At 42.3% G+C, this 72,089-nt stretch overlaps 1 pseudogene; it reads right to left on the bottom strand.

Moving 5' to 3' along the window:
- Positions 1–54,589: 54,589 nt before the first annotated feature.
- On the bottom strand, positions 54,590–60,254 carry LOC100727282 (WD40 repeat-containing protein SMU1-like; annotated as a pseudogene).
- Positions 60,255–72,089: the final 11,835 nt, after the last annotated feature.

Raw genomic sequence — 72,089 nt, 5'->3', positions numbered from 1 at the left:
TTGGTACCCAGGGGCTGATGCTGCCCTGTCCTTCCCTCACCAGCCCACAGTTGCATAGAGTCCTTTCTGGGATCTTAAAAAGATTCCCCAAATCACCACTGCTTCAGGTTATGTGTGTAAACATCCCGGTCTAAGAAGAGCAAGGATGCCTATGTGTTCCTGAACATAGTAGAGGCAGAGCATTTCTAGTCAAGTATAAACATGACATGAGGCCAAGATAGAGTGCAGAAACTGCTATGAGATAACAGTGCTCCTCACCGAAAGAGTCCAGGAAAAGGCCCCCACAGCTTAAAGGACACTTGTCTAACCAACTACAAATGGGTAGCTGATTATTTTGATCCTATTTTAGTAGACCATAGTGAAGTTACACTCCTGAGAACTTGAAGCTTCACTATTTACTTGCTTGGATTGCAAGAACTATAGTTTTGATGTAGGAACAGTATTGTTATGGTTTTGAAATGCATAAAAATGCATGTGTCTATTCCAGAATGTAACAATGGCACGATCCACATTGGCAAATGACGCAGGTATGAATGTGGTGAACAAGACTTTAGGTGAGGCTGAATTGTTTCATGTTGTCATGTCCACTACTGGACAGTCACTGTGGTAATTATGTCTATTTCTAACATTTCCCATAATAGATAAAGGCCATTCAGATCACCAGAATATATTTACTCCACAGTTTAGTATCACCTGTCCTATGTTGTTGATCTGATCATCAGTCACTTATTTCAAGGAACACTTTGAGGGCTAAAGGATTCTCCACTGATGATTCACATGGATATACGAAACTAGAAATCTCAAGAACCTGTCCTTTTAGTTTTGGTGCTCAAGTAAGAAAAAGGCCATCCAGCGACTCTCATGACAATCTACACTTGTCCCACAGCACAAATGCCAGTAAAGGGTCAGTTTGTCAACATTCTCCAACATGAATCTCTGCAACATCCAGGTGTCCCTGTACACATGCAGGACCAGCTGAAGCCAGGATGATGCCAGCTGTCACACAGTGCTTTCCTTCCTACACAGCCAGGAGACTCCCTCCAGGACCAGAGTGGAGGTTGGGCCTCGATAGATTACCCACCAAGGTCAGAGTCCCCACGTGGATGCCCACAGAAGGATGGACAGAAACTTCCAATTCCTCTTCCACAGATCTGCATGTGCATGGCTCCAGGTTTGGGGTGAAGTTCACAGTACTTTCTGTTACTTATCTACAGGGTCAATGACCAGTCTCTGGTTATGAAGGCACAAATTCCAGATGCCAGTCAGTTTCTGGACCATGCCCAGAGCATGGTCCCACCTCAGTGAATCTATAGGGCAACAATACAATCCAGAAAGGATCAAATAATGCTGATATAACTCAAAGGTGGGCACTTTGTGTACTCCATGGTCAAAGCCTTGGGTCATCTGTAGGAGGCCATTGCTGAAAGACTACTTGGATGCTTCCCACCATGCCTTATGCTTGGGTCTCCATGAGTACAAACAATTCCTCTACACTAGATAGTAATGTGAATTGGGAGGGATGATGCCAGATTATTCCTCTGTGGCCATCAATTCCTGAATAACTGTGATAGTCTAACACTTGTCAGAAGTACAGGAAAAGAATTCTTGAGTTTTTAATTCCTAACCAGAAACTGACTTGAATTTCGGATTTAAATCTAAGAAATTCTATCAATAAAGTATTAAGAGAATTAGGTGAAATGGAAAATATTTAAGGATCTGAAACATTTCTCTCACCCAGTAAACCCTTAAACAGAATAACAAAGGATGGGTTCAGTTTAAACCAAGAATCCATCTCTATGTCCCCAATGGTGGGACACCACAATACTATGATGATGATGAATTCATTCCTGTAATTCTCAGAACCACATTGGAAAGAACCAATGGAGAGCCCTGCTTGTCTGACAGATTCCCTATTCCAAATCAGCCTGTTGTGGATTAAAACTGGGGGCAGCTTAATGCAAGTCGAATTAAATCAGCATGGTGCTGAATATAGGTACTCTACCTGATGAAAGTCTCCAGCATAGAGATGTGGAAAAGAAGAAGCTAGGCATTTTGAGTTTACCTATGTGTTACTGTTTAAGCCGTTGGTTCTCCTGGAGGAGCTCATCATGATTAGCTTCCCCAGGGTGAGTCTGACCACTTTCATCAGAGGAGCTTGGGACCTTGTTGGTGACAGTTTTTGTGTTTCACTTTGGGGGAACTCTGGTCCTTACATCAAACATCACTTCCTGGCTCCAGGAGAGAAGAATGCCATTTAATCTTCAGGAAAAACTCATCATGCTCAATTTCTGGCATGTAATATGACTTATCAGAGGAGCCTGGGACCTTCTGTCACTGAGGATAGCTATGGTGCTTTTCAGGGCAGTCCTGGTTCTTATTTTGAGCGTGACTTTTCAGATACAGTGTAGAACCCTCAACCTACCAGCACAGCTCCTTCCCCTAGTGGCAGAGATATTCTATGTTCTACCACTGACCTTTGGGCCTTTCCAACATGGATACACAAAATACATTAATGTGTGTCCTTCTTGTGGGATCAAGACCTTGTGGGACAAGTTGCATTTGTGGGAGGTAGTGTCATGGGCTCTAGGTTTTCATCTGGACTTATGTAGCACATTGCTGTGTGATCCAGACCTTTGGCTGAATGTTCTGAGTCTGTAGGGTTGTGGAGAGCTTTTGTGCACTTTCTTATGTTTTACTCTGGGTGACTACCATAAATTATATGTTCTGATTATAATTGTTCTCCTCACATTCCGTGAGTATAACACAGCCTGTCATGAAATTTTTTATATTAGAAAGTGTACTCATCAATAATCATGTATTTATTAGTAACTTTCTCCAAATTTTAACATGGAAATTTACCAGTACTCCATCACTTATGTGATTGTATGATTTTACAACTGCTATACTACGTATCTGCTGTATTAGAATTGTTCCACACCATTTTAGTGGTTTCCTTGATGTATTATAGGATCACATCTGGTCTGCTAATCCGTTGCCTTTGTGTAATGAAAGAACCCCTGAGACGTGGTATGAACCACCCAGTGGGTACTGTCACACACACCATTCATGGCTCAAGCCAGCAGAAGTGACTGGCTTCTAATCACAGCCACACAACAGTGAGACATATTGATACAGCTTCATTCTGACCATGTTAAAATGATCTCAATAATAATAATAATAATAATAATATATCTAACATTTTCTTCTCTTGACTAAATAAGCTTAATGATTACAAATGTCTACTTTGGGATCTCTAGCAGTACATACTGCTACAGTCTGCTGAAATTTTCAATAAGTTGCTTCGGATGTGTTTAATTCTTTAAGGCCTTATCTTACTGGTAGGTATAAGGAAGGCATAGAGTTAACCAAAGTGAAGACATCACTTTAATTCGGCTGCTGTCTCTGTCAATACTCCCTCAATAGGACCCTGACATTGTGAATATATGGAAGAAGTCATGTCAAGAAATAAAAGCTTCTTGAGATTCACCTGCTAAGTCACCATCATCCATAGACTTAGGGCTGGTGACCGACACATGCAGTGACCTGGCTACAGTTGGGCACTGCTCATACAGACCTGTCATTGCTAGATGCCTGGAAGAACAAGAAAGATAAAAGCACTTTTAGCTGGGGTACAAGAGGCCAACTGCTATGTCGTCACTGCACCTGCCAGCCTCCATGAGTGCTAGAGAGCTACACACTAAGAAGTTATCCAGTGCTAATCTCCCACTGCATATGGAGATAGGAGTTCACCAAGGTCACGCTTAACTGTTACAGTTTGTTCTTGCTCTCTTATTGTATGTTTCTGTGATTATCCTGGCAAGGCAGTTGCTGATGCACCTTTTCCATATTGGTGCTGTTCTTTGTGATGTTCCCCATTCCCATAGCTTAAAAGAGGATATCCCAGTGTTTTCCTTCCATCTATTCCAGAATGTTATCTAATTTTCCCTAAGAATCTAGTTGAAACAATAGAGCAGTTCGACCATGAGTCTAATTCAGAGGACTACAAGCTGTCAGGCTTTCAATTCAGAAGTTAAGACTGTAGGAAATACCACTAATAGAGCTTTCCCTCATTTCAAACACAAACATCGTAGGAGTCCTTTCTCAATACATTCTGTTGAGCCAAATCTATCAAGTGATGCTCTCCTCTGTAACATTCACCACAAATGCAAGATTCACTGGCCATGTAAATGCTCATTTTCCCAGAAGCAGCACACCAAATTCAAGATGGTAGCCAAGATGAGAGCTAGCAGGGATCACTTTGAAGCACAGAAGAACAAGTCAGAAGTCCTGTGGCTCCATTCTTGGCTGCTCTTACTCCCCCACATGGGAGCTGGGCTGTACCAGCTTGCCATCCCAGAGTCTCTCATGAGTTACGGCTGTGAGGAGGCTCAGGGGAAATTGACCAGGAACAGAACGGTTCAGTATTAATTGTGGCACTAACTTTACTTCTCGTTTCCTCACCGCCATGCTCAGACTGGCAACTTGTGCTCTTTGGGTTGGAAATCAAGGGTTATGGGAAAGTCTATTCAGGAAGGCATTGGGAAACATTTCTCAGCTTTAAGGCCAGGGTACACCAAAGCTCATAGAAAACTATTACCAAAGAAAGAAGTGGAAAAACTCCTACAAGGTTAAATGTCCAAACACATGTGTAGACCATACTTGGATCCTGATTTAGTCCAGCTATTTATGATGCTTATACAAGGCTGCCTTGATTGCACAGGTTAACAAATATGAAATAAACTGCATTTATGTATTAAAGATGCCATCAAAGACATGTGCTTAGGTATGCTCAGTATTCACTTATAGTATAATTTGAGTTTTTCTGTTTGTCTGAAGGTGAGACAGTAGTACAAGTGTGTGACAACATTCTGATTTTTAAAGACATGGTTCATTGCCAACATGATGTATGGAACTATTTTTCTGTCACCATCAAGATTTTATAAGATAAAAGCAGCAACACTACTGACCTGTTCCAGGTCAAATGTATGCCAGGACTTTTATGTACCAACTCTCAGAAATTACATTTGCCACTCCTCTCATTCACCTGTCAATTTAAGGAAAGGAGAACCTCTAAAGTGTAATAAATGCCAAGTACAAATGCCACGGGCCAAGTGTGTACAAAAATAATGCTTTCTCACCCTTTGTGCTGACAGGGAAGGATGGAGGTGGAGTCTGCCATTCAGCATTGCCCATATGCACACCAAGCTGACTAAGGCTCAACACCAGTGGTCTCTTTAGCATCACCAGGTGCATCTGTGGCACATAGCAACCAGTGGTAATGACATGGTAGCCCCTGTCCAGGGAGCTAGACAGGGAAGAAAGCTGCCCCTACAGTGATGCCACTTTCAGATCCAAATCCACACACAGCAACACCCAGAGAATGGCTGGATATCCAACATGTGATCCCAAGGAGCCACCATGCAAGTGTGATTCCCCTAAGGATCTGTCTCTGGCATGCTTGTCACTTCGCCTGGACATAATGGGCAAAAGTATTCATTACACAGTGGAAAGAACAAGCTGGGAAAGATGATCTTTACTGGGTGAGCAGTCTCAGCATTTCTCTTGTTCTGTTACACACACATGTGAGTGTGCCAACATGGTAAACAACCCTGTCTCCATGGGATTCTTTCCAAGTATTCAAGTCCATCCCCATTGAGCAGAACCAATAGCCTTCTGAAGGGTCCATGCCATTCTTTCAGAACTTCCCACGTGCTAGGCTAGCCCTTCATGAAACAGAGACATGGTGGGTCGGGCTATTTAATGTTCTTCTAGATGTGTGCTAAAAATGTATGAAAGTCACCATGGTGCATCTCATATTCTCTCTGTGTTCATTTCTTTACATACATATATGGAGCAATAAACTCGAGAATTTTGCATATTGTTCGGATTCTAGAAGCAGAAGCCCAAGTGTGTGCCATCCCAATTTGTGGGCTTCTTCACTTCTTTCTTGGTAACCATCTCTAATCCCATGCTAGGTGGCTAGTGAGGCACCAGGCACAGAATGAGGCCTTAAAATTCAAACATTTATTAGCTGCTATTTGGGGTACACTTGCAACTAGAGCAAATCCCTTTCCCAGCTCCAGGCTTCATTCTAGGAATGTCATGAATAGCCCATCCCTTACACAATGAAATAAGTAAAAGGGGCAGATCACTTGTACCCTAAAGCTAGCAGAAGTGAGGATCTTCCAAAATCCTGCTTCACCCTCTGCTCTTAGCATTGAAATATGCCCAGCTGGGCAATAAGGATTGAGGTGCAACCTCAATGAGAGAAAACACAAAATGACTCTCACAACGATGTCAGAGATGCAAACCAAAAACTCTACCCTTGCCTTGTAGATCACTTGCTTGAAAAATAAGCACATTTTGCATTTTTAAAGAAAATGCTTTTGTCTTGAAATTTCTGTGCCAAGTGTTTTCTTGCTTTTTTCCTCTTCACTTGGAATGAAGTGGTGCAGGAGGAAAGAGACAGGTCCATAAGGAGCGAATGGGATCCCAAGTGCCCACAAGTGCCTGTGCAAGGTAAAGGCGATCACGTTGCTTGTGGCTCAGTGAACATGCTCTGAAAATCCCAGCCTCCTGTCCAAAGGAGCCAAGATGAATTCAAAGACAGCTCAAAATCTGGGGGAAAAATGCCAACTCCCCATGGCCCTCTCAATCTGCATGAAAGTAACAGTTCCTTTGCACAGAATGCAAACGTTTTGAAGAAACCACGTCATGGAGGTACCATGGATCCTCATGGGACAATGATAAACTGCTTTTTCTTCCTTAGGGAAGTTTCTCTCTGAAAGCTCACTAGACATTTACAAGCCAGGAGATGACTGAGGTAGAAGTTGTATTTGAAGGTCCAAACTGGCCCAGGCCCCTTCCATGTGCACCAGAGAACACCTTCATTTTCATCTTCCCCACAGGATCTCTTGGGTCTCCTTCTAGAACATGTCCTCAGAAAGATGGGTTAACCGGCAGGATCTGTAACATATCACGTGAGAAACAGAATGTGTCCTGTATCCAGTGAGCAAGTGAGCTGAAATGCGTTTCTGACACAGGTATGATAAAGGACTCTGGAGCCAGGCAGAATCACCCACTAGGGCCACTAGCACTAATGCTTGCTGCATTGTGATCCAACTTCTGCCGAATCTGTCTCCTTTCCCTTCTTTACACAAAAATGAATACATAGCAAACATGATCAGTGTGCCAACTCAAAACATTGACCTCTCCAAAAATTGTTCTATATGCAGGACCAAGTAAGTGGCCTGAGAAGATTGAGAGTTCTCAAGTACAATCCCCACCCTCTGTCTTTGCAGCAAGTTTGGAACACCTGCTATAGACAACTGTCAATTGTGAAGAAAATGGCTCTGCACATGGACACCCATGGTCTGTTGGTGATCCAGCCAAGATTTGCTCTCCAACAGCCTTCCAGAAGTCATGAACAAGAAGGGAAGAAAATAGGGCTTCCTCCCAATGAATGAGACCTGGGCATTGTTCTCTGCCTGTTTGGTAGAAGCCCAAGGAGCTTGGGTTTGGGAGACAGGCACATCTTTGCCATGAAACACAGTAATAAAACACAGGTTTATGCAGAATAATTACCACTTCAAAACTATATGAACTATCATACAAAGTGTAGAACACATTTCTGAAACAACTCCAAACTCCTAGGAGTATTGATTCCAGGGAATTTTTATACTCAAAGAGGGTAGAATTGCCTTGCCACATACTTGTTTTCTTTTGTTTCTGATAACAGCTTGAATTTTCACTCTAATGAGCACTTTCATGATACCCAAGGCATGAGATTGTGGTGGCAAAAAGACCAGAGGAAACCAAGCTATGTGGCTTCAGTATAAATCTTGACATTATCTCTCAACTAACTTTGTAGTACAGCTCAAGAAAAATAGCTTTATTTAAAGACACATCTGTCAAGACTTCTGCTCTGTGGCTAAAAGGACATAATACCCATGGGGGCCAAGTTCATTTTGGAAAAGTGTGAGTTGACCATCTTTGGTTTGCCTTTACCTCCCTGAAGAGCTTGTGTGTGAACAGAATGGGGAAGAGGGTATTCTTGAGGAAAAGGGATCATTTGAAGCCAGTGGTTCCAGCCAAGCTTTTCTTAATGGCTACAGACTGATTCCAATTCTTCCTGTTCTTAGTAAATTCTGAAGGGTGATGAGACCAAGATTTTAATAACCGTACCTGATGCCCTTTCAAAGTCAAAGAAGGTCAGTACTGCATTTCGTAAAACAGTCCTCTTACACTGATAGTTCTACTATAAACTTTTGTTGGAAGTGTAACTCAGTATATAAAGACTCATTAGATGATTTATACACACAAAGCCTTTGGTGAATAGACAAAAGTACAGAAGACATGCAGAGACACAGGAAGAGCTTCTAATACTTGAGGTTTCAACACATAACCCACACTGTGTGCTTTGCCACACCTCTCTGCAGAAGTTCCTTTCTCCTCATTTTGAGCCATCTTTGGTAAGAGCACTGTTCAAAAGATTGAAACACAAGGGATCATAGAAAGCTGTTTTTATTTACTGTGTCCATGTTTCTCTTCCCTTTATTCCCCCAAACATCTGCACCACTCAGACACTTAAGTGACTGAACATTTTGTCTCACCTACCATGCTGGCAAAACCTTGAACTCGCAGGGTTCGGTCCACCAAAGCTCAGAGTGACAGGAAGCTCACTCCAGTGTCCTGGAGAGTGACTACAAGGGACTTTCTAAGTCTCAACTGTTAAAACATGGCTTGTCCTATACCATCTCAAACTCAGAACTTTTATAAATAGCATTCACTTTAGTCTTTGTAGCTGGTGAAATAGGTGTAGAGAGATCAGTGAGACTGGAAAAGTGTCAACATAAATAGAAGTTTCCCTTTTGCCCTTTAGTGGTATGTCCTTAAAGCAAGTGAAGTGTGCAAGAGTACAGAGAGTGGGTTTGATGAGCACCAAACCAGGTGTCCTTCCTGGGTCTTCCCATGTGTGATGTGACATCTGCCTAGCTTCTTAGCCCTAAGCCTGTGTTTCCTGATGTAGAATGTTAAATTCTTCCACAACAGCCCTTTAACAATCAAGCTTGCAAAGAGTTTCAAACAGATCCATGATTTGGCCACTGGTGAGTGCTCTGCATACCAGTTCTGTGTGTGAGGAACTGGAGAAGTAACAGCTGGCCTTGCCTCAAAGTACTTTCCTTGATTCTAAAAATAGGAATGGGCAGCTGTGTCACTCCACTCTCTGTAGGATATTTCTCCCTGCTCTAAACTGCTGCTTCACTCTTGCAGGACATTCTGCTCAGGAGAGTAATGCCCTGCTGAAAAGCAGAGGAAGCCGGTAGATTTCAGGAAGCACTTGGTGTAGTACAAAGGAATCGTCTTCTCCTGGATGACAGTTATTCCAGTCATCATCTTCAAACAAATGTCTCTATGATCACATGCAAGGCAATGGGCTGTGTTGAGGTCCTGGCATGCTACCTGTGACTCCTTTCCCCTGTGGCTCCAGGTGGGAAGACTAGCAGAGTTGGGTCTCAGCAATTCTCAAGTGGTTGATTATGCTAGATGGACCATATTCACTGAAGAACAGTCCAAGGAAGGTTCTCTGCGGGCGACACTGAGCCAAAAACATAACCAGGGACACCACACTGCCATCCAGGTGCCGCTTGGGACAAGGCTGGAGGGAAGCAAGAGGACTCTGCACTGCCCACTTATTGTGAGAACACAGGCTTGTCCAGCAGCCAAGCACAGCTGAGAGGCAACTTGATGGGTCCACAGGGAGACTTCTCTCAGGGGTCACTTGCCACCACAGACCTCATCCCCTTTCTTACCCTCCAGGACAGAAACTGGATGCCCTACTCTGAGCTCTTTGGAGGACAGCCCCAGATGCTCCCAGAGCAGGTTCCCTCACCTCCAGGAGGAGCCCTGCAGGAGGCTCATGCACCCCAGATCACATCCTGTTCTCAGTTTTGTCTCCTGTCCACTTGTGATTTTCCTTGAGCTGACTTCTTGATCTGTCCCCAACCCCCCCTCCATGTGCCACATATACAGGGAGTTACATATCTCTAAGTTTATCATATGCCTGCTAATACACACCACAGTCCTCAGTTAAGGGAGCTCGCAGGAAAAGGAAGGACACATGCAGACAAGTTTGTGTCCTCCAGCACTGGGGCCAGTGGAACAAATGTAAATTAAGACCTTACTGCCATGGGTGAAGGGGCACAAGACATGACCCATTTACTCTCAGCGAAGAACTCAGCCCACTGGGGCCAGCGGACTTGGGAGCCCTCTGAAAAGGAAAATACACAGACCTTAAAATTGAAAGCAGACATAAAAGGATGGCTTGAGGAAGTTTTTCTTACGAATCCCACCTTTTATGAGAATGGAGTTGCAAGAACCATAAAACGTAACATCAGAAGTCTAGGAAAGAACACACAGGAATCTCAGGCCAAATAAGAGTCCATAGAAATAGGTGACTTAGGGCATCTGGCTGACTGATTGAATTGCTTATTCAAGGTGCTCAGTGATGGGAGTCACATGACAGCTATGAAACAAAGCTCCCAGCACAAAGGGGAAAGCACGGGCACTGAGAGCGTGAGGGTTGTCATGCCTCCACTGCTCTCTGCACCTGCCTCATAGAGACAACATGTAGATGTGGTGTCAAATATAGCTGAGCACCAAGCCCAGAAACTCAATGCCACAAAAGGATTCCATGTACTTGAATCAAAGATATTCTTCTCCCAGGAATCACATCTGTATCAGGATTACAAAATGGAAAATGCATTTGTTCCTCTAAAACGTCAATTGAAAGGACAAGAAAGGGAACTTCAGAAATACTTGGGGAGCAAGAACTTTGGAAAGCTATAGGACACAATACATTCTCAATTATTTCTCACTTGGGGAGAGACATTGAGGCATCATGCCTGGAGGAATATGCCATGAAGGAAAGTTATGTGCTATGTGTTGCAACAGTTTCTCCTGTGAGGGAGGATTCTTTGGACAGTACTCAATGCGTTTGGACCTTTTGAGAGATGCTCCGTCTAATTTCCAAGACATTCTTTGAGTCCTTCTCATGGTGCCAGTTAATACTTGGGGGCCTGAAAGTTTCCCCAGGAAACATGGCTGGAACTTTATGTGCATGAAGGCCAGTGCAACAGATAGGTGCAGTCTGTAAAGAAGACAACACCCATCACTATGTCCTATCAGACACAGGGGCAGGGAACTGATCCCGCTCTCTAGCACTGGAATTTGAGGCAAGATGGCTATGTCCAGAAAGACTAAGAAATTTGGAAGATATCACTTAGCTATGGCTGAGCTCAGAAGCTAAATTGGAACCTGGAGCTTGAGAGAAGTATCTTTGACATATCTGCTGGTTCTAGGTACAACATGAAATGGGAATGGCAATGAAGAGGGATCTACAGAGCTATGATTGGGGAGATGAACAGAGATGTCCAACTCAACCTAGCCAAATGCTCAGAGTCCTAGAGAAGGACCAGGGACTGCCTCCTTGCAGAGCAAACTTATAGTCAGGTGAAAACCTTCAATGACTCCAAGCAGACCTGTTTAGAGCAGACACACCTACACACCCTCATCTAAAGTCTCCTCTCAGGCCCTTGGACAGATATTTCACCTCTACTAAACTATCATAGGGACACAAAATGAAAGTCCCAGATTTTGCAGCAGATTGAACCATGTGCTGATTGGTACAAAGTCAACAAAGCCACAATATGATCAGAAAGATGATCTGCATCAACTGGAAGTATTGTGGGATGTCTTCATGTAGACCTGTCTCCCAAATGACGATGCTGCAGAAGAATCTGCTCCATTATTGGTTCTCAATGTAATAGCAATAAGACCTGGTATAGAAATCCCCATATGAAGTGGAAGAGGGAGCTGCTAAAAGGAAGCCAGATGTATCACCCAGAACATTCACCCAATACTTTTTGGTAAGGAATGAGGCCCCATTACCCAAACCTGACACAGGTGCTTCTCCATTCATTTCTGGGAGTCCAGGTAGCCACGTTCATTGTCCAAGGGAGACCCCACTTATCCAGCCCACCAGAAGAGAGATAGCCAGGTTGAGCTCACCATTGAATGCTCAGCATTGTGATACCCAGAGGATATGTCTGGAGCATTTGGAGCCACATTGGGGCTGCATTTCCTATGACATACATCAACCTGTAGAACTGTATACTTTCCTAGGGAAAATGATCCCAGCAGTAAAGACAGACATCTCCCCTCCTCTAAGGGGCCTTTAGGGACACTGATGTCCAGGGTGCCTAACGACATCCACAGCTTCTAGATCTGGCAAGTGCATCCTCCAAATGTATATTGAGAATTTTTATTTTAAATCATGATCTCCCTTACCATGGTTTTCTTAGTAGAACAGGAGTCCATTTCGCGGCCATTTACACACCCAGCCAACTCTGCAAAATCCAGGCTGACAACATCAATGCTAGCCCACGAATGCAATGCACTAAAACTTGTCCATCACACTTGCTGTAAAAGCATGCAGGATCACACCATCCATCCCATTAGTGAGTTACTAAGCCTTGCATTGGGAAATTAAAGAAAGCTGTGTCATGTACAGTACTGCAGCACCAAGCATTATTCATAAAGCCAAGTAGGCACTTGATCACTCTTTTGTATGTGAACCTAAAACATTGTTGCTTCCTCATGAATACCCTGATAACCTGAAGCAGCTCAGGAACTGAAGGTACTACTCATGGAGGGAGAGAGATGCTATGGTTACAAGTGCCCAGCCATTTGACATGAATCATAGGCTTCAGCACAAAGGTGGCCACTGATACTTTTAAATAGTCAAGAAAGGAACAGGGTAAACAATGCTGAGTTTGCCAAAGATGCATGGAGGCTACTGGGCAGTGGAGCCCACTACTCTACCCACCTATCTGGGCTGTGATTCAGCCCAGAATAGGACAAAGGATGATCTTAAGGACTGAAGCATAGAGTGAGGTAAGGGGCACCAGCTGTTGCATCTAGGATCTACTCTATGCCAAGGTCTGTTTTTCATTATTTGTTCTTCTTAGCAGAAGGATATTCTTCCTCAAAGATAGGAGCTCCTGAATCAGTACGAAGTCTCAGCTGTCAATCAGCACTGGTACACCACGATGGGGAAGAAAATGCCATTCAACCCAACCCATCCCCATTCCTCTTAGGTCATAGCAGGGGATCTCCAAGGAGTGAAGAGACGGGAGCTTGTCCCTAGAATGAGCCAACATATGGCGACAAACATTTCAGATACATGTCATGCCTATAGAAACCTGAAACAGCTCTATCCTGTGATGCCAGACAAGATGAGCTCCTCATTTCTGAACTTGGGGAAAAACGAGTCCAATCGGTTTCAGAAAGATCAGAATTGAATGGAGAAGAAACCAGATGGGAGGAGGAGAGCACCAGGAAGCATGAAAGTATCTCAGTTCTTTACCCCCAATTCCACAGCAAATGCAGGGGAGTGGAGGTATGGAGGAGAAGGAGTGCCAAGGGGGCAGTTCTGCTCATTAGTGGAGGCACGTCCATCACAGTAGCTCTGGGTACCAGGCTGGGGAAGTATGCCAGACTATAAGGCTGAGAGAGGCTCTTCCCCAGCCACCCATTAGGCATCCAGTCCAGTGAACAGGGAACAGGTAAGGAATCCAGGGCCTGTCCTTTCAGATAACCCTCAGGGTTGCTTTGTGATCTTTTTATTTCCTAGATCTGATTACTTTGGATTTGATGGCTCTGCTTCTTTTCTGCACTCATGCAAATCACCAACTCCCTCTCTTTGGGACAGGGATTCCTCTTGTGCCTCCCAAGCAGCACAGGAGGAGACTTTTGTCCTCACTCATTAGAAATGGCTCTAGAGGTGGCCTGCTCTGCAGCTCCAAAGCCAGAGTTTGGAGCCTGTCAGCTCTCTTTCAGCAAGGACACTCAGCTCCTCTAAAGTGACGGATACTGGATAATAATCTTCCTGGGGAGTGGGGACAAGGCAGGGTGTCTCAGACCCAGTGCTCAGACTCATTAGGCCAGCTGAAGGTGATATCACTCTTCTCTTTGCACTGGAGTTGTTGTGACTAGCTTTCTTCTGCTCCCTCGCTTATTATGGCTTAGACAGTAATTTGTCCAGGTACAGAGGTTCCATGTTGGTGAAAGCAGAGACACCAAAGAGCCAAGACATCAGAATAGAAAACAAGCAGTGAAGTATCCTTCCAAAGGACTCTTCAAACTTATCATTTGGGCCTTTGCTTAGGGGAGTTGGGCTGATCAGCCTATTTGCAACAGGATTGGAAAGCTCTCAGTTTTATCATTTGGGTTCTGTGCAGAGCCAACTCCATGCAAAACAACATAATCAGTTGGAGCTAGAGCAGAGGACAGCATCTTTGATGACACATGGCACACAGGTTTGCCTTTCTGGTATAGAACCCAGTACAACATGGACCAGAGAAGGCAGTCCCAGAAACTAACATTTATGTTCTGAGAGAGGATGCCAGAAAAGCTGAGGGCTGGAGTGTTGTGCGGGTCACAGTGAACCAGCCCTACCACCTGGGTAGACATCAGATTAAGCCTGCTTGTCTGATATTGAAAAACTGGTGGCACTGATGCTATCTTATTGTTTCTCCAGGTCTTTCTAGACTTAGGATGTTTTGTTGTATCTCCCCCCAACAGAATTACACATGATCTCCCAAACAGATCTGGACAAAAGGATAGTAAGTTTTCAAGCAGATTTAGCCATTGCAGAGCCCAAAAGAAATGCCCAGAATGAGGCATAGCGCTGGCCCAGAGGGCAAAGATTCTCCAAGAAATGAGACAAAAGGTGGTTCTGTACTCAAGTGGCCAGCACATTGGACAGGACTGCGCTAGCCAAGCTTAGGCTTAGGGGTCTTGTAAGTATGACAATGGGAGATATCTGGCCCTAAAACCAACGTGTCCATGACCCAGAAATTCCAACCTAAGGAGATTTAGGGGATACAGGTCTTCCCAAACGGCACAGGGAAGCTTTGCTTTGCACACTCACCATAGGTCATTTATATCATGAAGGCAGTTGTCCTCACCTAAAGGGGAGTCCCCACCCCATCAAGGGGACTTGGATGGGTTCCAAGGGAAAATCCAGATCAACGAAGGCTAGAGGGATGACCTAGTTGGATGCACATGAACACAAAGCCTGTATCATACTCTGAAGAGGCTTGAGAGACAAGTCCAGGACTGTACTTACCCAGTGGAGGTAAATAACAGCTACTACATCTTCTAAGTTTTCATCACACTGCCAGCTAGTTAAGCATTAAAACTTACAACTGTACTTGTGATGCATGTTAAAGACTTAATTGTTTCAGTGGATGCAAAGGGAGAGTAGTGTGGGGGATGAGGAGTCACTTTGAAGGCCCTAGGCCCCCTTGGAACCTGCAGTAAACAATAGCCCCCGGTATGCGAGACAGAGGCGGGACAGGAATGCCTGTTCTCAGTGAAGTTCTTCTCACCCTCTGAAACCATGCTGTGTGACCTGGCTTTGTTTACAGAGTCATGAGGAAGTGGCCCACTAGCAACAAACATAATTAGCAACATTCTTGGGCTAATGAATTTCCTCCTGGGTTAGAGGGGCTAGAAGAACTGATGTTGATTAACTTAGATAAGCTTAGATAAACATTGTAGTCTGTCACATTGTAGGTTGTCACAAAGAATGCCTTTTCACTAGTTAAACATCTGTGCTCTGTGAATTGATCCAATTTACTATATAAGATTCCTGGAATAAAGCACAGAGTGCAGTGCGGTGTAGTTGCAAGTGCCGTGTCTCTTTTCCTTGCGCTGCACCCCCCATGTCCCGACTCGGAGTGTGTGTGCCTCTTCCCGGGGTCCAGAGTGCACTAGACACTCCCGACAGAGTAGCTACAAACCACTGGATATATGTTGACCACTCATACCTGCACAGGCAGTTTTCAAACACTTCTGGTGCCCAAGGCTGGTGAGGTCAGACAAGGTCCCTTTATAGTTCATGGCCAAGATATATGAAGACTTGGTGTAACTCTACATAACAGGTTTAGTTCTAAGTCTCCTTTTCCTGTGAAAAACAAATGCTGGCCCATTTCACTGACGTACTGAAGATTAAGTGCAATGTGCTATCTCATCTCATACTACTTCTCTGTGCCTCAATCCCCCATATTTGATATGAACATCTTGCCACATGCAACATACACTGTCTTACAAGTACTAGAGTGCAACAGGAAATGCTTTTAATTGCTATGGAAGTAATTTGAGAGGGGTTGCTTTTAATTGCTATGGAATTAATCTGAGAGAGATTATCAGATGGTAAGATGCTAAAAGGTGCCTTTACACCCATTTGTTAAATGAAAGGGGAGGAGAGACTTTCAGGAAAATGGCAAAGCCAGGAGCAACAGAGAAAGCTCTTCTGCAAGTTTGGTGTTCAACCCTGGAATACAGCAGCATGAGGAGCAGGAAGAGAGGGCGGTGTCCCATGGGTGCAGGAAGGATCTGAACTGAGAATTGAAGCCCGTGGAAGGAGAAAATTAAGGAATCCGGCAGCAATAAGATCGGATGGCAGCCCTGCTGTACAGGGAGAAACATCAAAGAAGCAATGCAGCCCCCACATTTTCTGTGCTGCTGCAGCCCTATTGGCAGCAGAGAATCACCAATGTAATGCTTCCATCCTTCTACCCCGTGTGCCAGCAGAGGCCTCCATCGGCCACTGAGAAATAATGAGAAAGCAATGTGGTCCCCACACCCCATGCCCTGGCAGAGGCTCTACTAGAAGAGAAAAAGCAAGACATCAATCATGCAGCCCCTATCCCCATGTAACCCCCACCCCCATGCACTTATGGAGGCCTTACCAGATGGGGACAAACAGCAAGGACAGAACCAGTGCCCACAGGTCACATGCCAATGCAGGCGCTGACAGTCAGGGAGCAGCAGCAAGAAAGCCATGCAGCCCATGTGTCCTGGCAGAGGCCAGGAAGAACCAGCAAGGAAGCTACTTCCACCTCCCACACCACCACCTCAATTCCCCTCTCCCCTGTAAGCAACTGGACCTAACACAGGCCATGATATTAACTCAAGTGAGGAACAACCTGACATTTAACTTGTTTCATTGACTTTGCAAGCCTGAGACCAGTACCCTGAGCAACTAATTAGAGCATAAGATTAGGTAACAATAGCAACCACTGTTGATTTCCTACTGTCCTATCACTGTTGTGTTTCAGTTTACTGTTCTGTTTCAGTTCCTATAAAATAATAAAATATAAGGTGAGGCCCCGTGTGCACATTGAAGGGTGGTCACCATAATTAGTCCACATTCATTAGTGATGGGTTTCACTGGAGCATTTTGAGACTGTGTAGAACATACTTTGACCACATCCATGCCCTGTTTCCCTACCCTCATGATTCCCTTCCTCCTCTTCCATTGTTTCTTGTCTAATTTCATGTCATTATCCCTGGACATGACAGAGGAAACAAACTTGTCCCTGTCAGTGTCCTGTAGCATCTCTTCTTTGTAGGGACCTGTTTTCTATGTGGTTTTTATCGAAAAGGGCTCATAACAGTAGCCTGAATGGCCTGGATGGGGAAAAGATCTGCAGACACCAGCTATTTTCCTGGTAACTTCCTCTGTTCCATGGAGAGGCAGTCACTATGTCTCTTGTCTCTTGTCACTTGACAGCCTGCAGAGACTTAATCACTTTATTTTGGGGATCATACATAAAAGTACAGATGGCTAAATAAAATAGGATCTCTCTCCATGCATCAAGGCAGTACCTGTCAGCTGTGTGAAGTGTACCTTGATGCCCAAACAGAAGAAACCAAGTAGTTTTATGGGTCCTTCCTGCTCTAATGCTTCATGATGCTCATATTTGTATTGAGAATACCTGGTTTACTTGCAGACTCATCAGGAAGCAACCATACAGCTCACCCAGCTTACAAACCAAGAGTCTGTCAGAGCAATCCATGCTCTTACTGAGCCAAAAATGCATGTGGAGGCACAGTGGCCTCCCAGGTTCCATCACTATCTGGAATCATTTGCACCTTGCAACCCTCCCAGTGCCATTCTGTCTATAGACTATGAACTCTGCCTCGCTGGACTCAAGTTTATTATCAGCAGTTTCTACTGTATACAGTTGAAAGTGGATCCTGCAGATATGTGACAGCTGTTTGTTCTTTTTTAAAATAATGACTTTTAAAAAAATGTTATTTAAAGAGAAAAAGAAAAAAAACAGGAATAAAACCAAATGTGACAAAACAAAACAGTCAGTCAAATCCAAAGGATGGACATAGTACATGATGTAAAAACAGAATACAAGGTGATCAACAATGGTTACCATAATGCCTTTTGCTATCTTAAAAAGAATTGCCTATATCATCAGTTATAATAAAATTCAACAAAACAGTACAGAACAAAACCAATAAACCTGAAACACTGGAGACATTACAAGACTTCAAAAGAAGATAATAGCCAAACAGGACTGGGCATCATAGTGATTATTGTCTTCAAAGTAGTTGCCTATACCCTCAAACTTGATACTATCAAGGAAAACGGAATAGAGTAAAATCAGTCAAAACAAGATGGTAATAGCAATACAGGGATTCAAATCAAGTTAATAGGAAATCAAAATGGTTACTGTATTATATCCTGCAATTTATATTTATTTCTTTCCTTAATTAAAAAAAGTAAATAAATAAATAAAAGGAGATTGAGATAAAAGAGGACATAACAACAGAACAGCACAGGTCACAACAGAACAATTTAAACAACAAAGAGTTTCACCACAAGATAGCCCAACATAATAGTAGTCACCATAGCATCTCTATCCTTGAAATGTTTGAGTATAACTTCATATACTATAGCATTAAACGTATCAAGACAATGTAAAACCAGTCAAGAGAATGAAAGTATTACAGGGTATTTAGAACCAACTAACAGAAAATGAACAATGGTTTCTATATTATCTCCTTGACCATAGAAGTTTTTCTTTGTACTATTACGTATGATAAAATCCAATAAGATACAACGTAAGACCGATGGAACAGAAGAACAAAAAGCTTGATGGGACTTCAAACCAAGATGATATTAAATCAGCACTAGCTATTATCATGTCTTGTTTTCTTCAAAATAGCTGTTCATACCATCACAGACAATAAAAAACAACCCAGAATAAAACCATTCCAATTAATGAGTGAAAACATTGTAAGGCTTCAAAGCAATACAATGGGGAATCTTGATTACCACATACTTTTATGTATTATCATTTCTTACATTAGGGAAACTATTCAGTATTTATACAAGTGAGTTTGATTTATTTCACTTATGAGAATGCTCTCCAGCTGTGCCCTTTTATTTATAAGTATCTCCTCAATGTGATCATTCTATATAGCTGAGTAGTACTCCATTGAATAAAAATACAAATTTTTGTATCCATTCTTCAGTTGATGGACACTTGGATTGTTTCCAAGATCTGGCTATTAAAAATTGTGCTGCTATAAACATAGGTGCACATGTATCACTGTGATATGTTTTCAGTTCTTTTGGGAATATGCCTAGAAGTTGAATAGCTGGAACAAATGGGACTTCCAATCGCAGCTTTTTGAGAAATCTCCAGACTGACTTCCACAATGGTTGCACTAGTCTACACTCCCACCAACAGTGCAGAAGAGCTCCTTTTTGCCACAGCCTCTCCAGCATTTGTTGTTGGTGGTTTTCTTGATCATGGCCATTCTTTCAGGAGATGGAATCTCAGTGAGGTTTTAATTTGCATTTCTCTAATGAGTAATGAACATTTTTCATGTATTTATTTGCCATTTGTATTTCTTCATCTGATGTTTTAACTTTTTATATGTGTTAGAAAGAATTTCTTTGTGTGAGGGACAGTTCACTTAGATCTTTTCCCAGTTTGTGGGTTTTATTTTCACTATGCTGGGCATTTCTTTTGACATGCAAAAATTTTTTAATAAGACGTAATCCCAGTTATTGCTTCTGGGAAGTATGTCCCGTGCAGTTTGATTCCTGTTCATGAATTCTTTACCTACGCTTATGTCTTCAAGATTTTTACCCAATTTGTCTTCCAATAGACTTAGTGTTTGCTTTAATATTCAGATCTTTGATCCATTTAGATTTTAATTTAGTACATGGTGATAGGCATGGGTGTAGCTTTACTTTTTGGTATATAGAGGGCCAGTTTTTCCAACACCATTTATTAAAGAGACTGTTTTTCCAGTGAACATGTTTGGCCCTTTATCTAAGATAAGGTGGTTGAGTGTGTTTGTAGTTGTGGTTGTAGCTTCTAATCGATTCCATTGATCTTCAGCTCTGTTTAGATTCCAGTACCATGATGATTTTACTATAGCTGCTTTGTAGTATAATTTCAAGTCAGAGATTGTGATGCCTCCTGCCTTTCTTTTGCTGCTTAGAACTGTCTTTCTATTCTAGATCTCTTCTTGCTCCAGATGAATTTTAGGAGTGATTTCTCTAGCTCTATGAAGTATGTTGATGGTATTTTTATACAGATTCAATGCAATCCCAATAACAGTTTTGGGAGAATGGCCATTTTCACAATATTTATTCTTCCTATCCATGAGTAAGGAATGTCTTTCCACATTCTGAGATCCTCTTCAATTTCTTTTTCAGTGTATTATAGTTTTCCTGGTATAAGTCTTTCACTTGTTTCATGAGAGAAATTCCTAAATATTTCAATTTTTTGATTGCTAGTGCGAAGGGTGTGGTTTCTTTTATATCTCTGTCAGTGATTTTGTTGTTAGTGGATAGGAATGCTATTGAATTTTGAGTATTGATTTTGTATCCAGCTACATTGCTGAATTTATTTACTATGTCTAAGAGTCTTTCAATGATTTTTTTTTGGAGGTCTTCTACCTAGAGTATCATGTCATCTGCAAATAGTGATAATTTAACTTCTTTTCCTATCTTTACCCATTTTATTTCTCTCTCTTTTCTAATTGCTCTGGCTAGTATTTCCAGTACTATATTAAATAGGAGTGGTGATAAGGGACATCCTTGTCTTGTGCCTGATTTTAAAGTAAAGGCCTTTAATTTTTGGCCACTTAGTATGACACTGGCTCTTGATTTGTCATAGATGGCCTTTATTTTATTGAGGTAAAGAGGATCTATTCCAATTTTCTGTAGGTTTATCATGAATGAGTGTTGGACCTTATCAAAAGCTTTTTCTGCATCTATAGAAATGATCATGAGATTCTTATTTTTGGCTTTTTGATATCATGGATTACATTTATTGATTTATGTATGTTGAACCATCCCTGCGTGCATGGGATGAATCCCACCTTGCCATGGTGTATAATCTTCTTGATGAATTGCTGCTTTCTATTTGCCAATTTTTTATTGTGTATTTTGGCATCTCTGTTCATTAGGGAGATTGGTCTGTAGCTCTCTTTTATAGTTGGGTCTTTCTCAGGTTTTGATAATAGAGTAATATTTGCTTCCTGGAATGACTTAGGAAGGATTGCTTCCCTTTCAACTTCAATGAAGAGTTTGAGGAGTGTCAGCATTAAGTTTTCTTTGTACTTCTTGTAAAATTCTGCAGTGTATCTGTCGGGGCCTGGCCTCTTCTTTGTAGGAAATGACTCAATTACGTTTTCAATTTCATTAACTAAAATGGCATTATTCAGCAGTTTTACATCTTCTTGAGCTAGTTTTGGTACTTCATGTGTTTCTAGGAATCTGTCTATTTCTTCTGTGTTATCAAACCTAACCTATGAAAGTAGTGGTTTTCAAAATAGGTGATGATGATCTGTATTTCTACAGAAAAATGTAATGATTTTGCCTTTTTCTTAGTGCATGAATTTGAGCTTTTTCTTCCCTTTTTTAAATAAGGTTGGCTAGGAGCTTATCAATTTTATTTATTCTTTCAAAAAACCCACTCTTTCATTCATTGATTCTTTGGATGGTGTTCTTAGTCTCCATTGCATTAATTTCTGCTCTGATTTTTATAATTTCCTCTCTTCTTTTGGCTTTGGGCTTGACTTGCTCTTCTTTTTCTAGATGTTTGAGTTGTAACATCAGGTTGTTTATGTGTATGCATTCTGTTTTCCTGATATGGGAACTCGGTGCAATAAATTTTCATCTGAGAACAGCTTTCATTGCATTCCACAGATTCTGGTAAGTTGTATTTGTAATTTTTTTGTCTTTTTCATTTTTATCGGTACCAGGGATAGAACTCACGATTGCCTGCTTCCAAGGTAGGTGCTTATGCCGCTGAGCTAAATCCCCAGCCCCATGTATTTGTATTTTTGTTTGCTTGTATGTATTGCTTAATTTCTTCTTTAATTCCCTTGTGACTCACTGATTACTCAAGAGTGTGTTATTCAGTTTCCATGCATTTGTGGGATTTTTGCAGTAGCTTTTATCATTAATTTCTAATTTCAAAGCACTATGATCTGATAACATGCAATGGATAATTTCAACTCTTTTGCCCTTATTTAAGTATGTTCTGTGAGCTAATATATGGTCTGTTTTAGAGAATAACCCATGTACTGCTGACAAGTGTATTCTGATGTTGTTGGATGGAACACTCTGCATATGTCTATCAAGTCCATCTGTTCACAGGTGTGATTCAGTTCTGTTATTACATTGTTGATTTTCTGTTTGGTTGATCTGTCCATTGGTGTCAATGGTGTGTTCAGGTCTCCTGTTTTAATTGTGTTACTGCTAATTTGGTTTTTTCATTTCTCTTAATACTTGTTTTATTTAACTGGGTGCTCCAGAATTTGTGCATATATATTTAAGATAGTTATCTCTTCCTCTTGAAGGTTTCCCCTAACCAGTATGTAATGATCTTTTTCTTTTCTGATCATTATTGGTTTGAAGTTCACATTGTCTTCAAACACAGTTAAGTGTCCCTGCAATGTTGGGAGCCTCTGATATAGGCATTGTTCTTGACAAGACCTCCACCTTGCAATGACTTCCTAAATCAGGGTCAGAGGCCTACACATACAACTCATGTTTCTCCACTGACATTTCATTGAGTCAGATCTAGGTGCTAGCAACTACAAGAAAGAACACTCCTGCAGTACCCTACAAAGCTGACATTATGCCCCTTGTGCAGATATGAAAACAGCCAAATCATACACCTCCCAGCATAAACATAGCATAGGACTGGTTTAGGAACACCAAATTTTGCTGGCTGTCCTTGGTTATTCAGTTTTGCTGTTCATCCGTTAATAAACCTCCCATCTTCTGAATACTTTGAAGCCAAGGCATTTCCTTCAATCTACTCGATTTGATTTCTTCACGATTTGACAAAGATACAGATAAACCTATGGAGTAATGTATTCCACTCTCTAATGCCTGATGTGAGGAGGCAAAGAGTGTCTGGCTCAAAGGAGCCCTCCATGTCCCCTGCAGGCTACCTTCCACTAATACAGAGTGAGGGAATATCGGAGGGAACCACAGGTGGGATCTTGGAAATTCTGAGCCCATGCAAAAGGCTAGAAGGGAAAATCAGTTTAGCCAGAACTTCAGTAGGCTTGGCTAATCCACCTCAGTCCGGTAAAGTGGGCAGACTCCTAGAGATTTTCATGCCCTGTAGAGCATAAAGGGGCTCTTAATTCTACATGTGCTAAAATGGGCAGGTGTAGTGCTTTGGTTTTCTTTGGTGCTGGGAATGCAGCTCATGACCTCACACTTACTAGGGCAGGGGCTGTGACACTGAGCTGTATCCACGAGCTCAGCTATAGTGTTAAATACTTACACATCTCTTTCTAAAGGTGAGGCAATATACTATGGGATTAAAAACTACGGTGGATCATTATTTTTACTTACAGCAAAGACACTGCCATTAATTAAACTTTCCCATGGTTCAATCTCACATCCCATCACTCACTTTTTTCAGCAGTGCTGGAAGCCCTCTCTCATGTCATTAGTAGTACTGTCACTGTTTCAGCATCCTGACATGATTTATGTTCCATGGCATTTCGAGTTTGGGGGAAGAGACAAGAAGTTTCATGGTGCTAGACCCAGTGAATAAGGAGGATAAGATCGCAGCATAAAAGTTTGTCTGCCATTTTGGATGTCAGTAGCAGCACTGTCTAGTGTTTGATCACACCTTATGAATACATTGCCCAGAACTGATTCAGAAAAGGGACAAAAATGATGGGATGAGTGTGCTTAAAGTGGGGACTGTCTGGAAGGTTAGTGGTGATGTATCTTTCCCTGTAACCCTTTAAAGGTTCACTGGATGTTTCAACCATCCTCCGTATATCCTTTTCGATTCACAAGATGCCTGTGAGGCAGGTGCCCTGGCCAGATGAAACGGGCACACTGTGACACCATGCTGCCCGAGGCCACCCAGCATCATAGAACTCTCCCTTGTGACCAGGCTCAACACACCACACGATCAGCCCTTCCCAAGTGCCTGGCTCACTTCCAGATTCTCCATGGACCTGTAGCCAGTCCTTGTCTCCAGCAGATGTGCTCATCCCATCACGTGATGAAACCCCTGTGTGTGCAACACTTTTGAGGACCCATGGTCTCAAAGCATTTCTGTCAATGTACGTCATGGTAAGTCATGTTAAAGAGATTGCTCAAGGGTGATTGGTTTCTTGGTCACAAGATGACACTTGCAGAACAAGTTAGGCCAGAGTTGCAATTTCCAAGGAATTGGGTCAAGGTGGATGTTGATCTCCAGAGTCTGAATCTGAGGCCAAACAGAAGAGGTTAAGAGCTCTGGGTCAAGGGTGGATCGGGTCCCACAAGGCGGCTCTTGAATATGTTGCTGAGTCAGCGTATCCCCAGTATCACTGCAGAACTGCATTTTATTTGCCCAAATCTTTTGCTCCTTGACATGCAATACCATTCCTGAATGAGGACAAATATGTTACTCCCATGCCTGGGACCACCAAAAACTCCAGCAGAACCCATTTCTCTTAGCAGTACAAACCCCAGGAAGACTTACAGGTCAGGCAGTATGCAAGCCTAGTTTGTAGTACTTGTGAACCTCTTCTATATGAAATTGACATTTAAAGTACGTCAGCAGTTCCTCAGGAAAGGTCACCGAGGCCCAGACGAGGATTCATCATGGCTCCTGAAAACTCCCAATGCCCAGTGTTCTCACTGTCCTTTCCAAGTGTCTTCAAATTCTCAGCAACAGATATCAGAGGGGAATTACAAGCAAATGCTCAATTTCTCCTTCTGCAGATGAGGCTTCTCTTCCTGTCCCTCAACAGGGCTTTCAAAACTACAGCTATGACTCTTGCACAGTCATAACCTGGTCTAACCTGGACCACCTGGTCAGAAATGAACGTGCTTCCCTAGGGATGGCTGGCAGGGAAACACGCACATCTCCCCTACTAATGCACCAGCACAAGCACACCGGCCCTGTCCCCAGCTGGAACATGAGTTGTCAGACATGCGCTGGTCCAGGGATTCTGATGGTGGAATGAGGGATGCAGAATTGAAGTCTAGCTGACCTCTGCTGGGACCCTCAAGCAGAGGAAGCAAGATATGGGACATTGTGTGGTAGTGTTGGTGGGAAGAAGAGGGCCACCTGACTTGGGACCCTCAATCACTAAGGGAGTGCACAGCACTGGAGAGCTGGGATGAAGATGAACCTCCTCACTGTGGTTTCTTTTGCCCGCTTAAGTTTGCTTCTGTCTGCTTCACTGCTAACACACACAAGCACTGGCAGTATAGTATGGAACAGCAATGTTACATGCATCCTGAAGTTCACCCTTTCGTCCTGTGCTAGCTCCTAAAGCTTAAGCAGCAGACCTGGCAGGGACCTGTCACTTGAAGCAACTGACATGACTGACTTCCAGTGCATCCAGACACTTGCTCCCTTTCCATGTCTTCCTCCAGGCAGGCTTCGGGAACACTACAACACTGAGTGACAGTGGCAGAAGGTCTTCTCAGTGTGCCACAGCATTCTGCTCTCAAAGTCCAAGGCACACATGGGGCTCACTTGTCTTCTGAGAAGAGGAGCTATGGGGGCATGCTTGCAGTTGTCAGACAAGTACAGCACAGGTGCACAGGCCACCTCAGAGCCTCTTATCCAGTCTCTAACCTAGAGGTCACTTATTTTATCTCACAGATTAAACAGCCTCAGAAATCTTCCATGTATCATGAGTAGTAGGAGGCAAGACAGGGCTAGGTAGGTTTTACTCTAAGACTGCAAGGCTCACATTGACAGTGTTTATGGGCTCAAATGCAGCTCCATAAAAATCATGGAGTCATGATTAGCCCACACCTAGAAGACTACCACAAACCAAGAGATAGAATGGTGTCATCCTTGGCTTGTCTCAGAAATATCTATAAAGCAGACAACTGTAAATAGACTCTCGCCTGCAATGCTGATTTTTGTAGTGAAAGTTACTTTTCCTGAGTTTCTGTTACAATCACTGAAGGAATTAAATTGGTGTCTTGAGATTAAGTCAGCATCTAGAAACACCCCATAGGCCATCTGCAGATAGCAGAGGGAGAGAACCAGGCCCTATAGGGAGATCTTTGTTCAGAAACTGTATCATTTTCATTATTTTGTTCATTTGGAATTTTTGTTTACTTTTGTTTTTTAATATCAACTGATGGCATGAGACGCTATGGAAAAGATACCAAGACATATTATGGAAGCCATTATGTAATACTACTGGCTTGCTTTGATGTCATTTATTGCATTGTTTTGTTCTTACTGTTCTATTTCATTCTGGTTGACTTTTAGTATGTCTGAACCTAGTATTTCTAGCTATTTTGAAGATAACAAAAGGCATTATGTAACTATTGTAGATTTCCTAAGACTTCAAGTCCTGTAGCACTTATTGGTTCATTTCTATTGATTTTACTATTTTTGTTGGTCTTATCCTCTCTAAAATAAAAGGACACCCCATAGTTTTCATGCTTTGAGAGTTTGCCGAAACTGAAGTTGGCTGCCTGTTGGTCAGAACCCCAACTCTGCAACTCAGTCTACTTGCCTGATGGTCAGCCAGCCCACCTGCAGTTATTCCTCTTCATATTATACAAGTCCTCAGCTGCCTGCTTCAAGCACAACCATACCAGTTCAATTCCAACCCCACTTCAACCCCTTTCTTAACCTCATATAACCCAAATCTGAAATAGATGGGGCCATGCACACCAGCAGTCCCTCTTACCATTGAACCTCACGAAAATCTGTACGCACCTGCAGAGCTTGATTCCTGTTCTTCCTAACAGTCGTGCTGAATGAAACACATTCCAGGAGGCATTTCCATCAGACTTAAGAGATAACCTACACCCATATTTTCATAGACACACTTAGTGCCAAGTCATGGGTGCCATGTACCTATTTCGAGAACGTTAAGCCTACCCACTATCTAGCAGAGAATTTTGTTGGAATCTAAAGCATAAAGGACTAGATATAAAACTGGCCTGAAAAATTTCTCAGTCAGGTCAGTAGACTCAGTGGTATCCTTTCAGTCAGCAGTCAAAGAGTTTTCAGGCAGGCAGATTGAGCAGGTGAGTGAGTGTTTCTAAAAGGGCACCATCTGTAAGCCTTTGCTGCAGTCAGCTCCCAGGGATGCCACTGACTCCCCACCCCACCTGCACTGCAGTCTTTTGTGTGCATGGATATTCCTTCTTAGTTTCTCCTGTTTTGCACCCTGAATCCATACCTAGTCCATTCATCAAGTTTGTTTCAATCCACTCAGGCACAGCTTCATTAGTACTGAAGCTTAATGAGAAGTAAGACATGAGGTAAATTTTGGTTCACTCAAAAAATCTTAAAGAGCTCAACACAATGAGAACGTGAGTCCTTTGCTAAAAGTTAACACTGCAACAACAAAATATTTCAGAAAGCTCAGCCTTGATGTTTATGATAGTAACTCTGAATCCTTTCTGCATTAATAGCTTCCTATCAGGCCAAGCACAATCACATCAGGCTATGCTTTGGGGGTAGACATAGGATGGGATCACCATTGGATATGCATGTGGGAACTCTCAGGTAAGATGATACTTAAGACTGACTTTGCCCTCAACCAAGATCCAAGAGCCAAGTGACCTGGCCAGGAAGTGGCTTCCTCATTTCCAAGCCACCTTGAAGGAGAAGAGCCATGTGCTCCTTTCACAGCAAGAACATTGCCAATCCCTCAGATGGGTTATTAGCCACTGCTAACAAAATGTCCAAGGTAGGAGCTCTGTCTTTGTGCTTTCATTGATACTATCAAATGCTCAGCATTTATACACATTGTGACTCACATGGGCAGCCTCTTGTCAAACAGGAATGAAACATCAGCAGAAGATATCAGCCTCATTTTACTTGGGCACTGTGGAAGAAGTGCCGCATTCAGGAGCTCCCCTTAATAAAAGCCTTTAAGAGCAGTGCGCAGGCACTTTCTGAGTATCTCAGGTACCATATGCCAAACCCTCACATCTTGATGTGGCAGCCTTGAAACCACACCTTTCAAGTCTTCTGGGAGAAGAGCTAAGAGTCTCACCCCATGGAAACACTAGGGATGGCTTTCAGGCCTCAGCAGCTGCTCTCTCCAGGGGCAGAATCCAGTCTCTGACTTGAATTTCAGGCTACTCCAGAGCACAGGGCATGCTCACTCAAGCTTTCTTCTTTGCTCAACATCCATCAAGGTCCAAGGCCCTCCCAATCTCCCAGCCTCCTCCAGCTCCTTTCCTTGGCATTCCCCATCCATGAAGCTCTTGCCTGGCTACTACCATCTTAGCACTTACTTCTGCATTAATCTAAGTGATTTGAGGAGCTGCATACTCGTTTTACCTCTAAGCACAGCTCAGGCTGGATATCAGCCCACAACTACACAGCAAGGTAAGGCTGGAACCAGGTTTTAAGAATTGGCTGATGGCACCAAAGTTTAATCCTGAGCATGTTGACAACATTGGCCTCACCTGCCAGAACATCCTTCTGACTTCATTTGGACTGAAACTATGTATGTATCCAATGTTGGCCAGCTTTTACCCACATAGCAAGCAACATGAGAGTGAAATGCTTCATGAGTCATGTAGAAAAGCCTTCAGTTGCTCCTGTGATTAACCTTTTAAAATGTCAAAACTAAGTGCTGCTACAAATTCACTGAGAAAACTCAGTGGAGAGAACACTAAGAAATATGGGAAATATTCAGTGTATATAACTACCATTACACACATGAGACAAGTCATAAGGGAGAAAAATCTGTAAATACATGAGCAACATTTGAAAGTTATATTTTTTCCAGTGCATTCAAATAAATAAATATTCACAAAGGAGAGAAGCCATAATATGCTGTCAGTGTGACAATTCTTACAGTTATCTCTAAATAAATGAGGGATTGTCACTATGCAGAATCCCTACGTATATTACATGACAAAGCTTTTGGCACTTCCTACAAATTCAGCAAACATGAGAAAACTCACTGAACGCCAGTACGATTATAAAACATGGGGATTCTATACTTTTACATGATCTATCATGGGAACACGTCATTACACACTGCAGACCTAAGTTTCATCAAAATGCTGGTTGTCTCTTTGGTTTCATTTGTGCTTACAAAAGACACCATGAAGATAAGCTGTACTTAACCCTTTTGTTGGCTTGAGTGTAAGGAAGTTTATTAGATAAATGCCCATGAATCCATCAATTTAAATTACTTCTCATTTACCAAAGTCTTTGCGCCTCAGGTACAGGAAACTTATATAACTATAGAATGTAAAATCTTGGCTTCAACTGTGTAAATTATCCAGCTATATACAATCAAAGATATCCTTTAAGAAGAAAAAACTGGGCTTCCATTCTGTTGTTATAACTGCTTTAATTCAATTTTAATTTGACTCCAACTATCAAAGTTCAAGTCCAGCTCACTGCTCTAACAAGAGCCTTCTAGGCTTTGTCAATATAGAGTCAAGGTGGGCTCTTACAACATTCCTGAGTTATCTATCATTCAATAACCAATGAAAGTCACAGTTCTCTTCTGTACTCAAGGGATCAGCATAGAAAGGAACTGCCAAATTTGGTGTCCAGACCCTGGAACCAGGAAACACAAGGAAGAGAAGGACTGAGATGGGTCTCATGGATAGAAAGGATCTGATCTGAGAGTTTCAGCCGATGGAGGTAACTCACAAATCCAGCAAGAATAATAAACTGGACTGGCATCCCAGCCACATGAGGGGAAACAGCAGGAAAACAGTGCAGTTCCTGCACCCTGTGCTCTAGTGGAGGCCCTGGCTGTCAGGGCCAAAGAACAAGGAGCAACCCAGTTCCTGCATCCTGGGTGACAGCACACGCACGCTTGGCCAGGTACAAAACACAGGAAATAGAGACAGCACCATTGTGTGCTGCCAGAGGTCCTGTGATTCCATTAAAAACCACAGAATACACATCCCAAATCCCTGTGAGCCTCAGGGGGAACTGTAAGAAGGACACATCCATCCAAGAGGCCTTGTAGGCTCCCTGTGTGCCAGCAGATGCACTGTCAGCAGGAGCTAAGTAATAGGGAAAGCACGCAGCTTGCCTGTGTGCCAGCAGATGGCGTGTCACAGTGACAAGAAATAGGAAAGATGTGCAGCCTCCCTGTCTGCCTGTAGATCCCCTGTGGGAAGGGACACACAAGTAATGCATGCAACCTTGGTACTGGCAGCTGATGCCCTGATTCCAGGGACAACAAACAGGAGAGATGTGCACCTACTGTGTGGGTTAGTGGAGCCCCTGTGGGCCTAGTAAATACTACACACTTTACATCCACAGCCCCTGTGCATCTGGTGGCACCGTCATGAGAACTAAAATAGTTCAAGAAACCATACAGCTTCCCTAAAGGACTGCAGAGGCCTTTGTCAACCTGGGACTTGAGCCAGGAAAGCCAAACTGCCTCCTCCCTGTGTGCCAAGGGGCATCTTTTTGTCCCAGGTAAATGTAAAGATGAGCCATTCCTGTTCACTGTGAGCCATCAGGCTAGCTCAGGAGGATGAATCCATGGAAGAGGCCAAGCAGGCTCCCTGTGCTCCTGTATGGCCATGTCACCACGAGACTTGAAATAGTAACACCAGTTAGGTGTTACACCCCCACTCAATGTCTGAGCATTGTCCAATGTCCCAAAGGCTAAATTACACCTTTTACACCTCTACCAACACCATGAAAAACCACAAAACCACCAAGGAGAAAGCTAACAAAGTTGCAAGACTAACTTGTGGGTGGCAGTCTACTTATTCCACTCCCTGGTGCTATCAGTGAAGGGAAATTTCAGCCACACTACTTTCCAGGTACGGGAGAATGCTCTAATGTGAGGCAATGTTTAGAGAACCTGAATAATCAATTATAGTTTATAAACAAAGCCTGGTTTCTAAAATTCAGAAAGTTCCCTTAAAGCTGCCTGATGGTGCCGTTACTATGTGAAGGGACTTTAGTGGAAACAACACGTTTGGATCACAGTGGAAGTGTATTCAACTTAAGACAGTCAGGCATGCTTCTGTGGTCGCCCATACTGTGCTCTTCACTGGAGCTTATTTGGGGGGAAGTAGTATTGCACATACTAGAAATTAGTGCTACCTAGAATCACTGTTGAAATTTTGGTGTGTGCTCCTGTAGGTGTGTGGGTTTTTTTTTTTTTTTTTTTTTTTTGTCTTTTTCATTTTTTATCGGTACCGGGGATCGAACTCACGACCGCCTGCTTGCAAGGCGGGTGCTTATGCCGCTGAGCTAAAACCCCAGCCCCAAGTGTGTGGTTTTTAATGGTGGTGGTGGAGAGACAAGGGGAGTGATTTAGCCATTCATACACTTTCTACAAAGCACCACTTGGTCCTCCTGTTCCTTCATGGCAAGGATGCAGATTTCTAACAGCACAGTGTTGAAGGAACCGGTTTACTATTCATGCACTAAGGGTCACCCTGAAGTCAGCTTATCCTGGATGGCTCAGAAGACCACAGTACAGAGGCTGAATTTAGAGGGATGTGCAGCCATCCTGTGTATTAGCAGAGGCCCTACGGGCCCAGTTAAGAACTACAGACGTTGAATCCACAGCTCCTGTCTGCATCCGGTGGCTGTCATGAGGAGTAATTAGTTCAAGAAACCATGCAGCCTCCCTGCATGCCTGCGTAGACCTTGTCGACCCAGAACTTGAACAAGGAAAGTCTAACAGCCTCCCTGTGTACAAGAGAGGTATCTGATAGCATATCTGTTCACAAACTGCTCCCTGAAAAGATGCCTGCAAAATAATTTGGAGAAATAGATTCAGAATCATTACCTCCTTAATCTGCTTTTGAATCATCATGAGAGACTGTAAAGATCCAGAGGCTCATGTCCCTTCCTTGTGGGTGGGCTTCCATGGCCCTGGAGGGGAACAGAGGTCCCTCTGCTCAGTTTTAATATCCCAGGGGATTCTGCTGTAGCCTCATCCCAAGGGAAGCTGCACAGAGATGCATAAGCTCTCTCATGTAAACCTCCTTTTCATTAGCAAAAGAGGATGGGAACCAGGTGACCTCTGCCCAGGGTCTCACAGTGATGAGGTCATAAACCATGTGGTTTTAGGACTGGCTTGGCTTAGCTTCCTACACATCCAACATCTCTCTTCTCCCCATAAAATTGGTCCAGGGGCTGCAAAACTACTTGGGCCTCTATAGTAGGAAGGAGGACATTGATGGAAGCTGCTAGGTTTAGAACAATTCCTGACACTTCATTCCTAGTGACATAGGAAGCTCCATTCTTAGTTTGGACAATATCCCATGGGAAGCCAGGGGAGGGATGCAGGGAATTCTGTGCATTCTGCATGCCTGCCCACATGAACAAAAGACTGAAGGACATGGGCTAGGACTGAGCAATTCATGTCAATTTCATGTCCCAGCTGTCACTCACCAGCCAGAGTATTCTGAGGAAATCGACTGGACAAGTTCCCTAATGCTTTGAGCCTTGGCTTCCCCACCTGTAACATGTGCCTGCCTCATAGAATTATTGGGGATTAAATGCTGTGACCCAGAGCACACACACAGTGCTGGCCCCGACTGCCTTTCCAGACCCAGTCCTGTTTTCTATATACTCCATAGAGCATGTCTGCCAATCACACCACATCACTCACACCCTCTGACCCACTTCATGTAGCTTTCTAACCTCATTGCCACAGGGTTTGACCTGGAAGGCCAGTTGGAAAACCTGATCTCCTCCAGAGATACCCCAAAACACACACACACAGGGGTTCCCCTGACATGCTTCCTGCATCACCACAGTGCTGATGTCCTGTCTCTCTGAGCATGTCCAGTGGCCTGCATAGTGGTTCTAGCAGTACAAAGGAGCTTTAGTGGGAGTATTTCTCACTGGTCTATACCATCCACCCTCAATTAAATCAACCCATGGCTCCCTCACAATGGACAAGCACGTTCTGGGCACCCTTTGTTGTAATGGAAACAAACTGCAAATAACCTAAGTGCCATTGAATGGGGATTATTTATACAGAGATACACATACACCATTCTAGCTAGGCAGGGTGAGGGGGGTGTCAGAATACACCATGCAGAAAACTCTAGAATTCTGTGACATACAGTGGTCAGTACTGCAAGAAAATTGTGTAAAACATTAAACACAGGGTGTTCCTTGGTTCACACACTAGAGCAATGACAGTCAGAGGCCTATGGAAGGCTCTGATCTCCATGCTGTCAGGGCTCCAGAGACCAGCAACATGTGCCACAGAGCACATGGGATGTCATCAGTGTCACTGAGGAACTGAAAGTCATGTTTTATCTCATTTACACTGCAATCCCTTTATTAACAGATACCACATTGGACAATGGAGTCTAAAGTTGTTATAGGCAAATAGGCCTACATGCACAAAATAGATTTCTCATCCCAAGAGCTACGACATCAAGCCATTAAGCTGAAAGTCAGGAGTGGCTCTCTGCAGGGGTAGTACTGGTAGTGTACTGGGAGATGCACCACTGGAAGCTGATCCAGTTCTCTCTGGTGTTCTACACATTGCACCAATGAATAAGGGACTACTGACACCATCACCACTGAGTCACCTGATCAATGCAGGTTTACTGGGCTACTCATGGTACACATTACACCAGTTAGCAAGGCTAAAACAGAGGACCAAACATCTCACTCTTTAAATCTTCACCACTCAAGTGACCCAACATCCAAACCTGAAGAGTTTGGAACATGGGATAACTAAAGAGCCGACTCAAACCAATGACACATAGGACCAGCCATATGATTTGTTAGTAGACAGACACTAGATCACCTGCCAAAGAATGAGAAAGTGTTTGTTACCCCTTCTTACACCTAGTGAGACAGTGATGACCATTCAGGAACAGCAAGGGTGCACTCACAGCCTTCCTAAAAAGCTCCAACAAGGGAGATTGGGAGCAGGGCCTTGCCTCAGACAATGGGTTTGAGGTAGAATGAAGTCCCTGCAAACAGAAAGCAGCATCAGATAACTACCAATTCACCCTGGGAGCAGATTCTTGCCCGAGTTTCATGAGCAGGTCCTTCATCTTGTGGGGTCCCAAGCCTACCATCTGACCCTCAGTAGCAGGGCATGCCCACGTTTGTGCCACAACAGGAGACCACTTCATTGACTTCTTGTCACTTTGCAAGTCGGCACGCTAGCTCCTATTTTTTCCCTTTTACACAGAATTCTGTGAAGACCATTTACAAAAAGAACTCTTCCTGTCCCAGAACGAGCACAAATTTTTTTTCAGAACTGGCTGATTGGCGAGTCACGGTCACGCCTCATGTTTAAGCCGTAGCTTCCACTGCACACTTGTGCTGCACCATCATCTATTTACATTCTCTCCTTTCCCTTCCAGAAGAGTTTAAGTGAAACTGGGCACAGGTTTTTCAATATTGCATCCTCTTGTGTGAGAAATCAAAAGGCTAAAAAAATAACCAAAAGGAATGATAAGTAATGGGAAGCAGGAAGAAATTCCTCACAGTCCCATTTTGCAACTCTGGTCCTTCTATGTGTGACATAAAAAGACATGATGCTACCAGACAGTAGCTAGGCAGGGAGTCCTGGATTTCCTGCTTTAAGACATCAAACTGCCCACTGGGCAACTGAGGACAATGGATGAGGACAAGCTTCTGAGCATATTTCCCATGTACAAAAATTCCACTGCCAGCCTAAGATTATCAGCGAGTCTCAGACACTAAGATGTAGGTTAACAATCTTGTCCACTGAATTGCAAGAGGCAGAATACAGACATAATTTTAGCATAGTTAGAAGACAACTGTCACTCCTGTTGTCCCTCACTGGTTCATGGCAACCTCTCAGTTCTCCTGATGGGTCATCTGGCTTCAGAGTGTTTCCTCTTTACAATCAATTTAGCATTCCGTCATTAAGACATAGAACTTACATTTTCTGACAACATTGTGCTCTTTTTGCAGCAATTGGATTCATCTGTTTTCTTATATTTCATTTGCCTAAAGAAATATAAACCTGCTTCAGTAAATACAGACATCACCGTGTCATTACAGGAACAGTAAAGGTACATCATTATACAGACTGGAGAAATACAAAAAGCATTTCCTCAAAATCAGCAGTAAAACTACAGTGTTCTTCATCACTTGAAGTCGATCTGGTACTTGAGATTTTAGCCAGAGCAATTAGGTAAGAGGAAGAAAAGGAATAGAAATAGGAGAGAAGACAAATGTTTATTTTAAAATTATACAATGCTATACACTTAAGCCATAAGGACTCCACCAAAAGACAAAATTCAAAAGAATAGAATGATACAAAAGTCAAATTTTAAAGACTGCTATATCCTCAAGCAGTTAATTATTGATGGAAACCAAGGGAAAATTCCATGCATAACAGATTCAGTAAATACCTAGTCATCAATCTAACCAAGGAGGTAAAAAATCTCTACAATAATTACAGGTAACTAAAAGCTCACTAGAAGGTGAAGAGCTCTTCCAGAATTCTGGATAAGTACAGCACTAATAAAATGCCTATTCCAAAAGCAATCTAAACTATATTCAATCTCCATAAACATTCCTGTAATATTTTTCATAGAACTAGGGAGACTTATACAGAGACAAAAGGGAAAGGCTGGAAGCATCAAGACACCAAATTTCCATTTCATCAAAGTCCTAGTAAGAAAAACAGCATACTACAAGGGAAAAGGGACAGACCAAGGTGAAACACTTTGCTCACAGCACATCATTCAAGTTGGGAGCCACCCCATCAGCCCTCCAAGAGAAGCAGTGCTTCTGGATAGACTAGTGCTAGAGTTCTTTGTCTCTCCAAATTGGTAGCATACATCTAAAAAATAGGTAAAGCTAGAAAAGCAGTCAGAGATTTGGACAAAGACACAAGTCCGATCAGTAATGGTAATGTGATTAAAGCTAAATTTATTGACTGACAGGTGTCTGACTCCTGTCTATCAAAATCTGAGTGTCGCCAAGATTAACCAAACAATCAAGGCTTAGCTTTTTCCAAGCTGAAAGCTTTTGAAAGATCATTTTCATGGAAGAAACTACTCAGTTTGGACAGAAGTAACAATGGTATGCCACAAAAACTGAACTCACGTACAAGCTTTTTGTGCTGTTCAAAGTAAGCATTTTTATTAAGTTCATTCATCATAGGGATTTCTACCCGTACGCAATATATCTTGATTCCACTTCTCTTACAATTCCCTTCCCACGTCTTCAACACTTCTCCCCTCTCCTTATTTACAAGCTTATGTTTCCATTTTATCCTTTTCCTTTTTCTCTTCCTCCCTAGCTTTCTTTTGAACAATTTCTGCCCATTTCATAGTACCTATTATAGAAGGATTCTTATTTACACTTTGTTTCTCACAGTAGATAGAATGAAATATTTACATGTGTGTCCAATTTATTTTACTTCTCTATGGTCAACACATTTGTATAGCAATAAATTTCACATGAAAGCTTTATGGCGGAGGACTGCTCCATTGGACACAATCTTTATCCACTCTTGGGCCTTTGGGCTGTTTCCAAGATATAGCCATTACAAACTGTTATTATAGACATGGATGTGCATATATTACTGTGATATGATGCTTTTAATTCTTTTGAGAAGATACCAAGGGGAAATAGTTGGGTCAAATGAGACCTAGTTTTAGTCTGAGGAATCTCTATACTGATTTCCACAGTGGTTGCACTAGTCCACACTCCCAACAGTGGAGAAGGGTTCCTTTTTGCCTGCACCCCTGACAGTGTTATTTGGTTGTTTTATAATAGCCATTCTTTCTGAAGATAGATTCCTGGGATTTTAATGAGCGTCTCCTGAATTACCAGTGAGGAACATTTTTTTTTTTTCATGTTTCTTGCCTTTTGTTCTTCGTCTCAGAAGTACATAAACCTTTCGGATGCTCATTTTTGGCTTGTGTCTTTAAATTGGGGGAAGGGTCTGATTTCAAGATAATGAAGATCTGGATGAAGGAAATAAAATCAAACCATGGGACACTCACCTTCTGACTTCTCCCAGAACCTACTTGTCAGCCTGCTGTTCCCATCGTTGCTCCCCAGGAGTCAGAGGCAGGGGCACAAAGCAGGAACACAGCTTCTAACCCATAATCTTGCTTTCTGTCATGCACTAGATGACCTCAAGAACTCCATTCACAAACCCAGGATTCTCTATATCCTGTCTCCAAATGGCAGGGCAGATTGGAGAGGGACCTCCAGACTACATGCCAATCACAGGTACACCACTTCAGAGGAGGAATGGAGACTGACAACGTGAACCTTATTTTGACTTCCTACATGTCATCTATGGTCGGGGACTACCAGTCTAGAGTCACACAGAAACACAGCCATCAGAGTATTCAGTGATATGCAATTGTAGAGCAAGGAGGAACCATATTTAAGGTGTTAAGGGCTCTGTTGTTGCTAAGGTACCTACACTGTTGCATTGAAACTCTAGAGGTGAGGTCAAGAAGTCCACCTAACTCATTAAAAACCCCAATTCATCCACAATCAGATGATCATATTGCCCATCTTGGTGCAAAGCATGCCCAGTGTTAATTGGTGTTAGTCTAGTGATTTTAAGATGGAGAGCGTGGACCATAAATGATTTACCAACAGAAAAGTCTCAGTTTGCACAGGCAGTAGGGTAAGTGGGTTCATTAGAGTCTTTTTAAAGCATCTCTGCCTTTTGGTGTCTTGCCTTAGCATCTATGTCTGGTTCTTATCAAAGATGTGTGGCAAAGGGCAGGTGCTTCAGTTCTGAGTAGACTGTTAGGATTTATTATGGGAAGGTCATGTGATTCAGCCTCTCACATCTCAGATCTCAAGTACATATTTTACAGAGAGCAAAAACGTCTAAGGCTGTTTTAAGATCACACAGTGGAAGGCAACATTCAGATTAGCACCTGTGCTTCATCTTTACCCAAATACATCTGCAAACTGGTACAGATACTGTTCCTCACAATGGAGGATAGCCTGGCACATGGGAGATGCTCTCATGCTGAATGAATCAACAGCACCAGTACCAGATACCTGTCCCCACTTCTGGAGATGTCATCCCCCAAACAGTTCCGTGGGGGCCTGGGTGAGGTCCCAGGTTAGACTGACATCTTGTTTTCTGGTGTTCACAGGCTCCAAGGCTTTCCATCCTCTCCTTGCTATGTTACCAGCTTTAGGGGTGGGGGCACTGATGCTAAGGGCTCTGATAAAGCTCCTTAAGTGACAGCAAGCTGTAAACATTCCCATGTTTGCCATTTGATCAGCTGGCTGGGAGAAATGTCTCAAGAGTGTCCTGGCATGTCACTCAGACAGGCAAGAGTGTCATGGCGAACTGTTGAAAACCCAGTCAGTAGAGGCCACCAGTGCAGAGTTTTACAAAGCACTTGGCTCCTTGAGCAAGGCCACGGCAGCATCGCATGTGCAATCTTGTCAGGATGGCTGTAGGTTTAATGGTTTGCTACACTTGTCCAACAGAGAAGCATTCAGAACACAGACGACTTGATAACCTATTAGTGAGGAGGAGGACGGATCTCAATAAGGTCACATGGCAAAATCTTGCTCCACAGTCCAAAGCCACAACTTTGCCAGAGACACCCTGGTTCTATCCCATCCAAATACGTTCCCTGTTAGATGGGCATATAAAAAATGCAACTGACTAAAGGATTACTCAGGACAGGGAAAGGCTAATGAGGACAGAGATAACCCCTCCTGGGCATGGCTGCAGTTTGCTCAACCCTGGAGCTGAGAAAAGCAAACAAGGACTTAGTGAGAGCTTCAACTCTTAGTTTACCTAATAGCTAATGAATCTTACAGGTTAGTGAAGGGAATATAGACCTTAAACTTCAGGTAATCGTCTTGACACAATCTTACTGCCTGTTAACAAGATAACAGGATCAAATACCTTATGAAAGGAATTCCAATTCCCTGCATGGTTTTGGTTCCATTGTACCTCTGGTTTTAATAACAAGGCCTCCGCTTGCAGTAGAAAATATTGTTCCTGGAAGGTCACTCTGACTGCATCAAGTGGCAATTACATTAGTGCTCTTCAATCGTGAAATCCCATCCCAGGGAATCTACTAGAAGCAGTTCAGGACATACACACAGGTATGTTTATTCGCAGTTTTCATGAGCCCTAGCCAAAAGAGCAGAGTCAACACCCTCATGTGGTGATTAGGGATTTGGTAAGAGCCCCTAAATATCAGTGTAGTGACTTAAAATTTTAATGCACCACAAATTAAATGCTGAAGTGTTAAAGGCACCAAATTGTGCTGTCTGGGAAACTCAAATTTAAGTTTCAAAGGCATAATTGGTTTTTGTCCCGCAGGACTTTCTCTACAGTAGGAAAACAAGGGATAGTCAGTGATATCATCCAGTGAAGGGGATCATTTTGCATGAAGAATTAATCCTTCATGTATGCATGGCACAAGGGCATCCAGATGCAAAGCAAAATCTGATAGACCTGTAAGACAAACACTTTCTCAGGTTGAGATCTCCCTTTAATGATAATAAACCTCAGAGGCAGTCAAGGAGAGACAAGAGGACATAGCTCCAGTTAGCTGGGTGAAACTGCTATTTACAGCTCACTCAACATCAACACTTTTCCTGGAAAACTCATGGGAATGTTCACTAAGAGGCCACATATGAGGTCACAGAAAAGCCAGACCCAGAACAGATGGTAGGATCTTTTGCTGATCATGCATGTAAAAGATTTTGCTTTTCCCTCTTTGCTATATGCCCTTGGGAGACCAATCTATGATCTGGGGTCCATATGAAGCATTTGTTAGGGGTTTGCTAAGGCACATAGAGAGCTTCTTAGAAGTGCATTTGTGTGACTTCAACCATTGCCTTGAGTAAGAACAGGGAAAGCAGATATACCGTTACAAGACTGGACCCCTGACACTAGAGAGACAAAGGAGGCTTACATAGCTTTATCCATACAACACAGTCCTTTCCTAAAAGATACTAGATACCAATGACTGATCACCACTCCACATCCCCTGGGAACTGAAACTGCCCAGATCTCAGCTGATGACCAGGAGTCACATCTGTACCATGGGACCTCAAGTCCAGGGCCGAGCTGATTGGACCCAGATGGCCACCTGACCCTGGAACAGTCTGCTTAACTTGCTGGCTATTGACTTATCAATGTGGTACAAAGGAAGGTGCTAAGGCCATGCTGGAAGTGTACCTGAATTAAGACAAAAATGATGTGATAAAATGAAGCCCAAAAGCATCTGAAAATCCAAGACTTCAATTGCTTTCTTTGTAATGGATCTCCAAATGAGCTCCCTTGATGTCCCTCCATACCTGAGCTTTCTTGAGGGAAGCCATGGACATGAAGCACAGAAAAGGAAGCTCAGATAACTGGTGAATTTGATGCTTTGAAGTGATTTGGAAGTTCAGAATAAGAAGCATCATCCAAGAAAAGAATTGTCACCTTCTAATTGCTGACACTGAATTGTATAATGTGCTATATGCTATTCAGTCTTGATCATCTTGCAAGTGGTTAGTCTTGTAGCATGGACCAAGGTATGATTCAGAAAGGAAATTGAGTGTAATGTAAGATACTGGAGAGCTTATGGTGGGAGCCATTTGGACAGAGCCCTGCTAAATCCAGTCCCCTTTCAGGTGCAACCTCCTGACCATACAAGCACCACCCTAGGTTTTCTGGTACACTCCATGACTGCCATCACACAACTACTGTCATTCTGCACATAAGATCAAGCATACTGCCAGGTCAAGGGTACTGCCAGGTACCTATTTTCTCCATGACCCAATTTCCCCATTCCACTTGGTAAAACTCACTGAGACATCAGTAGATAGTTACAACAGCAATGCAGTCATAGGGTTTAGACTTTGATGGCATCCACTGACTAAGAAAATGTCAGGCCTCATGATTGCTAAGTTGCCTTAACTTTCTTCTATGGGCTACAGGACGTTCAGCATACAGTTTCACCTAGAACATCAAACTCCCATAGAAATGCAAGTCCTAGAGTCTCAGAGCCACCATAGAAAAAAATGTAGTCACAAAACTGGAAACCACAGTTGGGTCACCTAGGACAGAAGTGTTTCCAGCTCTGGTATTTGTCAGGATGCTAGCATCCTCTGCAGGAAGACTGAAGACTCAGGCAGGAGAGGGATCTCGTGTTCAAGTTCTCATCCCAGACATTCACACACATAGCATCCCTGCCAGTGACCTCGATTCTCAGCCACCTAAAAGGTCACACAGGAAAGCTTCAGGAATGCATTACATACAAAAATATGCATTTTAGCACAAAATAAGTTTGTACCACGTGGGACATTAATGTCTCTACTTAAGGAGATCTGGTATCCTCTTTGAGCTTCAGTTCTTAGCTTCTCCCATAAAGACCGGCTTTGTCATAAAACACTTCATAATGCCTAATGGTCAGTAAGTTTCTGGGTAACCTTTGATGGTTTCCATTTCTTCCTGAAAAAATTCCTTTGGTACTACTCAGTGCACTTGTCAGGAGCTCTGGAACAAGTTAAGGACTCCGAGATAAGGCCCAATCTCCCCCTCTTGTGATACAAAGGCAGTCATGTGGGGCCTGAAAGAGAAGAAAAAAGCCAATTCACCTTTCCACTGAGTGAGCCATCCCTCACAAATTCCTTCTGCAACTAGCTGATTCAGAGGGTCACAGGCTGAGTTGATAGCAACTGAGGTACAAAAACAACCTAATTCTTGTATTGTTCGATGTACTTTGCAGGCTTAAAACTGGTAGTCTGAGTATCCATTTAGGTAACAATATGCAATATAGCAATGATGGGGGATTACCTTCTGTCATGGTTTTGTTATATTCTTCGATAGTCTATGTTGATTGGTTTTATTCTGTTATTTTGTTTGATTTACATCTGATGGTAAGGGCAATGCAGTTTGAAGGTAACATGAGGCCTTATGGTAACCTTTGTTGATTTCCTACTATCCAGTTTGGAAATACTGTATCACTTTCATTGTTTTGATTGGTTTTAGTCTGTTCTATATTGACTTCTTTTTAAAATTAAAGAAAAAAGTACACCAAGGTATGAGTGGACTTTAAAGGAATCTTAGATTCCATGTGCATCACATTCATAGTTCCACAATGTTATGTGCAAAAGGAAATGGTGAGGACAATTTATTGGAAAGAGGTAGAACAAACAGCTCCTGATTTCCAGACAGTCTCACATGGGTTACCATCTAGGCCTCTCAATCTAGTCACATAGTCAAGCAGAGCACAATTGCTCATTTAGTGGACACCTATGACCAGTCAGAATCCAGGCTCTATCTAACCCAGTCCACACAGGGTTTACAGTAAAACAGGATCTTAAAACTGGCTACTTTGTATTTTAATTTCCTCAGAACTTGAGAGCTTAGTGAGCAGCCATATTCCCTGTTGCACGAGCAAGTATATGCTTACTCTGAAAGTCCCAGTTTACTATTTTTATTCACAGTTCCTTTAAGTCCTAATTACCATATATATTTGCAGTTCCATGAATCCATTTGCAACTGATTACTCAACTACCTCAGCTATCTGACTTATGCATGAACTCAATGTTTATTCCATTATCAGCTCATTTCATGCCTTATTGCCAAGTGTGCATTAGATCAACAAAATGAAATCTCTGGGCAGAACACTTGGAAAACATATGAGCCTGGAAGTTTTTGTCAACTCTGTATACATCATGATATTAAAAGAATGACTTGTAACCAGACCCATTGCCTCCATTCCTGCCCATCATGGGGCCAACCCTACCTCACCCAACATCACCTGAGAGGGCCCTCAGTAACTCTAGAAGCGAGTCCTTCACAAGATGGCATCTCAAGGGCAGCTCTGGCTTCCACTGTATAGTTCTGCCCATGCTGGGCAACCATTTTGGGTTCAAGACAGAAATGGCACATTAGGCATTGGGACATCAAGAGAAGAAGGCTCATTATACGACACAGGTCTTTTCCTCTGCCAGAGCATTTAAGCTCAGTATTGTGTTTTAGCACTTTGATTTTATCAGCTCCAACAGATACACACGCTTGCTTTGTACAGGCAGGGAAGGACCCACAGCCAGTACCAGAAGGCAGAGAATATCCAGTGTTTCCACTTATGGCTAAAGTCCAATCTGCTAGAAGATCCGATTTTGTCTGCAGAGGTTTACCCTAAAGACCTTAAATCACCAGGATGAGAGACAATTCCAGACCCTCAGTTTCTGTTGAAAAAGAAGCCCACAGGCTGGAAGGATAGGGCAGAGGGGTTTGCATTTCAACAGAACCTCAGGGCTGAAGTGAGTTCTGCTACCCATTCTTGTAATCCACAAAGGAGCCCCTAAAAACTCGAGTTCAAAAATGGGGCAAAAATGAATTTTTAAAAAGCAGTGCTGATTTATTTTATCCTGGGCCCAGTGACACAGTGCAATTAGAGTTTGCAAAAGCTGTGTGCCCCTTTGAAACTTTTTCCAGCCCCTTTGTAGATACTTTGTAGTTTACAAAGTAAAGGGGTTATGGGTGTGGATCAGGAAATCTGCTAATGAGGAAGACCTTTGTTTCCCTTAGCAGAGAACAGAGAAGTCTGGCAGTAATTAACAATCTTTTGTCAGCTTATTTCAGCACCACATCTGTTATTTGTAGAGGGCAACAATGGTTAACATATCAATTAGGTTACCAGAGATTTGCAATTCTTTATAGAGGGAAGCATTGATCAACATAGCAATTAGGTCACTGAGAGGGGGGGGGAAACATACAGAACAGTAGGTAGCATTACAGGTACTTTGGCATGATACAAACATAACAAAGCTCTTTTTGCTAGTGCACAGCACCCATACCACTATCCACAGCTGCTGTCCACATCCTACCTTGTCCTCTACACCCCCTGTCCTCTGTGCCCAATACCTCTCTGTTCCACAGGAGTGTTTAGATCCATGATCCCCACTGTTGTACTCTAAGAAAATAGCTTCGTTATATGTGTATCCTAACAAAACCTGTAACAGGGGCTTACTGTATGTGTTTTCCTTATGTCTTTGGATGACCTAATTGATATGTTAATCAATGCTCTTCTCTGTAAAGAATTGTAAAACTTACCTAATTGATATGTTAACCATTGTTTCCCTTTACAAACAACAGAAGTTGTGCTAAAACAAGCTAACAAGGGTTGTTAATCACTGTTAGGTGCCTCTATTCTCCACTAAAGAGCTAAAGAAAACTAGGATGGCCCTCTAATTTACACTTGTTTGTAGTAACTTGCTTGTGTGCAGGGAGATTTGCTTATTAGCATAACCCTTTACCTGACCCTGATCCCCTCCCCACAAAGAAAAACAACCTCCATTTTCTGTTCTGTATGGCGCCTTATTGCCTCCCTCTCCCCTTACCTATCTAGGCTAGGCCATAAAGATTTGGGGTTTCTGGTGACCTCTTCCCAACCCGGTGGTGGTCTGTCATAAAATGTGCCTTAGCTTCAAAGAAGTTACAGGAAAATGTTGTGGCTTAACCTTAACACACCAAAAGTTCCAGATCCTTGTGAAGGCTTAAATTTTAGTTTCTTGTAACTTTCGAGCCCTACCCACCTGTTAGTGTTAATGAGCTGTCCTGAGATAATTAGCTTTCTACTTCTCCAAATGTTATTGCAGATAAGAATTATCTGCAGGATGGGAGTAACTAAAAGGCGCCAAAGGCTCCCGAGGTTGTCAGAACTACGTGGACAGCTATAAAGTTTCCAGATTCTGGTCAACAAGTTTGATGGCTCTGAAGGTTTCTTTGTCCCCCCCCCCTTTTCCACCAGCCTCTTTTAAAGTCCTCCCTTCAGTCTCTGGCATGCAGTCTCCAAATTGGCTCCCAGAGACTCGTCACCAGGCCTGGAAATAAAGCCTTTGCTTCCCAAGTTTCAGTCTCTTGCTTCCTTGGATTTTATACTGGGTCCGAGTTATTACACCCACAATAAAGCATAGATAGCACTTACTAGAATATACTGGGGCCCAGAGAATAAGGGGACAAGAAGGCAACAATGTAGACCTTGCTCTGAAAGCTAGATCTGATGATCAAGAGGGCTAGAGTATTCCCTCCATAATGCTGTTGTGCTCAGTCCATTCATCATCCTTTGAGAATCAACACTTCAAGAATGACTATCACTAAATTTTTGGCCCAATAAGATAGGAGTTTTAACAAGACTTGAGTACATTGTTCTGTGCCTACTTGCAGTAGGATATTTAGGCTGTTTGTGTTTAGAAAACTTTGCTTAAAGACCACCACTGGATGCACAACTATTCAAAGTGTATGGCTCTCATTAGAAAACTCACTTGTTTTCCAGGGAACACTTTCCACTTTAGAGAGCTCTTTGTTATGTATGCAACCCAGCCACTAGAAACTGTACACACAGAGTCAGTGCTGTGTTTGACTGTAACACCTTATACTGAGAATCAGTTCAATCGAGAGTGGGTCCTCAAAAGATCACTTTCAAATCAGTGTAAGGCCCAGATTCCCCGTCACAGGGAAACCAGAAGAATGTTTTTTGAGTCATGTAGCATGCAGATTCTGCTTACACGAGGCAGTGATCCACGTAAGATTTAGAGGAAGAAGCAAGCCTAGTCTCAGGCCACTCTCTCCCTCCTGTGGTAACCGATATATATAACAAAAAACCCTCATAAGTCTCCTTGGAGGCAAGAGAAACATCAAAGGCAACTATAAGAGCAGAACAGGATGTCTTCCTAATCTAAACTGGCTTGTTTGCAGGATATGCCTTCCCCAGAGGATGTTTGCCTAATCTAAATTGCTTGTTAGCCCAGCCCTTATCTGAACCTTCCTCTTCCCAAGAAATGTAACTACCATGTGCCTGTTCTGCAGTGTGCTGCAAACCCACCCACTCCCTGCATTGTGAGACCAGCAGGTATTTGTGGTTTTACAGGATAAAAACCCTGCCATTTAGCTGTGAGGCACACAGTATTCCATATTGGCTACTGGAGGCTGTGTCACCAGGCCTGTGTTTTAATAAATAATTTTCTCTTTCCAAATTAATTTCTCTGGCTCCTTCATACCTTGGGAAGTGGACCACCACATCTCCCATGGGTACTTCAGAAGCCCATGCTTCCCACATCACACAGATACCCAGCTCACTGCTGCTTTCTTACACACACTGGTTTCAAAAAGATTCAGTCCTATAAACTCAGCTCTCTGCACGCAGGTGAAAATGAGTCTCAGCATATTAGTTAACTGATTATTATGACTTTCTTTGTGTTAAGCATCAAGCAGGCCATTTGAACATTCTTTTGGGATGCTTGTTACATGGAGTTTAGCTGTGGGTGATGAGCTGAGAGCTCAGTTTAGGTCTAGGTAGAACCAGGGGAGGAGCCAGATACAGAGTAGGATTCACTCCATCCACAAGTTTCCTCCCCTGCCCATCTGCATTTTCACTTGCATGTGTTACACAGCGACTCCCAGAGAGACAGCTTCACACATCACACCTTCATTACCCCCTTCGGATTCCTCCCCTCCTTCAGGCCATTCCTTCCTCTCTTCTCTAGAGGAAAAGCTGCAATGAAAATGACTACTAGAGCCTCCATAAAAGAGATGACACAGGATAGATGGTTTTCAAAGGGAGGCCTCAAGATCTCATTCCACCTGTGAAATGTATTCTAGTTAACAAGACTCCTCCCTACAGCAGCTGGAAATTTAACATGAAAGCTAACATTGGCTACTAATCAGGCAAAAGTCCTGACTGGGCTCAAGGCCTGACCACCCCCAGCTGCCTAGAACTGACTGAAGAAGCCAGGCTCCCTGGAGGGCTAGTAAGCATGATGAGTATACAGCTGTGAGAGCATAAAACAGAAAGGCTTAGCTCAGCAGAAACTGTCCTGTCCTGGGTTTCTCAGACTCTGAGGTGACATAGCTTAGGTCTCAGTACACCTTAAGCACTCTTTCCATCACCAAGGGGTCTTTCCTGAAATACATACCTGCAGGGTGGTGGAGAACTAGCCCCAGGGCCCAATAACTGATGCTCCCACTGTGGAAGACATGAGAGGGCTAAAGGGCACTTAACCCAGCCCTTCCAGAATGTTGCCCAAGTTATCGCTTTGTGTCATCTTTAACTCAAGTCTGCTTATTGCCAAAATTTGGTCACTCGGTGAGAACACCGAGTTCTCCAACGGCTAAACCCCTAGTTTGCACAGTGGTAGAAGCCAGTGGCTCACAGGCCCACATCCTCATGAAGAGGTAGCCCGGCTTGCAGCCAGCACTCAGCATAAGTTCTCACAGCTGCTCTGAGTTAGCACCAGGTGTGTCCTTGGGAGGAGTTGGGGAATGATTCCATAACTACAGCATTGTGGGCCAGAAGCCAAAGCAAAGTCTGTGGCCCATACAAACCAGCTTCTTTTCACCTATTTCAGGGTCTGTTCAGGGCTACTAAGGTTGAAGTGTGAGTAACAACCCTGCCACTGTGTCCCAATTACTGCCTAGAGCCAGCAGGCAAGCAGACCACCAGTTCCCTTCCAGGCCAGGACTTCAAGAACAGCACTGAGGGACAGAGCAGTCACTCACCCCTTTTCAGACTGCCTGAGAGGAGGAAGCAAGCTTTTGCTGATGTGCATGCAGAGAGAGACAGTTCAGCTCCCTCTGCCACCTCCCCCTCCTCAGACCCTGGCTTGCAGGATGTCAGAGCCCACTGAAGATTTCTTGTGGGGACCCAGGCCTCTGTCATGACTCAGCCTCCTGGTCTCACCATTCAAACTTTCTGCCCAGCCTTAACTCAAAGTTGCTTTCTTCTTTCAAGACAGAAAAAGTTTTGTAAATAAAGTCTTTTACAAGATGTGTTAGTATATGAAGTACGTAACAGTCACATTCATACAAGGGAACCTGCACGTGTATATAATGTCTGAAATTTTGCCCCTTTCCCAACCCTTTTTTCTCTCCACACTTGCAAAAGCTCCATTTCCAATTTTTGCTTCAGTTCCTTTCTTCAACTCCTTCCTTTCCTTCCCTCCCACCTTGCTATCTTCTCCCTTTCCCATTTGAAGAACTGCTTCCAATTTCCCAGTATCTATCCTCTGTTTAACTCCTTATTTATAACTTGGGTTGAATAGCTATCATCAATAACATAGAGCTGCTGCAAGGGGGAGAGGAGGCCTGCTTTGCTGGCTGGATTTCTTCTGAAGTAATATAAATGCTACCACAGCTCAACAGACGGGGAAATAAAGCCCTTAAGGAACTCTCAGGTACAAAGCAGGAGAGCACATTTGCATGGCAGGGACAAGAGCAAAGAGAACAGGCTAACAGGGTCCTTTAAACCTGCCCCTGGTTGTTGTCCTCACTGCCCATTGGCTGGTGGTCTTGCCTCCACCCCTGCAACACCTATCACCTGGGCCCAGGGCGCCTGGCTTGATGCCAGGTGTGGTCAGTAAGGGGGGTGACCATGAGTTCTAGTTTTGTTCCCATTGCCACCTGCTACCCAACTATCACCCTCTAGCCAGTTGGCTGCTCTCCCTTTAGGCTAACATAGGAAGCTTCCTAGATAGAGGCATGTGGAGTTTTCATCCAGGTTTTTTCTAAAGTCCTTGCTAAACAGATTCTCCTTTAATCCACACTGCCCTGAATCCACATCCCAGCCCTGATGTTATCTTTGAACTCTGGATCAGCTCATTGGTCTTTCCTTGCCTCAGTATCTCCATCTCAGAAGAGGATATTAGATCAAGTGAATCAGTATGTGTGAATACATGTTCATCAGAACAGTTCATGGAATATAATACATATACAAAAGCAGCTGCTAATTAAACGTGAGAGGCTGCAGAGTTCTGTGCTTTCGATGGGCTGGCTGCATTATGTCATTAAGTGCTTTGGTTTGCTTCAGGTGATGAGGCAATTGCTTTTATCCAACTCCTAATTTTACAGAAAATTAAAAAAAGAGCTCTAAAGGATACAACAGCAAGTGTGTTTAGGGGTGTTAAATAGCTGACCATATTGATGTTTTTGGTTGGACCATTGAACACAACTGTTTGCAGTCTCACTGTTTGAATGTCCACTTAGTATGCTTTGATACTGTGATTTGAGCAACTCTAAGATGATAATATGTAATCTATTAACAGGTGATTTCTTACTGTTTTTTTTTGTAGTTCTGTATTACTTGTACCCTTACACCGCTTTGTTTTGTTTTGTTTTTTCTCTTTTTCCTTTTAAATAAAATTTTTAAAAAAACCTGAATGTGAAGACACATGCAACATGATCATCCAATGAGAAAGGGGGTGGTCTGGCTTTCAACTTGAGTTTAGCTACTTCGCAAGTCTGTACACCTTCTGCTCTGTCCCAGAGCATGCACTGTAGGTATCTGTGCTAAGCTTCAAACTCTTGGTCAGGGCTTACCCTAGTTGCAGCCCACAGCAATTTGCTCCAGTCCAAGCTCCCCCTATTTATAACCCTGCTGACTGTGTGTGCTGTGATCACAATGCCTCTTCAGACATCCTATTTCTATACTGAAGAGGGGGCATGACTGAGTGGATGAGCCTCCAGCATGTGCATCCTTTAGAAGTTAATCCAGATCCTGTTCAGAAAGACATGGGACCAAAAGCCATAGAGAGATCACTTGACTTCTCTCATTCTTAATAATGACCACACTTAACTAGTCTTAAGAGAATGGATACACAGCTGTATTGTAACAAGAGAGGTGCTATAAAAACAGCTCCCCAGAGATGGATTTGTAGATTTTTGTGCATTTCGTTCATGTGTCTGTAGTGCCCAGAGCTGTATCTGGCACTTAGCAGCTGCTCAGCAAATGTATTGTCTTAATAAATGACATTGACTGAATAAATCACCAGACAACGAAGGAAGCGGTCCAGTGCCTTAAAGAAAATAAGCCTACTAGACAAATGTAAATCCAAATTCCAAATCAGCCACACACGATTGGTCTGGGACCTACTTCTGAATGTCTTCTATGCCAGAAATACTCCATCTAGAGAAAACAAGACAGTTAACATATCTGTTATTTACTGCATAAAGCACCTGTGCAAAGACTCAACTTCTAACACCCAGTTTCCTCTATTCTAAAAGGGGACAACACTTAAAATGTAACCCACAGGCTCACCAGGAGAACTTAGGAGATAATAGGCATTGAAGTCTTAGCCTTCGTGTTTAGAACTCACTAAGCTCTAATTGGCCGGAGCTATTCTTCCTGCTGTAATTTTGCTGGACTTTCAGCTGTTGAAAATGCACCTCACTGCTGATGTTGCTTAAACGAGGATCCTTGGTTTTATGACAGGAGGGAAGCTGAATGGCACAAGAACCAAAAGCATTAGGAAATGCATCTCCTGGACTTTTTCCCCCAGCAGTGAAGTGGTTTCCCTGCCCCCACCCCAGACTGCATTCCTAGCAATCACTCTGCCGCTCCATGCTGATTTCCAACACGTGTTTCTTTAATGAACCTGACTGTAAGCTCAAGGCCTCAACATAATGCCAGGGTATAAGAAGTTTGAAACAGTTGTCATCATCGACAGCAAGGATGGTCTGGTCATTGTGACTGTCTTGCTCTGATTGTTTTGTGAAGGGAAATGTATTTTCTCCCATCATCTATTTTTCTGTGGGCTCCAGTTCCTGCCCAAATTAGAAGTCTGCATCAGAAATTTCTAGAAAGTGTTCAGTTGCCCTGCAATGACAGCAATTTCAGAGCAAGGAGCTGGGTAGAGAAGAGGGCTTCTACCTAGTTGGAATTAGTATTTCAGAATGCAGACATGCAGATTCACTGATTCTAGGCCCAGCAGATGGCTCCTGAGGGATTGGAAGATGTTTCTGGATCAAAAAGCAGTGGCCACCTAGTATGTAATGCATCTGGAGCCTCGGCAGAGAGTATGCATGTCTAAATGCAATGGGGACTCAGAAGAGTGAGGGTCCTCATGGTTGAACAGGGAGAAGCCAAGAAAGGGGAGATGTTTCTAGGTTCTGTCTGCTCATGTGGTGTTACCTGAATGAATTCAATTGTGACTGATGGTGACTGGCAGGGCTCCCACATATAGTCAGGTCGCTGAGACTTTCCAAAGGTTTTCTCTTCACCCAGCACTGTGCCAGGTTCTGGGGCACAGGAAGTCAAGGACACAGCCTGCCAGTTGGCATCAGAGCAAGCAGCTTAGGGAATCTAAGGCAGGTGGATCTCTGCCACCTGCTTGCATCTGTTTGCTATTTGGGAGTTTATCAACAAACATAAAGGGGACACTAAGCAGTTTCTTACAAGACTTGGGCTTGAAGGATAAGAATCCAGGCTGAGCATCACTCATTTAAAGATCTGAAATTGGAAATACCCAAAAAGTCATAATTTTTTGGGTGCTGACATGATGCTCAAAAGTTTTGGTTTTTGAAGCATGTCAGATCTGGGACTTTTGCAGTGGGGATTCTTAGCTGATAGCTCTGTGCAAATATTCCCAAATCTATAAAAACTCAAAATCTGAAAAATTTGTGGTTCAAATCATTTTGGATAAGGGACAATCAGCCTGGAAAAATAAAATTCTCAACAAATAGCTGAAAGCTTTCCTGAGTTCTTACCAAGCCTCAGGCTCTGGGCTGTGTCATTTATCTTATTCCCTTAAATTCTAGCCATAACCCTGTAAGGTTAATGCGTCTCTGTTCTCTATGTGTAGCAGCAAGTACAGGCTGCATGAGTTAGATCTCTAGGTCAAGGTCAGAGAGCCAAATAAATGGCTATGGCAGAAGCTGTGGTCAGGGCTGTCTGAATCTAAAACCAAATTTTAACCATTTGCTAAAGCACATGTCCATCCAAATGCTGTTTACTTCATATTTCCAGTTGTGGGGAAACCAAGGGGAAAATTTGTTAGAGAAAATCTATTTATCTATGCACATAATGAAAGAATGTGGATGGATTTTTTCATCATGTAATCAGAGCAACACAGAATTCAAAGAATCTGTTACATAGAGGTTTCTCATTTTATAGGAACTGAGATTTAATATCAGGTAAAACCTTTCTGCCTACCCCTGTGACTTGTCTAAAGAGCCCAATGGTCTAGGCAATAGAGCAGTTTATTCATGTGACTTGCCTCAGGTATTCTCATTTGTTTTTTTCATTTCTTCATTTTTTCTTTTGTTTTGTTCGAGTGCAAATACTTTATTTTTTCTCAATGAAAATATAAACCTGTGCAAACACTTTTGAAGACCACTTGGCATTCTCTTGTGAAAGGAAAATAACCAGCAATCATGGTATTTACTCACATGAGTTGATTCTGCATGAAATTATGCACACAGGACAATTCCAGTAGCTTCACTATTCATTCTTAATAACTTTGGAGCAACCAATGTGTCACTCAGAAGCAAATGGATAAACTAGCAATCATACAGACAATAGAATACTTTTCAACATTCAAAAGAAATGAGCTATCAAAGACAAGAGTTTTAAATGCCTATAAGTGGTCCCGAACGTTTATTTCAAAAAGGTATAGAGTATAAAATGTTTTGGTACAGATAAAGCTATGGAGAGTGTAAAAAGTTTGGGGACTCCGGAGGGAGGGGTCTTGGGGACAAAATGATGGGCAGGCACAGGATCTTTAGGGCTGTTGATGAACTATACTGTGTTCAACACTATGTCAGACATGTGTTGTCTTACATTTGCCAGAGTGCACAGAAACTACTTGAAGCAGAGTGGTTTTTATAACAGAAAAGGGATAGTTCAGATAGTTCATGAGGAAAAGTCAGTGGGACCTAATTTTAGGTGTCTGCACTTATCCTGTTCAACATCTCTATTGGGCTCTAAGAACTTAGAGAAGAAAAGTGTCCTAGAGTCCAGAAACACATTTTTGGGTATTTTTGTAAATTGAATGGAACCTGATATACAGCATTTTATTACACTCTCAGATCATTCTGAGTAGATGCTGGAGAAAACAATTCCATGGGAGAATGAATCATTTTGCTATGAATCAACGGTCTAAATATTGAAACAGAAACATTAAATCTGCTGGAAGACAAAGTAGTACAAATTGCGAAGACTTAGGAGGTAGGCAGAGAGTTCATGAACAAAAAAAAAAAATCAATCTGCAGAAGAAATGCCTCCCAGATTTAACATCTGGGATCTCACCTTATTAAAAATATTTTACATGTCAAAAGAAATCTCCACCAGAGTGAGAAGAAACCCACAAATTAGGAAAAATTTAACCAAATCTGTCTCAAAGTACTTCTATCTAGATCATATAAAGGGTTTTTTAAAAAACCAAGACCCCAAAATTCAAAGACAATCTAAAAACAGTCACCTGAGATGAATGGGCATTTATCAGATGAAGAAGTACAAATGGCAAACAAACATATGAAAGAAATGTTCAACATCATTCATTTGAGAAATGCAAACTAAAGCTGAGATTGCATCTCACTCCTGAAAGAAATTCACCAATAACAAATGCTGGCTGAGCTGTGTGGAAAACAAGAAACACTTCTCCACTGTCAGCTGAAGTGTAGACTGGTGAAACCATTGTGGAAATCAGTGTGGAGCTTCCTTAGAAAACTAGGATTAGAGGTCCCATTTGACCCAGCTACTCCCTTTCTGGGTATTTTCCCAGAGGAATTAAACATATTATACCATAGTGATATATGTGCACCTATGTTTATAGCAGCACAGCTTGTAACAGCTAAATCTTGGAAACAACCCAAATGTCCATTGACTGAAGAATGGATATAAAAGCTGTGCTATTTTTATACAGTGGAATACTACTCAGCTAGGAAGGATAAACTCAAGGCTTTTATGGATAAATGAATGCACTAGAGACCATACTCATAAGTGAAAAAAGTCAGACTCACATGTGTAAGGAAACATTGTAGTGTCTCCCTCATGTAAGAAACTGAAACATAATAAAGTACAAAATGTAATTTAAAGTCCAAAATGTACCATAATGTCTGAAATGTAGCATAGATATATTGAATGTCTTCACCTGAATAACAGGTGACGTGGATCATATGTGAGAAGGCATCTATAGTGATCTGAATATACTTACATTTGTTACAAGAGGCTATGTGGGTAATACTCATTTGCCCTAACTGATTGGTTCTATGACCTCTCAGATTGCAGCTCTGGTGAGCACTAGGCTTAGGAATAAGCTGGCAGGAAGGCCAGGACATCACTATTCATCTAGCTTAAGCTCTGATAATTTTATTTATTTTTACATTAAAATGTATTGGAAGAAAGGTAACTGAAACATGAAGCTTCACAAAATCATTCCTGTGGCTGACCAATTTGTTTAGAAAAGCTTGCTTAACTGATGAACAGCAACACATATGAACACATCTCCATGTAAGTACGTGCTTGCAGCTATCATTTTCTTCAAGAAAAGTTGAATTAGGGCTTCCAAAGTTCTAGGAGTCCATCTTCACTGTAGTTGGTGATGCGATTTCTGAGGAGGATGGTGTGCAATGCTAATCACGTTCTTCTCCTGAACTGTCAGAGTCCTCTCTAGCTTGCCAGTGACAATTCTGAAACCACAGAGCACAGTCTTCTCCCACACAGCAGATGCCCTCACTCCAAGAAGACACATCACAGCAAGCAAAGTGTCCTCCTTCTCTTTTCCAGGAGCTAAAGCTTTGTACAATCTTCCTTGCATATTCACAAAGGCCACTGTGTGCAGTCTGTTGCAAACCATCCAGTGCTCTGGGTCTTTAGGGAGCAGAATACACTGTGGACAGCAGTGTCGACCCTGCCAGTGCTGCCAGGGATTTTTAATGTACTGGAACATTCTGTGGTCTTCATATTCCAGATCTTATGGTGCCATCAGAGGATGCACTAATAATATAATGTCCCTCTTGCATAAATGTTGCTTCATTAACAAAGGAAGAATGATCATGGAATTCCTTCAGGGTTCTCCCAGATTTTAAACCATGAATTCTAACTGTCTGGTCAAAGGATACTCCAGGATCTGATTGCTGTCTGTAGGGAGTGGCACGACTGCCCCTTTGCTGGCTCCCCACCTTTCTCCTATGGGCATATGATGCACCTGCCTACATTAACCATAATCCTCTCCTGCCTACATCACATACCCGCACGTGATGATGACCTATCAGAAACCACCCTGTAGCCTCTTCCTGTCCCACCAGCCCGCCCTTGGCCTATAAAAGATGTGATCACTTCCTGAATAAACGAGGCTTGATTGGACTCCTCAACTTGCTTCCATCTCTCTTTGTCTCCCCCCTGTTTCTATTTCATCCAGGTTCCCCCTCCAGGTACACTCCACGGATTGATCTACAGGCCGGGTCTAGTGGCGCCCAGCGTGGGGGCTCCTGGCATGGGGGAGTTAAAGAGGGAGCCATTCGAGAACGCTGGCAAGAAGTAAAATCAAATTGAATCAAGGACCGAAGCTAAGAGTGAAAGCAAACTGAATCAAGGACTGAAGATAAGAGTGAAAGCAAATTGAATCAAGGATCGAGGCCTGCATGGACGACCACCCAGCGTGCCACCCGAGTCATGGTGAGTGAACAGCAACCCCATCCCCTTTCCCAGACGTGGGTCATGCATTGAGTGAACATGAATTGTTCATGGGAAGCCTCAGAAAGGCATTAAAGACAAGAGGGTTAAGGGTTAGAATAAAGCATTGTTGCAATATTTTCAGTTTATTCATAAGGTTTGCCCTTGGTTCCCCCTAGAGGGTTCTATAGATACCAAGAGGTGGAAAAGAGTAGGAGATGCTTTAAAAGATTATTATAGGGTTTTCGGTCTGGAAAAGCTTCCGGTGACCACCTTTGCATATTTGAGTTTAATCTCTGAGCTGTTTGCCCAGTGACATACAGATCCTCAGACTGAGGAGACGGTTGCACAAGGCCCTCCGAGCTACACAGCCTTATAGTGCTCCTAAGATGTCGCCTGCCTCCGGCAGGCCTCGTGACAGTCTTAAAATGGTGCTTGCCTCACTTCCGCCACAACAGGGTGGGCCCCTCCCCAAAATTGCGTTTCCAGTGACGGAAACAAACGTACCTCCCCAAGATGACACCGCACAGCTGCAAGACAGCATGAGCACCGCTCTGCTAGCTCTGGAGACAAGGCATTAGGACCCATACGCCATTCACAGTGGCATCTTTAAAAAATTAAAGAGAGCGGTTGCCCAATATAGCCTTACAGCTGCTTTCACTCTTGCTGTTTTAAATTCTCTGCCTGATGGCTGGCTCACACCTACAGATTGGCAAAGATTGGCCTGAGTGACTTTATTGGGTGGGGATAATCTTTTGTAAAAATCAGAATATACAAAAAATTGAAGAGAGACCACCACGCGCAATACATAAGCCAGGAATGGGTGGGACCTTAATATGTTAATAGTGGAGGATGCCTATGCCAACAGAGAGGCCCAAAAGCAATTTAAGGGAATGTGAGTTCCTCAGGAGCATTAATCAGGGGCTGGAGATTTATCTCAGTGACATAAGTGAAGCACAAAGTTGTGAGTTCAGTCCCCAGGGCTGGAGATTTAACTCAGTGACACAGTTGCCCGCCCGACAAATAAAAGGCTGTGAGTTCAATCCCTGGTACCACTGACACTGAAACTGCTTGTCAGCAAGGCCTTGCTATGGCTGCTCCCTTGAAAGGGTTTACAGTTAAACAGTTTTTATCTCAAAAGCATAAACAAAAATGTTTTACCTGTAGAGAGACTGGTCATATTACAAAAAGATTCCAGAGATAGGGATTCCAATGTCAATTCCTTTGACTCATTTAACTGATTGGAGTGGTGTTGGTCTGGTCTCTTGAGTTTAATTCCAGCATGTGTGAGGATGGGGATGGCTGCTGGGAGGAGAATGGGAAGCACTGTGGTGGTTATTGTTGTCTTCCCTGGTGTCGGATCTTGGGGGCCTGGGAAGCCTTCATCATCCTGTAATGATTTGATTAGTTCTATAATATGCAGTGTGTATTTAATGTGCAACAACAAACACAACTTTTTGGAGGAAAGTAGAGACATTAATTAAGTAAACAGTAAAAATTTCCAGTGGACTTGCTTTAAAATCTGTATTTCTTTAAATCTTTTTTTTTAAACTGTTTGTTCTGTTTTGATATGTTTGGTCTTTCCCTCTTTGAGATGGAAGGCAAGTGTGTGGGACTTATAAACATGTTACTGGGTTTTTGTTGGATCGTTGGGCGGAGCTGTTGGCAGTGTCACTGTTTGGATGTCACTTTATGTGCTTTGATTTTGTGGCCTGGGTGACTATTTCTGAGATGACAGCATGTAACTTGTCGAGTGGTGATTTTTTGCCATTTATTTTTCTGTAATTCTGTATTAAGATCACTAGAAAACAAGCCGACAGATAGTAAAAAATGGCCTTTCTTGTGCCGTGCATCTCCCAATTCCACACTTTGGGGTTAATCCTAGAGGACTTATCACCAATGCATTATGGCAAATGGACGTTACTCATTTCAATGAGCTTGGCAACCTAAAATATATACATGTAATTGTTGATACACACAGTGGCTTCATTTTCGCCACTCTCCAGACTGGAGAAGCTGCCAGACACATTATAGCCCATATGCTGTCAGCCTTCTCAGTTCTGGGATGTCCTCAACAGCTCAAGACCGATAATGGTCCAGGCTATGCTAGTTGTGCCTTTGCTTGTTTCTATCAATATCTTAATACTGATCATATAAAAGGCATACCTTATAACCCTCAAGGTCAAGGCATAGTTAAAAGGGCACATCTCTCCCTAAAACTCACTGTTGATAAAATACCACAAGGAGGACACATAAAAATATTCTATCTCATGTCTTATTCATCCTTAATTTTTAAAATTTGGATGCTGCTGGACAGTCAGCAGCCACGCATTTTTGGCGTTCTGAAACACGGAAGTGGTTTGCTTCTGTACTATGGAGAGACACCCTGACTAATTCATGGCATGGCCCTGACCCCGTTCTCATATGGGGATGAGGTTCAGTATGTGTTTACTCTCAACAAGACAGAGAGGCTAGATGGCTACCTGAGCACCTTGTAAAACAAGTAGACTGTTCTTCAAAGAACCCATGTGACACCCAGGAATAATGTCATTTCCTGAGGCACAACCCCCTGTGCTCTTTTACAGATGATACAACTCCTCAGAGCCTTATGCTGCCTACTCAGCCTTCTCCTCAGACCGTACCACACCCATGGTGGATTTAGATCCCCAGCAAACAGACTACAACTGCTGACAGCCATGCACAGAACCCCCTGTGACTGTGGAAGAGGCTCTTTTTGGTCTGGAGGAACACAAACCAGCCAAATAGACTGCGGAAAAATGTTGCTTCCGGTGTTATGTAAGGCAAGCTCTGAGAAATAAAAGAACGACTTCAACAGCAATGACAACAAATGGCCACTAACCCCTTCTCCTCAATGTAGGGGGAACTTTTCCCTTATCTAGCACCCCTTTTGGGTCCCCTAGCTACCTTGTTGCTTCTCCTTTCTGTAGGTCCTTGTATTTTTCAGAGGATTATGACGCTCATTAATAACCAGATAGACGTGTTTATGGCAAAGCCCATTCAGGTACACTATCACCAGCTGGAGATGGCAGATCAACAAACCTACCAGGAAGGAATTCCCATGAGTGGCCCATATGACGATGCGGCCTAACTGCCCTGGGGCAATGGACAGGCTGCCAGAGACGGGCAACTAGGACAAACATGTTACTCCATCGGCTGCCTAAGACAGGCACAGGACCAATTGCTGTCCTGCACGCCCATGATGGGTAAGGCCTGGTTGAGTTCAGGTAATGAGGTTCCTTGACCTAAGACAGGTGTTGTCCTCACAGGGCCTGCCATACTCCTGATTAATTAATATAAAAAGGGAGGAGATGTAGGGAGCAGTGCGACCGCCCCATTGCTGCCTCCCCACCTCTCTCCTATGGGCATGTGATGTACCTACTTAATACATTAACCATAATCCTCTCCTGCTTACCTCACATACCTGGAGGTGACGATGACCTATCAGAAACCACCCTGTAGACTCTTCCTGTCCCACCAGCCCGCCCTTGGCCTATAAAAGATGTGATCACTTCCTGAATAAATGAGGCTTGATTGGACTCCTCAACTTGCTTCCATCTCTCTTTGTCTCCCCTGTTTCTATTTCATCCCCATTCCCCCTCCAGGTACACCCCATGGATTGATCGGTGGGCCGGATCAGCTGTCCTTACCAAAGCTCAGACAGGTGACATGTTGACTATGTGCCCTTTCAAATCTCCTTAAACACTGTGCACTGTGAATTTTCCAGACCTTGATTTTCCCATCTTGGGCACCAGTTGCTAACATTTCTGAATTGTTGCTGAAACATATGCAGAGAACAGCATCATCCATCATGAAGCTATCCTGGGTCTGTTACTTTAGATCCTATCTGAGTTTTCCAATAGTACAGTTTCACACTAGAGTGAATCCATCAACAGAGCTAGTGACCAGATTCTGATCATCTACAGAAAACTAAGAACACTCCACATGTGATTTGTGACCAAACTTAAGATGCTGCTGAGCTGTGTAGGAAAAATTTCTTCTCCCACAACTTTGACTGCGGCTTTGCCTGGAAATAAATCAATGGTCGTTGCAGGAGGAAGTAAGTTCTGGTGCTGCTGCCACTTCAGTGCCTGTCCCAGAGATGCCTGGAGGCACTAAGCTGACTTCCACAGCTAAAGCCTGTACAAAAGCTGCTCTTCTTTTCTCTTTGCTACTTGAGTGTGGCTTTGGCTCATGAGGCTCAAACTAGGACCTTTCCAGGAGGTCCTCTGGTGAATATACTGCTCCAGCTGTGTTCATTTTAACATAATCATGGGGTCAGTTTGTCTCAAAATTGACCTGGCAGCACCCAATTCATGGAACTCTTACCAACTCCAAAACACCTGTGCTTAGAGATCAACAAGGGCTTTGTATGGCAATCAATGTCAGTCACAAAACTGTCAACACTGTTCACAGGATTTGGAGACACAGTGGTTTCCTCCTGTAGCCAGTGTCCAATGAAAACTGTTCTCCTGCAGTGATGCATAATAAGATGGATCACATCCAAAGACTGGATTTCAATCAGCATAGCTACAGTCCTCTGAGTGCAGGCCCAGCATCACATGAGCTCTGAGAATTTCAAATTCCCTTGCCAGAGACCTAGAATTTTGGTACAAAAATCATGAGATTGTCTTTCTTTGTCAAAAATAGAAATCAAGCTGACAAGAGCATGTATTTTATAATTTTCCAATGATAGTGGACCTCTGTGATCAGAATGGGCTGTGATATAATTGGTAATGTATGGCTGTGATATGATTGGTAAAGAATGGAACAGTTCTGTCAAGTGGAGCTTTCTGTAATTTGAAGAGTGATTGGCATAAAGTAGGCTCAGTAGTGGAATGAACAAAAATGGTTTCAATCCTTTGGATTAGATATACTGCATAACAGGAGTCACTTAATATATTAAGGGGTTTGTCTGCAAATTGTTCTAAAACAGAGAATAGCCTTGATCTCTGAGCACTGTGATGAATCTACCTTCACAGAGAAGCAGCGCTGGGAGGAGCAGCTGTAGACAGCTGATTTCCCTCTAGAAAAAGGATCAGTAAAATAATTAGAAGCCCCTGCCGATGGCTGGAAATGAGTGACCTTTGGGAGCATAACTGAAGTGCAGAGGAAGAATTTCAAAAGAGGGTCACTTGGGTAGTGAATACCCATTGTCCCTAGGAACTAGAAGGATGCTACTTGCTAGAATAGGGCAGATGGGAGCAAGGTCTGTCTCTGCTGAGTGTCTAGTGGTGCTATAATAACAGCTAGATCAGGACCAGAGAGCTGGAAAGTTCTGGTCCTTCCTGTAATCACTAGTTTTGCTATATGTTCTACACATACCTGGAGAAGTTTAGCCAGTTGATGTGGCAAAAACAGCCATTTCATTTTGGGAATAATCTTATTAATCCACTGCCATAACAGGACTGCAGGAGAATGAGGAGTCCATATTGTGAATAGATAAAGAGGTTGAGTGACATCAACTCTGAAACACTGCCTAGAATGCAGACATGTTTCAACTAATTTTCAGTTCCTGTCTGGCTACTGCTGTGAGTTTCCAAGAAGAATTTAAACGTTTAATGCCTGAAGAATATTATTGAAATTTTGTAACTGATAGTTTTCTAGTCCTAATTAGGGCCTAAGCCAATTAATATCTTGTGACAAGTTTTAGAAATCATTTAGTTTGAAGCTTGTCTACACTTATCCAAATTGTTTGTGGATTCATTGCCCTTTCAGATAAACTAGACCCAAATAACTATAAGGACATCATTATTTATCTGTCAGGTGCTAGTTGAAGGTGGAAAGTAAGACAGCCTCTTTTGACTTCTTCAAACAGCATCAGAAAGTTCTATTTAGAGGACATAGCAAGTAAGAGGTCACCCGTAGTGGATACTAGAAGCTTGAGAGAATTGAGTTCTACATCTTTTCAAAGCTTGTGCTACAAACAATTGTTTTCTTGATATTCCATCTCAGCTATCATCTTGTTAGCAGGTGATATGGATTCCTAAGGGTCAGGAGTAACTAGCCCACCACCCCACTCTTCCAGAAGGTCTCTGCCCCATAGATTGATGGGGATGGGAGAAATAAATGGTGTTTCAATCCTGTCTGTCCACCAGGGCCAATAGGTGGAAGAGGTAGAGCACTCTGTGAGACAGCCTAAGGGCAGCCTAATCCTATCAGAGCAGTGGAGGTGGTCTAGTCAGCCAGGAAGATGCCACATTGACTGTGGACTCTAGTGACATCAGCTCCTGTATCTATCAAGATTTTCCATTGCACCAAATAGTACAATGTATCAGTCAGAGTTTAACTAAAGGCACATGTATAACACAGGATTCACATATGATATAGAAATTACAGATTGGCTTATGATGTTAAGTTACGGTTTCAGGAGAGGAAGCATACAGAGGGCATTGGCACGCTGCAGGCTGAAGGATTCAATCCAGGGTCTGGAGGTTGTTGCACCATCCCATGCCAGTCTGCACAAGCAGATTGATGGCTCTGTGATAGAAGGCTAGAGAGTCTATGCCAGAAGTCTGCAGGATCCAGGGAAGAAGCCTAAGCCTGTGCTGGAGGCCAGGAGATGAAGTATAAGCCACAGAACACTGGAGCTCCTCCAAAGGAGAGACCTTCCTCTGACCTTCTTCCTTCCCTTTTATGCCATCCAGCCTAGGTTGTAGAATTGCTAAAGCCATTGGTTTAAGCTTCCATGTAGCTCAAATTTAGCTGAGTGTGGCAGCACACACCTGTAGTCCCAGCACTTGGGAGGCTGAGGAAGGAGGATCAGTGTGAGTTTGAGACCAGCCTGAGCTACAAAGGGAGCTCAAGTTCAGCCTGAACTTAATAGTGAGACCCTATCTCAAAAAAGAGAGAGAGAGATACCGAGACAGAGATAGAGAAAGGAGAGAGAGAGAGAGAACAAAATAACAGGGAGAGAGACTGATCTTTAAATTGACTCCTGCAATACTTAGCTCTGTTTTAGTATTAAGCACAGTGTATGTTTAAGCATTCTCTAGTTCTCATATGTTGAAATTTGTTGTAGGTTTTGTGCTGATGTCTGCATGATAATTGAACCACAGTGTGTTAGATTGGGCTGGTTTGACTCCCTGCCTTCCCGTCCTCTAAGGGCTCTTTTTATCTTAGATAATGGCAGTGTTTTCTCCCTTCCTGGTGAATTAACAATTTGGGAAACAGTAAAGAGTTTTAAAAGACTCTCAGGGTGATACTGTGAGGCAGGTTGTTAGTTATGTGACACAGTAGGTGCTCTGTGTTTCAGCTGCATTGACATAGGGTTGGCTATATTTTCCTTGGCTCTTTTTTCACATCATTTCCTCTTTCCCACTCAGTGCTGTTTCCGAGCTTTTAGCTGGTTCACCTCACTGTGTGCTGTGCTCTTATGTGTAAAGAGATGTGTGTCAAAGACAAAGTATGTTACATAGAGTAAGTTATTGAATCAGTGGTTTTATGTCTAGTAGTTTAGAAGCACAAATATGAATCCAGGCTAGTGTTACAAAGTACCAAACTGTATGGTTTTCCTACTGGGAATTTCTTTCTTCTCTCAAGAGTGCCAGCTCCTGTCCACTTTCTTTAATCAAAGATTCTTCTCCTTTTTTTATAAAAACAAGAGAGGTCTTTTGTAATTGTTCAGAGGTATTGTGGCAAAGAGAACCCAAGAACCCAATGTTACATACTCATACTGTTGTTGGTTATTTGTCATGAAAATTTGGCGCATGTTCTAGTCTGTTATGCTATAAAGTAGGCCCAACATTGCTGCCCTAGGAATACTAATTATGGACCAGGGATATAGCTCAGCAACACACCTGTCTGGCAAGCTTGAGGCCCCAACTTGGATTCCTAATACCAACGACAAAACAAGACAAAACCACCCCAAAAACTAATTATGTATTTTAAGAAATAATGGAGTTAGAGTATGTAAGATAATTTCTGTAAGTCTTTTTCCCTGAAAGAATACCAATGATTTTGTACATATTTTCCTTTGCTTTGTTTTCTTGTATGTCTGTTACTGAAGCTGTAGTATTTTGCCCTGATACCTTAAGACTCACACATAGTCAAGCCATCTATTATTGGAGGTAATCAATCCTTCATGTGAACTTCCGCTGTAGTTGAATAGTCAGAAGTGAAACATTAGTATTGGAGCCCCATGGAGTGAATAAATTTCCTAGGAGGAGAGGATAATAAACTATTCAGGAAGTTATTAGGAAATGAGAACTTGTGTTCATGTTCAGTCAGATAAGCTGCTGAGAACTTTGCATATATTCAAACAGTCGTTTTAGAGAAAGGAGTCAGAGATTTAACAACTTCTAATCATGTTAGGGGCCTTGAACACAAGAATGATGGAATTATGTTCTGTAAATGAAAGAAAACATTTCCAAAGGCAAGTTGTTTGAAAATTGACACTCCCCTGGGGTACAAGTGTTAATTTTAATAAACAATATTAAAAATATTTGTTCCAGGGAAGAAAATGGACAGCTTCCTGCAGTCAAAAGAACCAGTGGGAAAACCAGCTGGGGTGGGGCTGAGCTTCTCAGTGGGTGATAGCAGTAGCAGAGAAGTGTGCACCTCCTTTTGGGTCACACCAGTTTTTCTTCTCTATGTCTTGCTTTCTGGTTACCTCTAGAAAGTTTGACTTTCTCTTTCTTATTAGCCTGCTTGTTATGAAATTACTAAGAACACTGACTTTGTACCTAGTTGTTCTTTTCCTTTATTGATTGAGATTGGTGTACTACTTGCTTTATTTTATTTAACAAAGAAAGAGGCTTGTGTTTTCCTCATCAAGGGATTATTTTTCTTCAAAAGCTCCTCTCCCATTTTGTGTGCTTCAGACCCCACAATGCTTAGAACAGGGCTGGCTCCTGGTGCAAGTTGGCTGACTTCTACCTATGGTAGAGGTAGGTTTGTTTGGAGAGTAGATTGAAAGATGGAGAGCTGGCGAGGAAGCTCTAGCCATTGACCAGTGTGATTAAAGGGATCCTTTCCTTTTCTGAAGGTCAGAGGCTGTGGCTGCTTTTACTGAGAACATGGGTCAGAAAAGAGGCAGATGAGCAGAGAGCTGCTACTCTCCACTCAGGGTAGGTAGGCTGAGTAGAAGGGTAGGTGGGCTGCCTGCAAGGTGGTGGGGACATTAGGGCGGTCTCCTAGGGTTTTGCACTTAGTTTCCAATAGTGTTTTAAAATAGAGTCAAGCCAAGAAAAAGCATTTCATCTGGAAATTTAGTAATAACATTTTGGAATCTTAGAATCGTTTTATTGAAAAATTTGGCAAGTCAATGGTTTACTTAACAGTGACTTGAGATTAAAGTCTTTTAATGATTAGAATATTTTGCTGAACATCAAATAATAAGAGAAAAGCCAGTTGTTCTTGAGAGTTACTGTGAATTGGGTTTTGATCTCCTCCTTCTTTGGTAACTGCTAATTCTGTTATTTCTATCATTGTCATCTTATATCTTTTTTCCATTCGTTTCATCTCTTGTTTTCTCTACTTTGGTATTTAAAGCTGTCTTACACTTCTGAGGATTTGAATGACTGGACTGTGGATAATGACATTTTACAACTATTTTAATGTTCTGTTCTCTTTAAAGATAATTGTGTTCCACACGTAGCCTGGAGACAAAAATGTGCAGTTACATTGAAGTGTAGCATTCAGAGAGTATATTCTCTCTAGACTTTGGTTAATTGACTCAGGTTCAAACATGCTGAAAATCAGTTAATTTTTCCTGACATGCCCTCTAATGGAACTGACTTCTCAGTGCCAAAAACAACAGTTCTGCAAAGTTGTATGGCTGTGCCACCTGGTGGTGAAATATTACAGCAAGTACTAAGTAGTTGTTTAAGAATTTAATAATTGATTCATGCCTTCATAGGTATCATAATTTAGATGTAGACTCAAAAGATATATGGCATTTTTCTCTACTGAATTTGGGGTTTTGTTAACTGAGATGTTGTTATTTAAATATGATCAAACAGAGTCATTTTGCCTGATAAATTTTTGCTACCTTCTATGAGACTCCTTTTGGCTTATGAAACTTATACATTAACAACTGAAATATACTGTACTTTTAGAATATTCCTTAAATTCATAGAGATAACTTTTAAGAAGAGAAAACCATTAATACTAAGACTTTAATATGGATAGTTATTGACTTACAGGAAGAACAAAGTTTATAGGACCAAGGTTTGGTTTTATCTTAAGAAATAAATCATTTATTACCCATATAGAAAGATGGTGAATTAGTAAGCAGTGAAATAGGTAGCTTCCCTGAGAAAAACAGCTCAGATGCTGGCATAAGCCATCCCGGATAAAACCAGACAGAGTGTGATGGAGCCTCTCGACCCAGGAAGAAAGTAAAGGGAAAAGAGCCAGTCAGACTTGCAGTATGTCACTCCCATTGGTGCTGGTCAAACTTGGGGTAACAGCAGGCTCACTGGGGTGCGCAGATTTGTGTAGTGTTGCTCTTACTGTGGGAGCTGCAGGTGCACTGAAGTCGGGGGTTGCTGAGCCCAAGGAAAAACAGAGCTGGTGTGAAGACCTTCACTAACCCACTTGGGGTGAGTGCTCAGAATTTGACCCTCCCACAGGAAAGGGGTGATGGATGGGATGACATACTGGCATTGGCCAGGACCCTGAACAAGGAATGGCACTGACTTCAGTTAGTTGCTCCCTGCCCAGAGAAGATTGGTCGCAGCTGCTTGGGCCAGGTCATGCCCCTGGCTTAGACTCAAAAGCCAGGGCTGAAATTGTCCCCAAAGTTGTCCCAAGCTAGTTCCATCTATGTGGTACATACTAATATGGTGAATGCCCCCACTGGTTGGCTGGTTCGGAGCCAAGGGGCCAGCCTACACTGCTCCTGCTTGTACCTCAATGATGAACAACTAGCTGGAGAGGGCAGAAATCCCTAGCCAGTGCACTTCAGGAGAAGTGCCAATAAGAAAAGGGGCTGGGACCTCTACCTTACATCTCTATGGAAGAAACCAGAAACATGAGAAGAGAAAGAAATAAGAAAAAGCCTCCATTCCCCATGCCAATGAATATTGGTCCAGGAGAGGTAAATACAGAAGAGATTGAGGCAGCAAACATGCAATATTGCACATGGCATCAGCTGACATAAAGGAATATCATTGTGACATTATAGATGATCTCAAAACTGAAATATAAATACAAGTAAAGCAAGATATAAGAAGATTAATAAAAGAAGTGCTAAGCCCTTCTCACAAAGACACAGACGGGAAAACGGAGGAACAGAAAAAAGGGAAAAATGTTTGATGATTAATATTTTAAAAATATTTTTAAAAACCTTAGAATACACAAAAAAGATTCAAAGACCTTACCAGGAAATTAAAAGCTCCATTAAAAGCTGGCAAAATGGCCTAAAAGAAGCTAGAGATAGATTAACAAAACTTGGAGAAAAGTTTGCAATGTGTGATTGCAAAAGGAAAGATCTCTTTAAAAAATAAGGAAACAGGCAGAAACAATACAAAGGTTAGAAGATGACAAGAGCATCTATAATTTAATAATACAAAATGTGAGTGAAGAAGCCGGGGTAAACACAAAGGAAGTACAAAGGCTGTTCACAGAAATAATTAAGGAAAACTTCCAAGCATAGAAAAGAAAATGATATTCAGATGTTTGAGTCATACAGAACTCCAGCCACCTAAAACAAAAACAGCTACAATAAGACATAGAGTAATCAAAATCCCTGAAATTCATCACAAGGACAGAATATTAAAAGTGATCAGAGAAAAGAAATAGATTACCTATAAAGGAAAACCCATCAAAATCACCACAGACTTCCTCGACACAAACTCAAATCAAGAAGAGCTTGAAATGAAGTGTTTCAAAAACTGAAAGAAAATAACCTCCATCCCAGATTGATGTACCCTGAAAAACTGTGTCTCAAAATTAATGGAAAATCAAGATGCTTCCATGACAAAGAGGAAATGGGGGTGTTCATGACCACCAATCCAACCCTACACAAAATAATAAAGGATGAGACACACACACACACAGACAGACACACACACACACACACACAGAGACAGAGAGAGAGAGAGAAGAAAAACACTAGGATTTCAGGAACAGTGGCAGAGAGGCCTCAATGAATGGGGCAGACTTTGGAATGAAGGAGAAAAGTAGACAACCAATAGCGGGAAAATAGCATAGCAGAAATGAGGCAGAGAAGTCTGGCTAATCTCTAATAAAGATGGCCTCGTTACACTAACAAAACGTTACACAGGCAGAGTAGATCGGGAGATAGGGTCCAACGAGATGCTCTGTAGAGGACATATAATTAACCTGAAAGAGGGTTTATGGACCGAAAGTCAAATATGAGAAAACAATATTCTATATGACAGAGAACCAGAGAGAAATAGGGGCAACTCATCCAGCACCTGCAGATAGGTTGGAAAGACATGAAACTTTTTTGTCATAAAGAACTACTCAGCTACAATGAAAGAAAACCTTGAGGCTTGTATAGATGCAGGGATACAACTTAACATCAAGCCCAGAGGTGAAAATGTTCAGAACCACTTATGTAAATAGCAGGTTGCATCCCCAATCTAAAAACTAAAAGAATTAGTGGGACCCAAAATGTACAATACACCCTCTGAAAGTGAAAGGGAAGGAATTTTCTAAAAAAGGAAAGTAGTGTATCAAGATTTAAAATCCACATTATTCTCACTGCGCTGTTTAGTTTGATTATATTCTGTTCCAGTTTGTCGCCTTGTACTAGATTTGAGGCCACAGATAGCTGTCCCAAAATAGCAGGATATATTGTGGTAACCATCCTTAATTTCCTTTTAACTTAATCTGAAGCCCAGTATAACTTATACAGTATCATTATGACTGATCTTATTTGAATCTGGTTTGTTACATTGCTGTTTTGTATTGAATGATTTTATTTAAATCTGTTATGATTGGTAGTATCAAGTCTGAGAGTATAGGCAACTACTCTGAAGATGACAAGATTCACTAGGATATCCACTCTGATTTGACTATTACCTGCTTTTGAAGTTTTATAATATCTCCAATGTTTTATTTTTATTAATAATGTTATATACTTCTATGTTCAATTATACTATGCCTGATGATATACACAATTCTACTGAAGATAACAGACATCATAGTAGCATTGTAGATCACCTTGTATTGTGCTTTTTATGAATTTTTCATTTCACATTTATCTAGGAATTTGTTTTGTCTTGCTTTGTTTTGATTGTCCTTCTAATATAGAAAGGATAGATATACTTGTAGAGACTTACGAATGTGTAGAACTTCTAAACAGTTTATGAGAACTGATTATATAAAGCATGATGAAAATATGAACAACTACTTTGAAGAAAAAGAGACATTATGATACCCAGTGCTGATTCTGTACTGTCATGAGGTGAAATCCAGCAATACAATTATTCTTTGTTTAGAGTGATTTTAGTCTGTTTTGATTTATTTAATTCCAATATACATGAAGTTATGGGCAGCTATTTTGAAGAGAATGAGAGACACTATGACAGCAATTATTGACTTACTTATTGTCTGGTTTTAAAGACCTAAAATGCCTTCATTAAAAGGGTTTTGGCCCACTGTAGCCACGAAAGCCTCCACCGAAAGCAGGAAGCCCCTATCTCCCCTGCCCCTAGGAATTTACCTGTGACACCATCTTCCCACCCCTGGAAATTTACATATGGCACCAAACCTAGGACCAATGGGCTACCTGTGCATCGCTCATGCCACCATATGTTCCACCCCAAACCGAGTCTATTTATATACCCCCACACCATGTGTCCGCCAAAGAGATCGCTGGTCGCCAGCACTGGGGGGTGCCAGTCATCTCTCTCTGTGTTCACAGAATAAAGGCCACTTTTTATTTTATACTTCTCATCTTTTGGAAATATTTTTCATCTTTTGGAAATAATCCTAGCAAAGGCCACAAGATGGCTTCAAAGTACTGAAATAAAAAGTGCTTTGTCTGCTCTATCCCAATCACATACGTCTTCATCTGATGAATTCAGTGTCCCACTACCTAGCATACAGTGGGTACTCAAAGGCAGAGATTTATTCAAGTTCACATTTAGAATCGCATCAGGGAAGCCTCAAGCACCAACCTACTCTCTTCCTGTATGCTGTCTCCATCAACAGTTTACTAACAGTTTTACCATTTACAAACCAGCAAGCTGCATGCCCCTCTCAACTGTCTTATTTTTGTGACACCATTATTTTGTTGTTCTCAGGTTCAGGGAAAAAAACCTCCAATTTTATTTAGTTACTGAGAACAAACTAGAATATTTTACACCTTTCAAAGTATTTTTACCGTTTTTATCTAGACATATACCTAAGAAGTAGACCACATGCCATTTTCATGGCATAGTAAGGTAACCAAAAGCCAAATACATTAAATCATTTCTCCCATGAGTTAGCAGTTACTAAGTGACAGAACCAGGATACTAACAAGTCTTGTGACTTCAACCACTACTCTGGTATCACAATGCAGGAGCTGCTTGGACCAAAGACATTAAGATTTTCCCAAAATGCCCACTCTAGGGCCAGGGATTTAGCTCCATGCCTGAAGTTCCTGCCTGGCAAGCACAAGGTCATGAGTTTGAGCCCACATACCAAACAAAACAAAACAAACAAAAAATCAAAATGTTCACTCTAACACAATTTTTCACTATTTACATTTTTGTCACTATAAGCATGGCTGCCATAAAGACACTCAATGCATTTCACATTCAAAATTGATTTCTGATTTTTCAAGTAACACTAAACCACACTGCAATTATAATGCCAGGTATTCACAACTCAAATCCTTTCTTCTCTTGCATTATTACATGCAGATCAATACCTGACAATCCAAATATATTAACAATTGCAATTCTCACTCATTTTTTTTTGTCAAGTAAAAAGCTGTAACAATTATGATCCAAACATTTTCTCTGAATCTCAGCAGAATTTTCACCCATTGGCTATAGGCTGACTGGGAAAAATTCCTCAGTTTTTGTTCAACTTAATTTCAGAATCCAAGATGATTGCTTATGAAACCTAGCTCCTAGGTTTTAACTGCACTGGCTTCTTTAAATGAATCTTACACAGGTAGCAAAGGTGTGCTTAGCACTCCATCCATTTATTCCTTTACCTGCAGTACAAAGGATTCACATGGGGCCTTTGTATAGAGCTATGAACCCTGTGCTTTTCACTCTTTGTGAAATATTCATATGAAACAGCTAAGCTGCACAGGCAATTAGGACCTGTGGTTAAAAACTGTAAGAAAATAATTTCTTGCAGGCATACAAAGAGGTGAAAAAGTACAGTCAATTTTCCCGCTTTATATTTAAACCTCAACCAATGCTTACTATATGAAAATAATTACAAATGAGAAGCAATATCTCAGATTCACAAGGAGATTCATTATTTTTCTTTACTCTCAGTGCCAACACCTTATCTATAAAATGTAGTCACAGACACATTAGTGAGAACATTCACTGCTGTAAATTTTACTTATATATACAAATCCATGTACATTCATGAATATTTCAGTGAGATACAAGTTAGTGTGAAAACAATGTCAGAAGGTTGAAACAGTTTCAGAAACATGTTGGTGGAAAGAAAGTATGGAAATTTTAAAAGAAATGGATATTATTTTTTGGATCTACACACATTTCAAAATAATAGTATATGAACAATAACAATTTTCACAGCTAATCATTAGCTTACCAGTATGATGAGTTTTCTTCTCTTCATTCACATTAGTCAAATTGTTGGCTGATTGCTCTTCCAGTGTTTTTACAGCAACAAACTTAACATGCTCCTGCATCATAAGTTTTGGCCTTTCTGCTTCTGTTTAAAAAAAGGAAGAACAAAAACAAAAATAGCATCAAAGAGTATGCAATTGCTCAACTACCCACTCAGTATAATGGAAACAATCACAAGCAAATCTATCAAATCACAGTGATTACTCTGGGAAAAGCTGAAAATCGAAAGCACATTCTGCTCTGCATGGAAGCAGATGCAGACAAATGAAAACAGTGAAATGTATGTCATTCATTCTACAAGTTGAGTACAAACATAGGCATACAAAGCAGGCAAAGCCAGTGCTATCCACAAACCTTAGGAAAAGCCATAAATGTAGAGCACTCTTTGAACAGGAGACTCGCAGGAAGGGCGTCAAGGACATTCCAGATAGGGCACCTGAAACAAAAGGATGAGGCATGAAAAAATACAGCAATTAGGGCTGCACAAGGAATGGGATACAGCTGGAATACAATTCCTGGAAGGGCACAGACAGATAAACAGGAGCAGCAAGGGGAACCACACAAGACTCATCTTAGCTGGAATGGGAACTTTCCCTTTGTGAAAAGGGAATCTGCAGATTCTTGGC

Source organism: Cavia porcellus, unplaced genomic scaffold (genome assembly GCF_034190915.1).
Source record: "Cavia porcellus strain 051 isolate PalLab524CR breed Dunkin Hartley unplaced genomic scaffold, mCavPor4.1 scaffold_8, whole genome shotgun sequence".
NCBI classification, from domain to species: Eukaryota; Metazoa; Chordata; class Mammalia; order Rodentia; family Caviidae; genus Cavia; species Cavia porcellus.
This window is presented reverse-complemented; position numbering and strand designations above follow the sequence as displayed.